Source organism: Choloepus didactylus, chromosome 13 (assembly GCF_015220235.1).
Source record: "Choloepus didactylus isolate mChoDid1 chromosome 13, mChoDid1.pri, whole genome shotgun sequence".
In the NCBI taxonomy this organism is placed as follows: domain Eukaryota; kingdom Metazoa; phylum Chordata; class Mammalia; order Pilosa; family Megalonychidae; genus Choloepus; species Choloepus didactylus.
In genome coordinates, this window is record NC_051319.1 from 36,889,402 (window position 1) to 36,961,490 (window position 72,089).

Genomic DNA, 72,089 nt, shown 5'->3' on the forward strand with positions numbered 1-72,089 from the left:
TGCCTGTTTGTTTTTAATTTTTTGATAAACAAATTTAAAAAATTGAAAAAACATCAGTAGAAAAATGGGAGTAAAAACTAAATGACAAATAGGGTGGGATGGGGGGATGGTTTGGGTATTCTTTTTTCACTTTTATTTTTTATTCTTATTCTGATTCTTTCTGATGTAAGGAAAATGTTCAGAAATAGATTGTGGTGATGAACGCATAACTATATAATCATACTGTGAACAGTTGATTGTATACCATGGATGACTGTATGGTTTGTGAATATATTTCAATAAAACTGAATTAAAAAAAAAAATAAAAAAAAAAATAAAAAAAATAAAAAAAAATAAAAAAAAAAAGGCAATGACAATTTAACCTACCAGTGAACAATTTTGTATTTTATTTTAATTATGACTCACAAATCTTCAATCACAAGTATGAGGAAGACCTACAAAACATTGTTGCCCTTTCCTTTTGATTCATCATAGATCGAGTATTGTCTTGTGTAATTTAAAATCAGTGTTAATAACAAAGTTACATTTGAACAATATAAAACATCTTGGAAAAGACCGTCATCAATTATTATCTTGCAAAAATGCTGCCTTGTTAGGCATTTTAAAACATAACTGATACTGTCCTCTCTGCTTACACACCCTCATCTTTGTTTCCCCATGGTGTGTTTTATAAAATTATGGGAGTAGCCAATTTATGCAGAATTTTCTAATTATCTTCTCAGTGACAGAATTACTTGGCTTGGTTAAGACCACAAACACAATACTTAAATCATGTGACTGTTCTCAAGCCTTCTCTTCAACTGCTTAAAGTAAAATTAAAAGAAAAAAATGATACAGATATTTGGATAAATCATTTATGTCATGAAATATACAGCTAATCAGTTTTATCAGATCCATGTTACTTCATTCTCCATTACGAATTTGAAATTGTGGCCTTGTAATTGTCTGTTTTTGTGCACTTCTTCTTAATAAATTGGACATTTTTAACACTATATCCATAATTCTAAACCCAATGCCTAGCACATTGTAAGCATAAAATAGAGTTGGTAAAAGAATGTTGAACATTTACCACAACATGCATAATCCTTTTGATATTGGCATCTTTGTGGCAATATTAGAGAGTATATAGGGTAACCTCTCAGTACTGGATAGATAGATAAAATAATGAGTGGTTGGCTACATACACACACATATACAAATCATTTATCTTTGAAAATATATGAGCCATTTAATTTCTACTGTTTGTGAATAATTATTTGCTATAGAAAATGTGGAAGACTGGGTATATAGTGACTAAGACAAACATTCCAAGTTGATTTTTTTTTTTTTTTGGTTAAGTTTTTATTTCATAATTATAAACTTAACTTTGCAATCCAGCTAGACTTGGAAGGGAAGGATAATGTAGAAGCCAAAGAACTGCCGCAAGAGCGCAAAGATGATAGGATACTGAGAGCAGACCAGGGTTGGTGGGACACTCTCCTGAGCTACAGAAGGAATGGTCTGGTGGTTAAGACAAAACACAAATCAAATGTCTTAGACTTGTCCACAGTCAGCAATGGAATCTTCTTTTGGTCTTGCCATTCCTGGACCCAAAGTGCTCCATGGCTTCCACAATATTCATGCCCTCTTTCACCTTGCCAAAGACCGCATGCTTGCCATCCAACCACTCAGTCTTAGTCATGCAGATGAAAAACTGGGAACCATTTCTGTTGGGTCCAGCATTGGCCATGGACAAGATGCCAGGAACTGTACGCTTCAGGATGAAATTCTCATCATCAAACTTCTCCCTGTACATGGACTTGCCACCAGTGCCGTTATGACATATGAAGTCACCACCCTGGCACATGTACCCAGGAATAATTCTGTGAAAGCAGGAATCCTTATAACTAAATCCTTTCCCCCCTGGTGCTAAGAGCACAAAAATTTTCTGCTGTTTGGAACTTTGTCTGCAAACGGCTCCAAGGAGACGGGGCCCAGGGGCTCGCTGTGGACTGATATGGAAGAGCACAGTGGGGTTGACCATGGCCGTGGATGGGGGACTGCAGCGGTGGACAGTGATGTCTGCAAGGCCTCTAAGTTGATTTTTAAAATTTAACTCCCACTTAGCAACTTTTTTGGTTTGATTCTTCTCAGAAAAGATGGTTACATGTTTAAATTCCCATTCATTAAGAATTCTGGCTAGGTAAAGATAGTGTAATATTACAGAAAACTCTAAGCATGACTAAAGCTGCAATATTTTAGATCTATTTACTGAAATGATTTCGTAATAACCTAAAATAAGGATAATTGATTAGCTAGTGCCTAAAAAGACTCTGAACTTAAGATTTAACCATAAATTCTGAAGCTGTAAAGTAAAAAACTCTCCTATGGAAAAAAATGTTAATTATGAACCAGCCAATTTCTTCCAAGAGAATATATCTAATAGAAAATATCACTATGCAACAAAGAACATGTGACAACTATACCACTTTGTTCTAGTTTGCTAATGCTGCGGAATGCAAAACACCAGAGATGGATTGGCTTTTATAAAAAGGGGGTTTATTTGATTACACAGTTACAGTCTTAAGGCCATAAAGTATCCAAGGTAAGACATCAGTAATCGGGTACCTTCACTGGAGGATGGCCAATGGCATCCGGAAAACCTCTGTTAGCTGGGAAGGCATGTGGCTGGCATCTGCTCCAAAGTTCTGGTTTCAAAATGGTTTTCTCCCAGGACGTTCCTCTCTAGCAAGCTTGCTCCTCTTCAAAATGTCACTCATAGCTGCACTCTGTGTTACTTCTCTTTAAGTCAGCTCATTTATATGGCTCCACTGATCAAGGCTCACCCTGAATGGGTGGGGCCACGCCTCCATGGAAATATCCCATCAGTTATCATCTACAGTTGGGTGGGGCGCATCTCCATGCAAACAACCTAATCCGAATGTTCCAACTTAATCCCCACTATTATGTCTGCCCCACAAGATTGCATCAAAGGATATGGCTTTTTCTGGGGGACATAATACATTCAAACCGGCACACACTTCTAGCTAGAATCCTTTATTATTTGGGGGAATAGCATCATTTTTACCCATGTCAAATATAATTGGTCAATTTACTTCTCCTGTTACAGAAAGATAAGGGGAAAGCTTTGGTAATATTTGAAATCAAAGTTCAAATATATCCTCCATCACCACTCGGTACTGCTCTGAACCATACTCCTTTCTTCCCTTATGTGTACATAGCTCAGCTTGACCTCAAATTGTCTTGAAGTCAGTGACAGTTCTGCACACTACAGAAGCAAAATTGGGCCTTTGATCATAGGTATTCACTCTCACAACAGGGAGAGACTAAAAGAGAAGAGTCACACATCTATTAGAAGCAAAAGATTTTTAGAATTCCAAAAAACACAGTGAAGAAAGTGAAACAAAATAGCCTGATTCGATTTTTTAGGCTCATGGTTATCATTCTAAAATCATTGCTAAAAAGTTATTGAACCAAAAGCATTTAAAATGCATTTTTATTGTTAATTCACATTGAACCATCCTGGAGAAAATCACCAAAATAATCCCCCTTCCTGCTTGAATAGGAAATACCTGGGTTGAAGAAAAATCAACTTCATCAATAAACATACATATGCATGTGCCAACATAAAGGTGGCAAACTATTAGATACTCTCAAATCTGTACAAAAACAACAATGTTAGAAGCACACTAAGTCTCCTAACAGTCTGAGTTTCCCACATTGGTGTTCTTTTACTGCAAGAAACTATGATTTGTGTTACCAAAAACTGTCAGCTCCTAATTCGGTTGAAGCTGAGATGAATTATACATAGGTTATTAGAAGCAGTGTGGTCTACAATGAATGAAGGAGCTCAACAAAATTCAACCACTGATGGGCTGAGTGCTTTGAATAAGTCAATCATTATCCATCTGCCTCAATTTAAGCATTCAAAAAACGGGGATGTGCAGAGAACTAATTATTAATGCATGCCTGTAAATGATTTTGAATTTCTCTTAGTAAAAACATCAAAGAGAAAGTGTTCTCGTTTGTCAATAGTGGCCATTATTTAGTTTTCTTTGGGGCCAAAATATGGTTCTTCTCCTACATTTTCCTGGCTCCCAAGTCACTGATGCTCAGCTGTTTCTTCCCTATTAATTTATAGATAATTATTTATAATGATCTGCTGGTCATCTCCTATAGGATATTTTGTACAATTCCTTACCTAGAAACTAACAAAAAGATGCTGGAGGTAATCTGCATCACTATAATATTTATGCCAATCAAGGAGGGCACAATTGCTTCTCTTTTCAGGAACATACATGGGAAAGAATCTGTCCAGTTCACTGATCTCAACTGGGAGCTATGTGGCTACCACTGAAATTGAATTCTGAAAAGTTTCTCAATATGTGAAAACTTGTACTCACACAGAGAAACTGAGGCCCGAGCTAAGGCTGGGACTAGCAACAGAAAAAAAGAGAAAAAAAAAAAAAAAAAAAAGACAGAATAATGTAAAAGCATGAGAAAGACAGCAATAGCTGGATCAACTAAGAAATTGAGGAATCCAAATAGCCAAGTATTATGCAATTTCCTTAAGTTTTAAATGGAGGGACACTGACTAGAATGGCAGTTAAATGAAATCCGAAACTCTGAGAGCAGTAAAGCCAAAGGCGACTGCCAGCTGGCAAAAGCAATGGTTCTGAGAACAATGCCGGGAATTCTACATGTGCATGGATTAGCTCTTCACAGGTACAGTCTACAGGTAGCAAAAAAGTAGAACTACAGAATAAATGTGATCTGCCCTAAAAAAAAGAAAAAAGTGCATCATCACCCTTGGGAAAGCAACTCAAAACACACATATTCATCCATATATTGTTTAGGACTATGGCAACAAATATCCCATCTTACGTTTCTCAATAAGCAAAATAAACCTGTATTTGCATGATACAAACTCTGTATGAAGAAATATAGCTAAGACTTCACTATACATGAAAGGTGAGACTGTACCTGCATCCCAACTCTTCTTCCTCAGGGAGTTTTAAGGGAACATTTTATGTGAGGAGAGAAACCATTAGAGAAAGCATTAGAGTTACATTACTGAAGAGATTCCAGTAGCAAAGAACTTTTAAAAACTGTAAGCAGGGAAACTTAGTCTGAGCCGCAGAAGAAAAATAAAACAAATAAAACTTTTCTAAACCAAAGTCTGCTTGGCTTGGCCCTTTTGCAAGTAGAAAGCATTATATTATAATAAATCTTAAGTTGTTTAGTTAAGATTGATATCTTAAATTTTGAATTTACACCATCATCCTTTTGTAAACATCAAAACAAATCTGTCATTTAAATTCTTTCTTTCCTTACCCTTATACCAACAGTAAGACTGAATTGGAAAAAAAGAATCTGGCCAACTATAGGTAACTTAATTTATTCTTGTCCATGTTACAGTATGAAATGTCAGGATTGTGGAGGGGGAGAGATATGTGGGCAGAATAGATCTAAAAAAGAACAGGGAACAATGTATACCTGTTGAGGATCTGGTCAATAATGACCAGCAGCTAACCATTGGAGCTGCCAACCATAATAGAAAATATTGAATTTGTCCAGTTTTGAGCACTTTCATCCATAGCAAAAACCCATGGAATGCCAGCTGTCATTGTTTTGGCACCGACATCACGATTCTTCTCCTGCCAGGGCCACACATCCCCTCTCCTGCCCCCAACCCACCTTCCCTACAGTTCTTCCTGCTGTCTCCAAGGCACAGTCCTTTGAGACTTCCTACCTAACTTGTTTATACTTCAGTGAAAATAAACTAAAATATACTGGACTCCAAAGAGGTATCCTTATTTTCCTAAAGGAAAACACCACACAACTCCAGGGGGTGACAGTCATCTGGGCTATGAAGCGGGTGATGTCCCCAGAAGTTATGAAAATGCGGCAGCTCCGTTCTTTGTGTCTGTGTATAGAAGTCCATAGAAATACAGGGAGTTTAACAGGCAGATGAAAGGGTTCTCTCTTCTCAAAACATCTTCCTAGATTTCTTCTTAAAAAGGTGTGGGAGTCACTCTTTTATTTTCAAGTTGTACAAAAGAGTTTCTGTAGAATGTATTTCCATATTCTTTCATGTATATGATTTAAAGAACTGAAGGGGGGGATCTTAAATATCTAATTTTTCTTACCAAAGGGAACCTTTCAAGAAGAATGAAAGGTGTCTAGTTAGTTTGTTTTGTTTTTCAGCTGGTGTATTCACCAGAGCTCAACAAGAGTTGTCTTTATATTTAATGTGCAAATGTACGAATTACATTTTCTGAAAAGAACATTTTAATTCTGTCAGTAACCTTCACTATGTTATTATGCTGAGTGGCAATTTTAATTCATCAAGTTAAATCATTTCAGAGTGTAAATGGCTCTAGTCATATCTACTAATCTTAAAAAGACAAGAAAATGATTAAATTTTTATTGGTTTTGCTCTGCCTTTTCCCAGTCAAATCGGATAAGGGTCAATTGTTTACAGGTGGTGTAAATCTAAAAATGTTTCTCTTAAAGATGATCCTTTTTTATATTTAAGAAAGTAAATGACCCAAAGAATTACATAGCTCTTTCTCTACTCTCTCAAGAAGTATGATAAGAAAGTAGATATAAATATCTGAAAAATCTCTGATACCTCCCAATCTGAATTGTCGTCTTGCATGCCAGCAAGAGGGAGGATGTGAAATGGCTTCCTAGATTCAAAACCCCTTCTCCCACAATACAGAAATCATAACCAGAAGCTAGAACTCCCTAAATCACCAATTTGTCTTTCTCTGACTTCAAGGAAGGCAAGGAAGACCCATACAATGATTTCCCAAAAATAATTATATACTACTGCAAATTTTTAACAGAATTGAATGAGAAAAGAAAAGGGGGAAACAATAGAAACACACTAAAAGGCTAGTCAACCTAGTGAAAGAAAATTTTAAAACTCTATGTGAAGATCATCTGCTTTGTTGAAATTAAGTGACACCAGAATCACCTGAAAGAATTCCTAAATTTTTACTCCACTGACACAGGAAGGATGGCAGAGAGACCACTAGAGAGAGAGGGGGGTGGGTGAGGTGAGGGCTGTGAGAAATGAAGGCATGGAAGAATCAAACTGGTTCTGACACAGGCTAAAAGTCTGGAACCCAAGGGCATCTCCCAAGGGGTAGAGGAAGGCACCTGAGACCAACTCTCTCCATGGGACACTTTGGAGAGTTCTTCAGCTTTAACCCACAGCCCAGCGCACTCCAGTGATCCAGCTCCTGCTGGGTTTCCCTTGCCCCAACCCTCAAACCTGTTGGGACTGGGTCCTTCTGAGAAAACTCAAGTCTAGTTATCTTCTTCATGTTCCCACTGGACCCACAGGGAGACTTTTAAATATCTAATCCCCACCATATTATGGAAGACAGCTTTATCAACTATTGGCTTCTCAATCCTTGCCTTGCCAGCAGAGAAAGCACCAGTCTGACTCCTGCCTTCTTGGTTCCCCAGACAACAGTTAAGTAAGCACAGGTCTTTCATTTGGCAAGCAGCTCCAAATTTCCTGAATGGTTCTTTTTGTGTCCCTCCTCACTAGGCTTGAGAAAAAGGAATGAACCACCCATCCCCATTTTTGCTTTTCTCTCCCTTGAACAAGAAAGGAATTAATGCCATGGTATTCTCTACTCCTAAAAATTCCCTTCAAAGAATCTACTTGTTAAATCTCTAACCTCTTCTAATACAGACTAGAGTTGAGTGACAGCCACAGGATTGACATGGTCATATGTTAAGTGCATGCTACGGACATGTATCTAGCTCATCTCTTTAGGTCATAAAGCACTTACCATCCATTGTCCTCAACTTTGGGGTTTAGCCAGTGTTCTGAAGTTTCAGGAAAAGTCCTATTTGCTTCATGTTAAAAATACTTTGGTAATAACATTTGTTTGGGAACACATACTTTGGGGTGTTCTAACTCACTTTTGCTAAACTAAGAGTCTTCTGCTTTTCTTTAAAGATTGAGGAAAGCAAAGCATCCACTTAAGCTATATTTTTCCAGAGGGATCATGGATTTGAGTCTTGACTTAATGGTTCACTTAAGCATCAAATAAGTTCCCTTTTCTTTATTAGTTAAAACAACCAGTTTTAACATCATGTAAACAGAATATTCTCTCATAATTCCAGATTTTCTTTTGGAATACCAAAAGAGGTAAGATAAGGTTAGTTCTATTAAATGCGTCCTATCGATACCACGCTTTCCTTGGAAAACAAATGAAAGGCTCAGCCCTTATATCTGGAACAAAGTGTGGAGGCTCATATCCATAGTCCTGCAGATAATTTTAGAGGCTAAAAATAAGCACATGGCTTTAGGTAGACTTTGGCCTCTAAGCTATGTGACACTGTCAGCCAGTCTGATGATCACACTTATTCACACAGCATTGTTATATGAACAAATACAAACATACTGTGTTCAAAACATTACATATTTTTGTTTAGTCACTACAGCAATTTCTGTTATCTTAAATGATATCATATCCAAATAAGGATTTGACCTAAGGTTTTCTTGAGTGGTTAAGAGATGGGCTGTATAGCCATACTACTAGAATTCACATCTGAGCTCCTCACCCAGTTGCTGTGTGACCTTGGGAAGATTATTTAACATTTTTGGCACAGTTTATTCATCTCTAAAATGATGACTAATAATTGTTTCTATTTTATAGAGTTGTTAAGAAGATTAAATGAGGTAATATGTGTAAAAACTCTTAGAATAGTTCCTGGCACACTGAGTTATTAATATTAATAATATCAATAATTATCATCATTATTATTCTAAAGTTTGTTCCAAGTATACTTTTTAATGATTCTATGAAATTTCTACTACCACTATTCAAAAGAACATCAAAAAGTCATTTGCAGCTATAATTGTGCCTAAGAGTCTCCCCTGAGTACCTCTTTGTTGCTCAGATGTGGCCCCTTCTCTCTAGCTAAGCCAACTCGACAGGTGAACACTCACTGCCCTCCCCCCTATGTGGGACCTGACTCCCAGGGGTGTAAATCTCCCTGGCAATGCAGGCTATGACTACCGGAGATGAATCTGGACCCATATCATGGGATTGAGAACATCTTCTTGACCAAAAGGGGGATGTGAAATGAAACAAAATAAAGTTTCACTGGCTGAGAGATTTCACATGGAGTCAAGAGGTCGCTCTGGTGGACATTCTTACGTACTAGATAGATAGATAGATAGATAGATATAGATAACCCTTTTTAGGATTTAATGTATTGGAATAGCTAGAAGTAAATACCTGAAACTATCAAACTCCAGCCCAGTGGCCTTGACTCTTGAAGATGATTGTATAACAATGTAGCTTACAATGGGTGCGATTGTGAAAACCTTGTGGATTGCACTCCTTTATCCAGTGTAGGATGGATGAGTAGAAAAATGGGAACAAAAACTAAATGAAAAATAGGGTGGGATGAGGGGGATGATTTGGGTGTTCTTTTTTACTTTTATTTTTTATTCTTATTCTTTCTGGTGTAAGGAAAGTGTTCAAAAATAGATTGGGGCGATGAATGCATAACTATATAATGGTACTGTGAACAGTTGATTGTACACAATGGATGATTGTATGGTATTGAATATATCTCAATAAAACTGAATTTAAATTAAAAAAAGTCATTTGCAGGGAAAATCCCATTTAACCACATTATGGCAATCTCAGAATAACGGTTACATAATTCATAGATACACACTTTCAAGTTACTCCCTTCAACTTATCATGGCTAACATAGCAACCTGACTTTTATAATTATCTAAAACTTAACCACCTAGTGCTTTTACTAGCCCTTTACTACAGTTTTTTGCCCCCCTTGGGAAATCAAGTCATATATTTGGATTCTTCAAATCTACCCCTGTTTCCAGATCAAAATGTACTGTCTTCATGTTCACTCCAACCTTGGTCAGGGAAATGGCTCCATATTTAAAGATCTCTCTTTTGGGGGGGGGGGGGCTCTTTCTTTTATATCTTGGGGAAAAAAAGTCAAAATTGAGCTTTTCTTCTTCTTATCTTTATCCCTTTACCTCTTCCAAATCCAGCTGCCTCCTGTCTTTTCTACCTACCCATTCCATTTAACGTTCTTCTTTCCTCCCAGTTTATTTATGTGTTTAGATTCCTGCCTTCTTATATAGACTACTTCTGTTCCAGACTGGAGATACTCTGAACCCAGGTATATTTTAGGAAGACAGTTTAGATCATGGAGCAAATTGTTTCACAACATATTACATTATTTTTCATGAGCTAGTTCTTCCCTATGTTTGAAGAGTCAATCTTATTAGCAGTGAAGTAACAGAGAATGTATTTATTTTACTACCCAGAACATTTGAAGTAGGGGTCAGTAGTTTTAAAAACATGAATTTTAAATGGACAAAAACTTTAACTGTTGTGAGAGGGAAAGAGTTTAGTAGAAGAGCAAGGACACAGAAAATAGTGCTATATGTCTGATTCTGCAAACAGACTGACTGAACCTTCAGAAAAGACTCAGAGTATGTATGTTCTATTCTAACAAGTTGTGTGCCTTCTGCTTCCTTCGTAGCCCCATTTTATGCCTCACTATGGTTTTGGTTTTGAGCCCAGATTCATCAGTCATTTCCACTTATTAGCCATGACATTTTTGGCAAGTAATTTAAACTTTTTGAGCCTCAACCTTTCAGTGTAAAATGTTAATAGTATCTACTTCCATAGGTGAGACTGGCAAATCTGAATTCCGTAAGGCAGGTGGCAAGCTGGAAACTCTGATAAAGATAAAATTGAATTCCCCAAGAGAAGTTGGCTGGCTGAATTACAGGCAGAAATTCTACTTTCTCATTTTTGGCTTTTATGACCTCCAACTAATTGGATGAGGAGACTCCCCAAATTGCTGAAGGCAATCTCCTTTTTTTGGTTGTAGATCCAATCAGATGTAGGTGCAATCAACTGATTATAGATGCAAATCCATCTACAGAATAGCTTCACAATAACAAGCCAATCCTTGCTTGACCAAACAACTGGACACCAAAACCTAGTCAAGTTGAAACATGCAATTAACCATCACATATGCTTTGTTGGGTCTCTCCCTCTCCTTGATCTTCATCTCTCTGTAGGTAATTGAAACTGTGAGTCAGAGGTGAGCATGATCAGGAACCATAGATCATATCTGATTGCATAGATCATATCTGATTGCAACTATTCTCACCTTTGTGTATGAGGGTTAGTTATAAAGAAGGAGAGACACATACCATGAGTAAATAAATGGACTACTTACTAATGTCTGCTTTGATAACTCCTGGGCTTCTGTTAGGAAATCAAATCCTGCATTACTGGGTTTGTCCTCTTTCTAGGCCATGTAGGGAGATACAGAATCTGGCCTCGAAGTTTCTCTATTCTTTTATATCAATGCAAATTTCTGCATTTATCTTTCAAAGAAAAAGAAGACTGCATTAAGAGAAGCCAGACAAGTAGAGATGCTTTCTCTTTATTGACAATTGAATGAGGATTGAAATGAAACAGGAAGGTAGACAATTCAGCCAAATTATATGAATGTGATTAATGCTCTAAGCAATTTCTAAGCCAAAGCATGTATTTCACTATTTGTTAACAGACCCTAGGCCTTTTTGTCCAGTTAGTTTTGACAGACTCCAACCAGAATTCTTAAAAATAAACACAAAGCCACTGCCTATGCTAGAAACACATATTGGCCTTTTAGCTTTTATATTACCATATGGTAAAGGAATTAATTATTTGTATCTTTATTTTATATCAATTTCTATCTCAACTTGAGCTCACTTCCTATAAATATGTTGTATAATCTCTCCATGTATCTATCTCCATCTCTAAAAGACAGCCATACAGTCATATTACTGAAAGGAATCTCAAAAGCTCTTTAGTGTGTGATCCTGTCTCTCAGGAGGTCAAAAGTCCTAAATTAATTAATATTTATCCTGCTCATCAACCTAATGTACTTCTTTAGTCACCCATTCTAGTATCTAATAATCCAATAGTGATAAATAAAAAAAAAGCAAACAAGTCATTGTTTTCTATCCACAAGACTGTGTCCACTTCAGTCTAATTAATATCAATAAATATTTATTACATTCCTACTAGGTGCAAAACAAGATTATTAAGCACTATATTTAGTTCATTCAGGTCAAGCCTGGTGCTAGTGAAGCCAAGTTTGTGAAATCAAGCTCCTGAATGGTCCAGTTAATATACATCTTTCCTAATCCTGGAACTGGAAATTTAGAGGCATTCATTCCTTGGAGAAAAGGAAAACCAAGCAAGAGATCATGACTGAAGGAGACAGACCCACAAGCACTGCAGGGTGCATTAGTACTCCCTAAGGGGCAGGCACCGAGTCACATACCCACTGTAATTCTATCAAGTTCTATTCCTTCATATACCTGATAGGGAAATTCAGATCACTAATTGGGGCCTGTAATTCTGAGCTTCAGTCAGATTAAATGTGTTTCCCATGTGTTACCACATCCCAACAGTAGCCTATGTGACAAGACCTAGAAACTTCTTTTCTAACACTCAAAAGGCACTAGCTATTCACTGCCTTGCACTTAAGGTGAGGCCTAATAAACAGAGGCCTCATTACACCTTTCCTTGCAACTTCTCGTAACAAATACAACATTTATATACTTTTTAAAAAATAAAAAATCATCCTGGTGCTGTAAATAATTTTTGTATTGGATGAATCCTAGCTGCCTAAGAATAATAAAAGGGGAGGAAAGACAGAGATGCATGAAAAACTGGTTGCTTAAGTTTAAAAAATAAGATTCTTTCTTTGAAGTCAGATACCTGATGCTACACTTTTATCATTGATATCTTTAAATGTTTTTTTGTGTTTGTTTGAATGTCATAGTTTTGATTCAGTCGATACAGTTTGAATTGTTGAGTTAGATTAGTTTGATTTATTTTTGAATTGAAGTATAGAAAAGAGTGTGAAGGGGGAATCTGGTGATTTCAAATTTTGATATACTCTGTTAGTGATTACTGTAGTTTCATAAATGTTTTTAAATGCATAAATTTAAAAAGCAATTGGACTCCAGGGAATGTAGAGTAAAATTGATTTTAATGGATCAAACCACTCCAAGTTTTTTCTTACAATTTTTCTCCAGTTAAAAAGAACTCCTAAGGCTTTAAGCTTCTGAGCCTTAAAATTTTTAGGAACTGTTCTTTCAGTTTTCTGATGCAGATGCAATTACGAATGCAAAACTTCTAAAAGAAGCAGAGTTGCTAAACTAGGCCTATTTTCTCTAGCCATGTATTAGACTGCCTAATTAAAGATCATTTTCTATTTTTTTTCATTTCAACTGGAATATTTGATATAGAGTTGAAAATTCTGCTTCTTTTGCCAAGTCCTAAGCACACATTTATACCATGAAAATGAAAATACTTGTGGTCAGAATTTGTCTGTAGATGATCAGGTGATGGCATACCCTAAAGTTTCACTTCAATATGATGCCACAACTGCATCTTTACTCTCCTCACACTCAACCTAGAGCTTTACCCATTTTACCTTCTACCCATACCTCTTTTTTTTAACCAGTTATTAATTGGGATCTCCCAGTTTGATATGATATGCTAAGATCTCTATAGAAACCTACCCCATAAAAATCCCTATAGAAGCCCACCTTGGAATCTCTGAAAATTCCCATTGGTTGTGTGTTCTCTGCTCACCAAGAGGTGATTCCACTGGTCCTGCTGATTTCATTCAATTTATGGACTGTCTCTTTATTCCATTGCCATTAAAATTTATAAACACACACACAAAATACTCACATAAGGTATTGACAAATTTAGTAAAATCTACTGAAATTTTGGGACTGTGGAAACAGAGGACCGCATCATAGTTTAGGAAAACAAACGACTTTAAAGTGAGCATTGTGAATTCTTGTTCTTAAGATATCTTTCAGCTACACCATCATTTAGAATTTTCAGTGCTTATTTCATCCCCCACCATGCTTCGGCCTCGCACCACGACCTTCCATACCCATTACCTCTAGAAGCAAGAAAAAAATGTGTATCTTGTTTTCTCCTACAGAATAGTTTAACTATCCCATTATTTTGTCTTGGCACAATATGATTCCTCTTGTACTAAGGGTTTCATCATCTACAACAAGTGGCCTATTACAGTCTTTTTCTGAACAAAATTTAAGTTTCCTCCATAAAAGGAATTCTAACAGCAGCTGTTGATGAGGAATATGAGACATAGAAAGCTTTAATATATTTTTAGCATCACAGAGCTGGAACATGGTAGAGCCAGGATTGTAACCCATTATATAATGGAAACCAGAACTGAATGATACAATATCTGAAAGTTAAAAAAAATATTTGGATGGGTTTACTAAATGAATGCAGTTGACTACAGAAAGTCAGTGAACTTGAATTTAGGTCAATAGAAATGATACTGTCTGAAGAACAGAAGGAAAAAAACATCAACAATTTTGAACAGAGCTTCACAGATCTGTTAGCCAATATGAAAAGTTTTAATACACGTGTAAGTGCAGTTGTGGCAGCAATGGAAAGAATGGAAGAGAAAAAATTTGAAGAAAATATGGCTGAAAATTTCCCAAATTCAAACTTGCTACTTGTCTACATTATAGAACATCTTGGTACCTCAGTTTCCTCTTATGTAAAGCAGGAAAAATAATGTCTGTTTGTCGTAAAATCTAGATAACATTTGAAGCATTTCTAGTTCAGATAAAGTTTTCAATAATTATTAGTTTTTCCACTCCATTCCCAATAAACATTTGTAACTTGATAACTCAAGCAAGAGGTAATGAAAATGTGATAGAGGACTGTAGTTACAGGAAAATAGAAGACCAAATTTAGGAGAAAAAATTAGAGTAAAACAACACATTTTGCCTAAGAGTTATGTAGTCAGAGTAAAAAACACAGATGATTAAATGTAACCTAGAAAATTTGAAAACCCACAGAGACCTCTGACGATTTCATCATGATGAGGAAAGTAAGCACAAGACCATATTATCATCTTTTTAAGAAATCCTCCTCCAAAGTTGTAACAATGTAAATGGCAGTGGGAATGGTAAACTATAACTTAACTGCTGTGAGCATGTTGATTAGTCAGACACTCATTCTCTGTTTGGACCTCCATTAGCCATTCCAGTAATTAAAAGTCCAAATTATTTGTAAGCATTGAGCTCATTGATAAACAACTTAAGGAAAACACATAACATATAGCAACAACAAAAAAGAAACAGCTCAATTTCCAAAGTGAGGTAGAGCTATCTGATAACAACTGTCTTAATATTTAGTTGATACCATTCTCTCACTAATTACTTACGGTCCCAGGTCTTCCTATGGAATTTCCACTGAACTCTTATGTTGAGATTTGCTGACTGTGAAGTTCAGGAATAATTCCAAATGGCAAAGTGAAGTGGAGGGTGAAACTTTTATTCAATGCATGGACACTCCATAGATCAATGAGTGAAATATCTTAGCCCACTAAACTTGTTTGCATTACCAGAAAAGACTTAAGATTAATTATGACAATATATTTTTCCACCGATGGTGTGGACAATGTCAGTAAAGGCCAATGAGATCATTCGTAGACTGTCAATAGCATTAAACATGTCTCCATTCTATCAACACAAATCCCATGTCTACAGATTTAGATAGAGATAGAGCATAGCATTTTGGCTATGGAATCCTTGGTGAATAGGTAATTCTAGGTGGCTAACTGTTTTGGAAAGTTGACTATTTATAATTTTACATACCTAAACTCCTTTATTTTAATTATCTTGATAGAATTTATTCCAAAATAAATCACTTGCTTGTCTGACTCTTTAAACAAAGAATATTAATGACTCGAGTTTTTCACTATAAATAATACTTATTAAAGGCTTAAATATTTGCAAACCCTTTAACCAAATATTTTCATAACCAGGAATTTATCTTCACGGTATAATCACAAAGATGCACAAAGATTTCACTGCAAGGATAGTCACACAAGATTAGTTTCATAAATGATAATTTATTTATACAATATATTCTCAAGTCATTAAAATCATATAGAAAAATGTTAGATGAAATATGCAATGTTTGCAATATTTTTACAAGATGAAAAATGACAATGAACATGTCATACTTTTAAAATGAGAAAAATATGTTACTGTAACAATGTATGCAATTAATAAAAATACTAATTTTGATATTGCAAAATGATACAGTGATGCCCTCAAGACCTATAGATGAGCAGAAAGCTCTTTGCTCTTACAAAAAAATATATCAGGAGCCATTATGATCCTTTTCAGATCTTGTACCTGCTTTTGAAATGTTTCTGCCTTTCTCCATTGCTGTCTACTCAACCTTCTCCAGGCTGATAATCATTAGAAACCATTCATTTTTATTTTTATAGTCTTGAATTCATGAGACTGAATGGGATATCAGTGATTATCGAAATCTAATCACATTCCCAATGCTCAAGTTATCTGATTGACAACACTTCTGAGGGGCAATCCAACGAAACTTTTACCCATCCTCTTATGACAATTTACATGTTCCTCTAGCTGCCTATTTAAGTTTCATTCAATGAATTTCTTATCTATAGCTGTGGAGTGAGTTGCTGTATGGTGTATCATGGGAACACAGGCACAACAGGGATTCCCCCAAAGTAACCACTTTATTAGTAGCCCAGCACCAAGGGTCTAAAAGAGCATCATGGCCTGGGGTGGCCAACTACTTGGGTCAGTGTCAGTGGATGGTGGCTCTGCACATCCCACCTCACATTAGAGATTAAGGACCCTGTTCTGCCTGAATAAAGAGCATTTATACACCCCAAGGGTAGGGGACCCTGCCAAAGAACAAAAAGCATGTTTCAAGCAATATATCTGCAGTTTCCACCTTGGCATGCAGCTGGCACTGCTTGTCCCTGGTTTTGGGTTCAAGGTACAGTCAGACCGTTCCATCAGACCTAATGTCTGCCTCCCCCTGCGCCATGAAATAGAAACATATTGAAACATCTGCACTCAAACAAGCAAGGGGGGAAAAGGATGGGGGTAGGTGAGGGTTGGAGGATGGCCGCTGAGTGTGTCCATGACTTCCCCATCAATAGTAGGTCAAAATCAGTCCTTTTACAATGATCACCTTTTAGTTTTGGTTCTAGCCCTTGGGGCCATTTGAATCTTAACCTCTTTGCAGTTACAGTTCTTCAAAAGTAGTTATTATGGTTCCTGTTTTAGTTTCCTAGGCTGTTTAAAGTAGATACCATGAAATGATTCAGCTTGAACAATGGGAATTTATTAGCTTACCATTTTGAGGCTAAGAAAACATCCAAATCGAGGCATCATCAAGGCAATGCTTTCTTCCCAAAGACCAGCTGCTAGTGATACTTGGCTTCTCTGCCACATCGCAAGGCACATGGCAGCATCTGCTGGTCTCTCCTTTCTCTTCTGGGTTTCATTGCTTTCAGCTTCTTGCTTCCATGGCTTTCTCTATATATGTTCATTCCATTTATGAAGGATTCCAGCAAGAGGAAGACCCATCCTGAATTAGGTGGGTCACCCCTTACCTGAAGTAACCCAGTCAAAAGGTCCTACTTACAATGGGTCCAAACCCACAGGAATGGATTAGCTTTAAGAACATGATGTTCTGGGGTCCATACAGTTCCAAACCACCTTAGTCCCCAAAATCTTCTCTTTACTGAATGAATCATTACTGAGCCTCTATTTTGCACTCAACATTGCTCTTATGCTGAAAATATAGCAATGAATGAGATCAACAAGGTCCTGGTCTTCATCAAACTCACATTTTAGGGGGAAAATAATAAAGGTACTGGGAGAGACTCAGCTACTTTAGATAAAGTGCATAAGGGAAGGCACTCTATCCAAGTGTAGGCCTGAAAGTTGAAGATTCACCATTGAGAAAACTAGAGAGAAATGCACTCTAGGCAGAAGGAACAGCAATTGAATTCATTCTCCAATGTGAAAATGCTCAAAGTGATCAAGAAACCTAAAGAAAGCCAACTTGGCTGCAGAAGGTGAGAAATGGGAGGAGCAAGGGGCCTAGATGAGGTGGGAGAAGTAGGTAGCATCAGATCATGTAGGGACTTGTTAAAAGGTTTGCATTTCTTTCCAAATGCAATGGCAAATGACAAGCATGAAAGTGATAAAAAAAATATGATTAATGCTTAAAAAGATTACTCTGGTTACAAATTCCTGTAAACATCTCTCACAGTGATGGTCTGGGTTGCTTCTCTCAGTCCCACTCCTCTAATTGGCTCTAGCTTTTCTACATTCTTCAAACTTTTGCTAGAAACAAAAGAAATAAACTCTTTTTGAGAGCTTAAATCAGTGATTCTCAAACCTTGCCTGCCCATTAGAGTCAACTGAGGAGCTTTTAAAAAATCCCTGGTGTCCATATTACACCCTAGAACAATTAAATCATAATCTCTGGGGGTATTTTATAAAGATGCCCAGGTGATTTCATTCTGCACCCGAGGCTGAAATTCATGACACAACTGCTAGTCTGGTGCTTCCTAAACTTTAATGTGCAGACGATTCTGCACTACAGATCTGAGGATCATGTTAAAATGCATATTACGATTCAGTGCGTCCGGGGCAGGGCTTAACAATCTGAATTTCTAAATAACTTCTGGGTGTTACTCATGCTTCTGGCTCAAGAACTGGAGTAACGAGGAGCCAGTCCAGAGGTTCTCATAGCATGCAGCAAAATCAACCAGAGGACTTGTTAAAACACAGATGGCTGGGCCCCACCCTCAGAGATTCTGATTCAATAGATCCAGGGTGAGACCTGAAACTTTGCATTTCTAACAAGTACTCCATTGAAATGATACTGCTGGTGCAGGGACCACACTGAAATCCACTAGGCTATCCAGTGAGAAAGAAATATGAACTGTAAGTTCAGAGTTTGGAGCACAGACTTTATAATTTCGATTTTCGTTACTCAGAATATTTTTCATCTCTCTGATTCTCCCGTGAATTCTGTCTGGTCACAGTTATTGTATACTCTCCACAAGAAGATGCTAGCTAAAAGACCTTTTAGTTTGGGAAAGAGAAATGTAACAATGACATGCAAGCAAAGGTGCTTTGGGTAGGCAGAAAGAAATGAATCAGCTAGCCCTGATATCGTAATATTGGAGAAGTTTATGCGATACTTTGAATTATCTGTTTCTCATAGAATTTAGCTACAGCATGCAACTAGTTTCCAAACTTAGTAAAATCTTTAATGTTCTGAATTCTTCTGTTTCCATTGTATGTCTGCCTATCAATTTTCTGGTTTGCTTTCTGCCAGTGCATCTGTGTGTCTCTCTCTTCTCAATATGCCATAGAACACAGACTAATAAAAATACATGCTACTAAGATGTGAAGAGTTGAGTACCATAAACAGAAAATAAAGTGTATTGTTCTTCCAGTACTAAGTGTTTCTCAGTAAGAACTTCTCTGAATAACATTTTTCCCTCAGGCTCATCTACATACCAATAAGATGACAAGTATATTACACTTCATCTGTTACATACTTTTTTGATGTGACATTACTCATTTCCTTTTTTCTGTGTATCATCCTAGGAACAATAATTTAAATAGTTTTATTAATAAAATGTGTTTAACTCAATGAGCTAAGAAGTTTTTATATTCTTTATGTAAATACTTATTTATTCAGTAAATAAATGTCATTAACTGTCTATAAAATTAGATATTAAAATGCCAAGTTTAGCACTTCTCTATGAATCAGTTAATAATTCATACAGTTATGATATAATTGAGTCTTTTTTTTAAAAACCTTAAAACAATCATGGCACAATTTACCTCAAAATAGCATGGATTCTTACAGCTCTAAATTATAGTATGAAGATGCAAACTGCAAACTTGTCAAACCAGAGATGGAAGGGTGGAAGACTGGAAAGTTCCAACTGTTCCATCAATTACCTGTTATTCTCAGAACAAAGGGCAGTAATAAAAGGTACCTTGCAACAACACAGCAGACTTCTTTCCCCTATTCAATCTAAAATGTCAAATTACTTTATTTCTTAACTCTTCTGATTAGAAACATCCTCTGAAGGATAACAAAAGGTCCCTTCAAGCTGCATTTTATTGAGTTATTTTTAAGAAAATAGAAGTGAAAGATTGACTTGAGGACTTACTCATAATAAATCTACCCTGGCAGAAACCCAAACAGAAACTAGAAGTTTTACATCAGAAATGGAATTTGATTGACATCTTGCTTGACATCAGTCTTCACAGTCTAATGAAATCAGTGAGTTAATACAGAGTGCCTTGCAAAGAAGTATAAAAGTACCAAATAATGTACCCAAGACTAAGATTCCATGTGATAAATGCTAGAGAGGTACATTTTGGGCAGTGAATTAAAGGTTATATGGGCTTCACAGTTTCTTTATTTACTCACTTACTGGGACCACTCCATATTGAACAGCCCCCTAAACCTCATCGGAATTGTATTCCGAGAGACACCAAGGTGGTAATATTGCAGGTGCATACAGTCTTATGTGTGTGCGTGCATGTGTGTGTGTGTGTGTATTTAAGTGAGTTAGTCTTCATGGCAACCCTTGAGGGGGCCATTAGAATTTTGGCAGCTGATACGGGAAAATAACCTAAGGCTCCTGTAGCCCAAATAGCTTTAGCTAGGAATTATTATTCAAGCCAATTCTAAGTGTATGCAATTTCTTCTGTGACTAGATCCTGCAGTCTTCTGTTACTCTAGAAGAGCTAACAAATTCCTCAATGTCAACTCAAGGATTTTATCTCTTACCCAGAAGCTGTAACTTGTCTGTTATATTGATCTCTTATACTTGTTCTACAGCATTTTCCTTCCAACCTAGAGCACTTATTTTTCTACTAGAGTAATTTGTTCAGATAAGAAATGTACCCCACCTAAATGCAAACCCTGTTATGTTTAACTACTAAACCAAATACTCATCAAATTCTCCATGGTATAAGCACTGTCCTTAATATCTGCACTCACATTCACCTACTTAATAACAGAGCTATGTCTTAAGGTTAAACTTTGTTGTTTTTAAATTTTTTAAAACACTCCAGAAATGGAGCAAAATTGAACCTGCATTACTACAATTTTATATCATTTAGATTTAAAATATAAATATTTTTGCATTTTTAAATAATAGGGCACATTCTTTTTTTAGTCAGCAGAGCCCCTATTCTATAGATGATAAGCAAACATCAGTTTTGGTGAGACCCAAAGAGAGAAAACAATCTATAAAATGCAGAATCAGAAACCCCAAGAACTTCAAATTCTTCCTAGTCATTGGGAGAAACTTAACAAAATTATTGATTAGATGACCTTGCTACAAAAGATTATACCAACTTGTAAAAAATCAAGCCTAGAAAGTAATTATAAATGTAAAATAAACTGATTGGGAGAATACACTACTTACAGTTCCCCAGGGGTCTTTAGTAACACAACATCATTCAACATTTTCATGAAAAACTTGGAAAGGAGATGTTAAAATTCATCAGATTTATAAATCATTAGGAGAATTACAATATTTGGGAAGATTAGGATTAGGATTAAATTAGAATATGATTCTTAGAAGTTGGAGAAACAGGTTAAAAACAATAAAAACTTTTAAAAGGAAGATTGTGAAGTGGCTCATAAAGAAAATGGTGAGTACTGCAAAAACACTAAATAGAACAGAATACCCTGGGGCATGAGATAAATGAAAGATGTCAATAATGTGTCACTAACACAAAAATGCTACAGTGCATTTTATTATTCATTAAATATAGTATTCAACACAATTGAGTGTTGAATTTGCATTCATTTGCATTGCTCTGGCTTAGTATTAACTGAAATATAAAGTTCACTCCAGAAGTGTCATGTAAGAAAACCGACAAGAGTTACATCATCCAGAAAAGTAAATTAATAAAAGGTTAAGAAAGAAATCCCTTCAAGGTAAAAGTTATAGTTATGTGTTAGTCTAGGGAAAAAAGAAGGCAAAGGGGAGACAGTAGAAGTCTTGAGGAATATATAAATGGAAAGTAGTGCCAGGTACATGGTTAAAAGACTTTGAGTTGAACAGGCATAAGTTTGAATCCTACCTCTTCACCTTCCTATTTTCCACAGAAAACAAAAACACGATTTGGCAAGTTTAGACCTAAAGTCTCTATATTTCCTCATCTGTGGAAGGCAGAAAACAATGGCATCTACCTTGCAGGTTATTGTGAGAACTGAGTGAGGTAATAAATTAGTGCAGAACTTATACTGGTTTCTGAGTTTCATTTCTTTTTTTAACTGAGAGAACCTAGTAAACAATGCTCTAAAGCCAAAAACGGCCAATACTAGAATAGATTCCAATTATGAATGCATTATTTTAAAAACTAAAACATCCTTTGCCCAAGATAAAGAGGATGGTTTAAACGGGATTCCCAAACTTGCAAACAAAGCTTGTTTATAATATTATGTTACATTTCATGAATGCCTTTTGTCCTTGGGCTACATTTTACTTTCACTCTTTCTGCCATGTCTTAAATTTAACTTCTATGATTTCTAAACTCAGCATATTCTTTTCTACCTGAAAAATCTCTATATCCTCACTCTTTTCTTGTTCCACATACAAATAATTTGTAGGCTACTTTTTTCCAGTTCTTCCCCTAGAAAACCACATTTCTCATCACTTCTTTGACTACTTTGATCGAACTTTGGCTATCCTGAAAATCATATGAAATATGAGGGCCTCTATGAGGTGTTGGGAGGACATTTAGAATGAATGTAGATGAAGAACCTGCAACTCTATAACCAAATGTAGCATTTCACATATTTTACTGCATTCTGATAGAGTTTTCAAAAACATTTTCATGTATCCTTAGGAGAAATTATTGTTTAAAATACTTGGTTTTTCTAACTTGCTAGACATCTAAGTGCCTAAAGGGGAGAGAAAATATGATATATATGGGTAGGTGTGGACATGAAATCAATCATGGAGAGCTACAGTCTTCAGTTATCCATGAATCCTATCACTGAGACATGGAATAGCTGAAGAGTCATGTAGGAAAACTTGGCGCCAATTTTATTGAAATAAATCATTTGGTAAAATGAAGGCATATAAAACTAAAAAATATTTTTATATAAAAAAGAAAAGAATTCATGGACTTCACCTGCATTCAGAAATGAAATAAAATTGATTATTCAAATAGCACGTTTGTACATAAATATGAGAATTAAGGACTGGACACAGCAAACACCTTGATATTGGGCAAGAAGTATTAAAGAATTTCTACTAGAAAGTCTAATAGAAATCTTAAACCTAACAAGTCCAAAACCAAACTCTTGCTTTTTTCCTTGATGATGTTTATCTGAGCCCTGAGTTTCTACCCTTCTACGTCCTGAGAAATGGCTAACCATAGAGGACACCTACCCTTGAATATAAGACCCATTTCCACCTTCCTCAGTGACTCAGGTAAGAGCCCTCTCCATCCTTCCTCATGAATTCTAAAACTTACTGATGACTCATCTATCTGTCTCTCCCTGAAGGCCTCCTTCCTCTTCTTTGAGGTTGTACTCATTAAGAATGTTCTCCCTATTACAACAGTCTGAATAAAATCATTTCCTTAATTGTCTATTGCATTTTATCTTTTACACCCCAACAATCTGTTCTAATGCTTAGCTCAGTTGATGGCAACCCCATCTTGCCTATGGCTCAGGCCAAAATCCTAGGAGTTAGCCTTGATTCTTCTCTTTCTCCCAAGCATCCCCAGCCAATCTATCAAGAAATCCTTTTGGCTCTAATTTCAAAATATATCCAGAATCCAACCACTTCTTACCAATTATCACGGTCTGAGCCACTATTTTTTTTCACATGGATTAGTGAAATAACCATCCTACCTGGATGCTCAGTTCCCACCCTCTTCCTGCCATAGTCTTATTCTAAACAAAACAACTTGAGTCACCTTCCAAAACATAATTCAGATCATGTCACTCCTCTGTCCAAAATCCTCCTCAGGTTCCAAAATTCAGTCAGAGTCCTTACAATTCACCTAGAAACTCTCCACAATCTGGCCTCCCATAACCTCCAGTACTGAACTTGTCTCCTACTACTCTTTCCCACTCACTCCAATCTGACAAAACTGACTTCTTTCCTCTGTCTTGAATATGCCAGGCATGCTCCCACCTCAGAATCTTTGTGTTGTCACTTCTGCCTTGAACTCCCTTCCCTCAGAGATCCACATCGCTTACTTCCTTCAAGCGTTTGCTCAAATGTCACTTTCTCAGTGAAGCCCACCCTAACCACCATTTAAAAAATCACACATACACACCAGCATTCCAAGGCCACTATCATTGTCTGTTTTTTCCCAGAGCACTTCACACCTTTTAATATATTATAGAATTTCCTCATGTTCATGTTTATGGTCTGTCTCCCCCTCTAGAAGGAAGGGGTATTTTTATGTTTTATTCATTGATGTATTTCTTAGATCCTACTCTTTTGTCTTTCATTGATACATCCCTGGTGCCTAGAAGAGTGTCTGACACATAGTAGGTAGTCAATGAATATTTGTTGAAAGATTTATTGGCCAAATAACTAAATGACTGACTGATTGAATGAATGAATAAATGAATAAAAAAAAAACATTAGCTACCTGTTTAAATGGATAATGAATGCTAAAGCTGTGCACTGATGACTTGGATTATTTTCCTATGATTCTACTGAATGTTTTCCACATCGTTATCCCAGTTCTCTCTCCAGGCTCTGAACATGGTAGGAGATCACTATTATTACTGTATATCTCATACACAGACACCACTCATGCATCACCATAGGCACCCAGTCCTAAATAAGAAAATAATAAGGAAAAGGCACAAGCAAAATTGCCTGTGAAGCAATTCTGTTCATAAGAAAATTCTGCTTGTGAATTCACTAGCAATGAGAAGCCTCCAGTTAAAGGAGTGTGTAACACAACCTGTAGTTCCAAAATCGAATGCTACCAGGCATCTATTCAAGCCAAGAGTATTTACTCAAGTCTTGCCAAGAGGGAGAATGTGGGTGGAGGTAAAAAGAGGCTCTTCAGCTCTCTGCACAATTCAGGACAGATTCTTTATTGGGCTTATTTGGACAGATTCTTTATTGGATTAATTTTAAATTTTTTCAGTCATTCTTAGGGTTTTTCTTCAAGCAGTTCATTTTCAGTCCCCGATTGCTTGTACTCATTTTATTTGACATTGGCTAAAATCCTTGATGATGAATCTCTGGACATTCTAACATCAGGACTTTCATTAACATGAATGAGTATCAGATCCTTTCTTAGAGCAGTTTTGACAGGGAGCAAGTATCCTGGATGCTGACTGCTTAGTAGAGGGTCTGGTGGGCAGGCATCCCCACCACCCTACACCCCCTACCTGGCCATCCCCCATCCCACCCCACCAGGGGGGTGAGCAAAAGAGAACTGCATCTGTTTCACAGCCTTGCCTGCACCAGTCATGCATTCTTCACATTCTTCATTGATGGACAGTCCCAGCTGGCACAGCTGACGAGCACATTAACAACTCAACAGCAAGGGCCCAGACCTCTGAGAATCCTTTCCTACTCCCAAAGCATCCTCTTCTTTTGAAACAAGCCCCACTCTTGAATTCAACTAGATTTCTTTCGCTCAAATTTCTGATGAACATGTACTGTTTTTATCCCTGGGTTCAGTCTCAGACGGGACTTTAAAATTGCTTCTGGCACAAACATTACCTGAATCTCTTTACATGGCTTAGACAAATTGAAATGATGTGATGATGAAATACGAAGGAAGAAAAAGGAGAGTGTTTAATTTTTTTGTACTTTTGATTATTTGAATACTAATTTTTTTGGTCCTAGAATTGTTTCAATTGAGATCATTTCAAATGTATCTCCTTGGAATTATCTCTAGAATTGACAAGATATAAACATATATCTCCTCTCTCTCTCGCTCTCTTTTTATATATGTGTGTGTGTGTATATGTGTGTGTATGTATGTGTGTATTTCATATATGGAACACCCCTAGCTTTTTTATTTAAACCCTTAATTGGTAGTATTAGGGATTAGAATCTGGGTTATCCAATTTCCCACATCTTAGAGTTCACGGTACTTTAAGTACTGTGGTGTATTCCGTTCTGTCATGATTTTATAATGCTGTTGCCATTGCCATTGCATATCCCAGTGAGTGAAGGGATAGAGATTTTGCCTCTAAAAAAACTATGAATGATGATAATAGGTATAAATTGGTCTACAAATGGGCACCTTCACAGTTACTTACCTCTCTAAAAGGTTCTTTTGTAACTTCTAGAAGTTCATTTTTTATAGCACAAATGTAATGTGAAAGTGTAAATATCTTAGGGATACAGATCTATGTCTTAAGAATTAAATTACAAGATCTAGAAGAAAGTGTGTGTGTGTGTGTGTGTGTGTGTGTAACTGCTGCAATTGGAATAAACAACAACTTTAGGGAAAGGCCAGCCCCTGCTTTTCATGTTCTACTATTTTACTCTGTGCTGAATGGCTAAAAGATCCATGCAATAGCTTTTGTAATAGCAAACAAAGAACTGCAGATTTTCTCCTGCCACTTCAAGATTATTGTCAACTTTCTTTTTTCCTCATGTATTTCTTCAAGAATGTTGACTTTATTAATTTAAGGTCCATTTATTTACCTTTTTATTGTGTATATATGTTGGAGTATTTTACAATCGTAGAATTTCTCTTAAAAAACAGGCTTGCATTGCTGACGGAATACATAACTCACAGAATAATAATTTACATTTTCTGAAGGATTTAAAAAAAATATTCTTTGGTCGTTATGAGTCCAGAGGTTTTGTTTTTAAAATTTACAGTTTGCCAGAATTCAATACCTGAACTATTATAGGAGCTGATGGTTCAGGACAGCTGTCTTGTTTACAGGGGGAGAAAAGCAAAGCAAGTTCTTAACCTTTTAAAAGTAGAAGTAGGTCTTAGAACCTTTATGTTTTTACTCAGTTAAAACACTGATTATAGAAAACAAAAAGAACTTGATGAAATTCAGTAACATTTAAGTAGATAACATATTTCTATCAAATCATTTTTAGGAAGTGGTTTTTCTTCCCAATTATTTTGTAAATATTCTATTCATTACCAATGATGTTATTGGTACTACTAATATCTAAAATAATGTAATTTATTAACAACAATAAACAGTCTCAAACATTATGAGAAATAATGGAATTATTAAAATAGGTATTTATTTGAAACTTGTTTAGAAAAAATGTCAACAAAGCATGCAAGAAAAGCAAAATAAGAAATGCGGGAAAATGAACCCATATGCTTCTTGATAATTGAGATTACTCACCCAATTTCCAAAAGAGAAATTGAGAAACATCAAAAGTAAGCAAGTATTACCATGACTGACTGGAGTGGTTGGATGTATGTTAGCTGAACATTTTAAAAGATGAAGTCCTATCACATTTAAGTGGAAATTCAGAACACAATGTATTATCAGACTGTTTCTTTATAGAAATAAAGAAATGCTAAGTCAGCTTTACTGAAAAGTGACTATAACTGTATTTGGTTTCTTTTGTTTGGTGTGGGACAAAAGAAAGACCAAAATCCAATAAGGAAAAAAATTGTGGATAATTGAGCAAGATAAAGAATTTGGGGAATAAAAAAACAAGCCATGTCCTTCTGCTAATGTAACAGCCAATGTCTAATTAGAAACAAATATTTCAATGTATATGAATGGGGTTGTTAAAACGACACAAATGAATGCAAGAGAATTAGACAAGTCACCGTATTTTTCCACCACTTTTTTTGAAGAAACTTTTTCTCCCAATGAAATGATACTTAAAAATTATCTTTAATGAATCATTTTTAAAAGTATGCATTGCTATGAAAACCAAGCAATTCTCAAATTCTGTTGTTGAAACTGAAGAAGCAAGAAATCGGTAGTTTAAGAATTAGTTATTCATTATGAAATTTCACCCGTGTTTTTTTTTTTTTTCTTGGTTTCAGAGAAGATTCCACAGAAAACAGACAAGGTTGTCCAGAGGGAGAACTAAGACTCATGGTTCCAAAGTGAGTAGTGAATTGGAAATTCTGGAAGGTTTCATGAGACTAAGGAGAAATTAAATATATTGATTTAATGAATGTATTTACATGACGATGGAGAAATTAGCATTCAAGTCCCACTGACCAATACTTATGGGAAAAGGGGGGGGGGGGACGAGGAGCGATTCTGGCAGCTTGTACCTGCTATTTGTGTGCTGTCCAAAGCTTAGCAGGGGAATGGTGAGGACTGGGGCTGCATTAGAAAACATCCTCTGGGCTGCCTCTCTGGGCGTGCTTTGAACTCATGCTCATCATTATTTTATGCCGCAGCTTGTCTTTGTGTTGGTGGAGGGGAAAAGAAAAACACAAGAGACTCCTCTTTAACTTCGAAATCAAAGCTCTGCTCTGCTGATTGTTGGAGTGGCTTTTCAAAGGCAAAGCAAGCAGGGACATTAACATTCTTTGTTTCCCTGGACCAGGAGCTGAATTTTTTATTTTTTTTTTAATTCTCTGTAGGAAAAAGAGCATGTTTCAATATATTTTAAATTTACTTTAACCTGACTGAAAACATCTCCTGTTTTATTTCAATTTGACTGGCACTTGGAGAAGATAAAGCAAGATGGGAAACCACTTTAAAAGGGGAACCTGCCGAGGTTGTGGGGAAGCGTTCATTGTTACAGAATTTCAGAACCGAAAGGAGCCGGGTCATTGCCCCTTGCACACCCTTTCCTGATAGGAACCTCAAGGTGCAAAGAGGTTAAATCAGTTGCCTAAAACCCATTCCCAGAAATTCAGGGCTAGTCTTACCTCGCTGGATTCCCACTCTTGCCCTCTTTACCCTATTTGTACTACGCTATGCTGCCTCTAGCGTTAGACTGAGAAACTATACGTGCTGAGAGAAGGTGAAGAAAACCTGGAGAGGGTCGGAGATACTCCTAAGGAAGGAAGAAGTGAGTTAACTGAGTCAAGATGCTCGAACATTTTTGCCTTGATAAAGCAGAGAAGCAGCAGGCTCGCCCCAGGCATTGAACGCGCAGAACAGCCGCTGCTGAATTTCTACAATGCCTGTTTTCAACTTTGGACCACCATCATAGGGAAAAAAGTTAATTGCTTCCTTCTCGCCCTCCACGCCTTCCACTCTAATCGAAGGGACTGTCATTCCTCAGACATTCGTGTCTTTATAGCACTCACCTTAGTCTTACGTGTCTCTTTCAACCCTCTCTCCCCTTGCTCTTCCCAAACCTTTTTCATGTGCTTTTTTAAGCTGTAAAATCAAGTCACTTTGGCACCTTAGGTGGACAGGAAAAAAAATTGCTAGGTCCCTTATTTCAGCGAAAGCTCAGAGGACCATTCCTGTCCCCTCCTCCCATATGTGGACACGCTAGGAAGACACATACACACCCCTCCCCCGCCCCAAGGATCATTTATGGAGAGGAAAGGGTGCATTTTGTGGCTGCTGGTGGAGGACAGCTAGAGAAGGTATGGGAGAGGACCGAGGGGATGGGAAACGCATCTGTCGCCTATGCCGGGGTGCCGAACAGGAACATCTGCTGCCGCCCTGCCCCGGCGACGGCTGGCACAATCTTTGGCTAGGAATGGGTTTGGGCTGCGAGTGGGCAAAGGCAGCACGGTGGGCCAGGAGGGCGACGCAGAGGGTGGCGCTGGCGGCGTGAAAGGCGTCTTTGTGCAGGATTGGGGGCGGGTGGCGTGGTGGGAAATGAAAGACCTCAGACGAGACCTGGAGGCGGGGGTCTCGGGTGCCCTTACACCACCACTCCACAGATACCGCTGGAACGTTCCGGTGGCGCCAGCAGGGGGCGGTGTGGCGCTGGTGGGGTCCAGGGCCGATGGGGTTGAGGGTGGGGGAGCGTTGAAGCCCCATCTTGATTTGTACTTTGGCCGTGGTGGGAGAAATCAGCTTAGAGGCAGCCGAGGGTGGGATTGAGGGAATTGCCTCACCGCTCCCTTCTTTAGGTGGCGGAGAGATCGCTCCAGCCGAAAAGGCGCAGCCCCTCGCCGGGCACCCGCTCCAAAGTCGGGGAGGCAATAGAGCGGTTCCCGACGCGGAGTCTCCCCCCAGCAGCCCCCAGGCACTACTGCCCCCACCCGGGGGAGGGGGCGGGCGCCGCACTGCCCTCCCTCCGCGTCCAGGCCGCGTGGCTTGCGGCTTATTTTCCCAGCTGGCAAGCGTCGCGCTGCAGACAAGGGAATGCCTGTGGTGAGTTGTTTATTTTGTTGAAGTTTGCGGTGGGCCAGGGAAACGTGGGGGGCGAGCGGCAGGCAGCGGCCGGGACTGTTTTGTTAAGGTCTCCATCCACCTGTGTGGTATAAATCTGCCAGCCTCTGGGCGGCGGGGGGCCAGGGTGAGAAAGCCTCGGCGTTCCAAAAGTCCCCTTTGCGCCTCTTGCAGACCCAGGACCACGTTTGATTCTCCACGCCTGGTACCCGTTAGATCGTAACTTTAGCCGCCCTCATGTTACCCATCAACGCTTCCCGCACCCGCTTGGGACAGGGCTAGCGCTCCCAAGGGCAATTAACGTCCACGACCCGGGCACAGCTGGCCATTGAAGTTTCTCTCGGGTGCTCTTCCCCGTTCCTTGAGGGCAGTGCAACTAAGGTTTTGATATGAGGCGGTGCCCGTGAAATTGGTGGGAACTTGTGGCGGCTTCTCAGAGAGCTGCGTGAAGTTCGTTCAGGGGTGTCGTGTGTTCCCAGTACCACAAACTGGGATCTCGAGTTGGCTGGAGTTTTCCAGACTTGAGACTAGGGAGAGGTAGGCGTTTGGCTCCCGGGAGAGCCCAGAGGAACCCCCGCTTTGATGGCCGCCGCTGCGTTTGCCTGGAAGAAAAGCCTAAATACATTAGCGAGCTGGTAAAGCTTTTAAGACCTTCTTGGGAGTGAGTGGCTGGCTAATGAGAGGTTAATTTTGTTTCGAAGGGAAGGCCGTGCTGGTTTCCTGAGATAAATGGACAGGAAGCGCATTACCTCCGCGCGCTGGCAAGAGGCTCCCAAATGCTTTTTGCACCTGCCGCTTTGAGCTGTGCAAGCCGCGCTGCAGCCCGTAGGGATAGCAGAGAGCGGTTTTGTTCTTGCGGGTGATGAGACCCCGCACGCCCCGCGCGCTCTCCCTCTGGGGCCGCAGCGCTCACTCCGGGCTGTTTTCTCTCGCACCCAGATCCTGCTTGTTCTGGAGCTCGGGGGCCTCCTGATCCTGCCGAGCACCCTCCAGGAGCGGAAGGGTTAAAAATGATGTAAGTACAAGCCACCAGCTTGCCTCTGGGCTGTAGGACTCAGCATTTTCAGCCTGCTTTGCGTACAGCGTGGACGCGGGAGCAGCAGGGAAGCCCTTACTCTAGGACAGGTTGCATAAATCGAACCCCGGGTCTGATTCCCGGCTCCTCTGCCCCCGGCGATGTGTTAAGCAGGGACCCTCCTGCTGGGTTTCTGGAAATGGAAATATATTAACAGAACAGCTAAGACATCACATATAGGTTCAAGAAAATAATCCGCATCTTGTTTAGGATCCGTTAATGTTTCTGGCATGTATTTTAATTCTACCCACTTGCACGTTCCTACAGTCGTATGCTTTGTGGGGTTCCCTAAATGTCCTGTTCTGGTCTCATCTTTCCTTCCTGAAAACAAAGATGAAGGGAGAAAGAGTACAAGTGGCAAGTAACAGGGTGGATTTGTCAATTACAAAAGTCGTCGGTTCACTACTTTTTTTTCTAATTAAAATGTAAAACTTTTATAAGTCATCGATTTTATGTTTGTATCCCAGTCCCCTCCCCAGATTGTTCTTGGTAGAGTCTAAAATCCTCCTTAACCTACAGCACCCGAGCTTGAGGAATGACCTCAAGCTCCTCTCTTGCTTCCCCAGCCGATTCCGGATCTCGCCAACAGTCCGACTCTACCCCGCGAGTGTGTCAACTGACCTAATGTCTTGACACTTGAAAATAGGAACCACCTTGAGATTTAATTGTGAAAATTAGCATTTTCCTCTAGCCGGCTGAACACTTATGCGGCAATAAAAAGTGACTTGTCAGGCTTATAAATCTTAGCTTGTCAAATTTTACAACAGAGGAGCAATAAAGCACCTTAAAAGAGATGAAGTTTTTCCTCTTAAAAACGGTTCCGTTTCATGACACCAAGATTTTCAGTGACTCGAGGACGCCCTCTATTGATAGGAAAATCTAGAGCACCCATATAATTCAGGAACAATATTGGGGTGGGGATGAGGGAGCTAGAGGGCAGGGAGGAAAAAAAATAGTCACGAGGGAAAAGACCCAAACCAAACTGAATTTATTTATCCTTAACTCTTGGTTATATGTTTTGAAGGATCATCAATAAGTTGGGATGCTTCTTTCATAGGGGTCGAATTAAAACTTGAGTTAAGGAAATAGAAACTATATTAGCAAAATGCTTTGAAAAACACTGTATTCATATTTTTATTACTTTTTAAAGATGTTTACTAATATTCCATTAACTTTATTTCATTGATTATATGCAGTAACTTCACGAGAGTAAATCTTTGCTCTAACAGGATTTAGTCCATGGTATTATCTAAAAACCATGCCCCTTAGGAACAAAGTCATTTCTCCGGGCAATTCTGAAGCTATTAAGCATATTATGGATATAAAAAAGGTTTGGATTATATCTCAGGCAAAAAAAAAGTATATTTACTACCTGAGTCATCACAGTATGCAGTAAGTAAGCAATGAGGAGTTACAGTAAAAATAGTCATTAGGGGCCTAGCTGAGTAATTTCACATTGTATCTAAAGGAGTAAGCTGCTGTGATCGAAGGTTTGCCGTCCATTTTTCCTGGTCCATTGATTAACACAATGTAAAATGTGGAATATTAACACATCCGTGGTTGATACGAAACTCCCCAGTGGAGACTGTGAGTGATGTGGCGGGTAGAGCCGACGAACTGCGATTTAGGATCAAAGTGGATTTAAAATGGCAGCCGTTAGTCGTTAGAGGAAGGGCCAAGGGGGTGGGGAGGTAGTGTGAAGTGGCTCCCAGCTTTCAGGCCCTTCTTGAGATTAGATATCACTTCACACCTACTGATAACCAAATTGGACCCTATCATCAGTCTCATAACTGCTTTTCTCTTTCTCCACTTAGCAGCCTCTTTCCTAGCAGGCAATTGTCTTTTCCCTCATTTTTGGACCCTTCCAAAAAGTAGGAAGTGATCTGTCCTTGAATTAATCTGCTAACAGAAATGTAGAAATTTGTGGAAAAGCCACTGAGTAACAACAAACCGTCACATAATTTCTCTACACTGCGTAAAAACCCACCGCCCTCATTAATCTAATTACACAGCAACCTAACATGTTGAAATTCGCCCAGTTTCAGACCCCTCCCCGCTGCTTTCATGAAGGCAAATATCAAAGAAACAAGAACTCTGGAGCCAAGACTCGCGGGTACCTTCCCAGCCCATCCGATCTGCCCCGAACAGCGGGTCACATTCAGATTTCCAATGTGACTCTGCCCTGGTTTTACAAAGCGACCGCAACAGGCTCCAACGCCGTTCAGCAGATGTGATTGGCTGCGAAGGGACCTGCCATAAGGTGCTGGGTAAAAGTGACCCCTTCCTTCAAGGATCTAGAACGGGATGGGGCGGGGCGTGGGAAGGGAAGTAATAATAATTAAAAAAAAAACTTGGAGGGAAGTTGATCCCAATCACAGCAATAGAAGGGAAGGCCAAAGGCTGATTCTTTTGTAATGAGGGCAAGGGCGAGTTGCAGGCGTCTGTTTCTATTGGGCGCGAAGAAACAGTAAATCGCGGAAGGAGGTGAAGAGCAGAGAGGAGGAGGGAGAGGCAGTGAGCGAGGCTAGGCCGGGCGCTGCAGACGGGATCCGCAGTCGGAGGCCGAGAAACGCGAATTACACTGAACAGGCGGGAGGAGGCGCAGGGGCGGACATTTCGGGCCCTGCGAGTGGTCGGCGGGCCCCGGCGGACGCGCGCTCGCACCCAATGGGGTGGGAGGCAGGAGGTAGCAGGAGGCGGGGGCAGCGTGGATTGGCGGGCGCCACGCGGGGTGGGGCGGCAGTACAGGACCGAGATTGACTGACCGAGGGGGACTCCGCGTAGAGACACCCGAGCTGCCGGCGGCTGCTCGCTAGGGTTGGGCGCGCTTCTTTCCACGCCGGCGGCGTCCACGCTGGCCGGGGCGCCCGCACGCTCGCGGCTGAGTTCGACACTCGTTTACGATCTTTGTGTCTTCTCTCCCGCCCCTTTCGCCTCGCTGGCCGCCGCGATGCTGCTGCGCCTTGTTGCCGCCGCCGACTTGCTCCGCCCGCGGCGCGCTGCTTGCTGTGGTGGTGGCTGCGGCCCGTCTCCGACGCGGGCCTGAAGGAGGAAAAAGAAGAAGCGAGACGCGCCCTCCGGCCCATGCCGCAGCCACGGCCCCGGACCCTTCACGGCGCCCGCGCCGCCGCCCTCGCCGGAGCCCACGAGACCTGCATGGACGGGCATGGGCTTGAGAGCAGCACCTTCCTGCGCCGCCGTCGCCACCGCCTCCGCCTCCGCCACTGGGGCTGAGCAGCGGCGCCGCCCCCGGCTCTGCCCGCCGCCCCTGGCTTTGCTGCTGCTGCTGCTGCTCAGCCTCGGGCTGCTCCACGCAGGTACGAAGCACGCGCGCGAGGAGCCAGCCTTAGGTCCGAGCGCTTTGTTCCCAGACAGCCCCTAGTCCTGAAGGCGTTCGCTGGGGCGGAAGGGCGGCGTGGCGCGACAGAGAAGGCCTCTTGAGCCCCTGACACGCACCTTCGCGGAGTTCAGGGCGCGGCGGCAGCAAGCACACACCCGCCGTGCTCACGGTGCGTCCGGGGCGCGGAAGGAGGCCCTTCCCCTCCGCGCGTCCGCCCGCCCGCCTTTGGCACGGACCGTTGATAAATCTCCCCTTCAGCAGCCGCTTATCAAAGATTTAGCGAGCGGGGGCGACGGGGGCTGTGCGCCCGAGACAAATGTTCCGGATGCTTTATTGCTCTCTGCATTGGTGTTTACTGAAAGTCAGGGTCAGATCAGGTTTCCGCCGCCGCCTCGGAGTTGAGACAAGGAGCCTTGTGCTGCTTCTCTGAAGTTGGGGGAGGGAGGATGGGAGGGTAGCGGTGAGGCGAAGGAATCGCACCAGATGGAAAGATTTTAACCAGAGTTTTAAAACCTGCGGGTTAATCTCGAAGTAACTGAAAGTTTCTAATAGGGATTTCCTCCGTATTTGCAAAAGCTGCTTTTAATTCTACTTCCAACCTCTTTGGCAAAACTCGTGCTTTGTGGCTTGCCGCGTGTTTTCGGGTTGCTTGAGGGGTGTGGGAGAGGTTGACAGAAATGGGTGTCTTTCTGAAAGTAGGTGCTTTTCCTGTGGAAGCAGCAGTGTGGAATCTGTTCTTAGCGAAGTAAGCTTACAGATGAGCCTTCTAGTATGTGGGACCTCCCATTTTTCTTTTTTAAAAATCGTTCCGTTCAGACCTAGGACACTCGTTACAAATAAACACTACTTTTTTTTTTTTTTTCTTAGGAATTTGCATAGACGAATTTTTTAATGCCGAAATTGAAAGGGGAAATACCTGTTGATCCTAAAACAATTAGAGCATTAGATAGGTTTCTTTTCTTTCGTGGTCTTTTTGTTCTGTATTTTTTGAGAGTCAGAACTCTCTGATCTGCAGTCCTGAACTTCAATGCCACCCAAATGTGGGAGTAATTTTTATTTATTTACTAAGTCATACCAGCCAGTGCTAAATATCAGGGAAGTCTTTTAAGGAATGGGAAAAAAATAAAACACGTGGCATTTGAGGAGACTTAATTTCCTTTGCTTTTACTTTGCATTGTTTTGTAACAGCTGCATTTTAACACTCACTTTGGGGAAATATAGATTGAATCCTTAATAAAAAGCGAAATAGCAAGTTACAGAATGATTAACGTTTTTAATCAGTGATTTTTAAAATCCTAGAAAATAATGTCAATCTACTTAAAGTTAAATGGAAAATTTTTCCTGGCATGTCTAAAGGTATATCAGTATCAGGAGTGCTTTGTGTGAAAAATGTGTGTCCATATTGTCAGTGTTGGTTTCATGAATTGAAAGTTGAAGTATTAGGCAGACTGTATCCCTCTTGGCTGTTTGGATAATTTCCCATGGTTGCCATAGGGTCCCGTGACAGGATTGGAATGTGGTTCTTGATGATTTCTTTGCTGGCCAATGAAAGTCATAAAAAGTTGGTTTCAAGATTCAGAAAACTGAGGTGCCTTAGTCCAAGAATTTGGAATTTGAAACTCCTGTCAGTATCTTAATGTGTCCTCACTCATGTCTCCATGAGAGTCAACCTAAGGTTGCTTTGGTGAGTGATTTCTGTGGACAACCTATTGGAGTGAAGCAATTAATCTTGGGTTATAGAAAAAGAGGGCTCCTTTTCAGAGATTTCTTTGAAGAGCATGCTATTGAAATGCAGGGGTTGTTTCTCCTCAAAGCTGGGAGCCTAGCGGAGTGCTTTTTGCAGATGGACTACCATATGTTTTATGCCTGGATCCATGTCATATGTCTCAGCACCCATATGGTTCTGCATTTTGCTTAATTCAGCTTTTGCATATCTCGTTTCTTTTATTATAAACTGATGATTGTGCTGCAAACTCACACGTGCAGTCCTGGCATCCAGGAACACTGCCTTGAGTGGTGAGGCCTCTGTGTCTTAAATCTCTAGCAAGAGCTCACAAATCCATTAGCACTTCCATTAACTGAAGTGAAAATATTTAACCACCAATCACAGATGATCTGCAAAATAGAGAAGTGTATAACTGCAAATTCTGAAGTGTGCACTTGGGGAATAAAAAGAGTGCCTTTATTTACTTTTGTTGTTGTTGTTTTAAGCAAACCTCTGCAATTCCTGAATGGAGATAACAATATAGGAATTATTGCTTACTATACACTTCATGGCTTTCTTGGCTACATCCTTGAGATTATTTCTGCTCTGCATTGCCTTGGCATTTTGACAGGAGGTTTACTTTACCGCCTATAACAGGCATAATGTGCATTTTCATTATAAATTCATGAAGCTTGGGTATTTCTGTGTATGTGCTGCAAGTTAGTCATCATACAGGAGCCTGCCTTAGGGGTTAAACTGCTGACCCAAACAGCACTTTCTCTCCAGTTCACCCACCTTCTTCCCATAATCTCTATATCAAAACACTGTTAGAAATCATATCCAAAACAAAAGAACCCAAGGAGTTCTGTTTTATGTGAGATTTTTAAAGTAATCAGCACTTACCTGCTATGAAAAAAGGAACAGTGGGGGGTAAAAAAGGACCAAAAAAGGAGCTGGGGATCTGAGTTCTGCTTCTTTTCCCTTCTGAATAGTTGCATCTGCATTTCCATGCTGTTCTTACTTTTGATATTTTATGACTCTTTGAAATAATTATAAGTAAATGTATGCTCGGATAGATTTTATAGACCATAAAAAGAACAAATAGGCACTGCAAGTTTAGCGGAAAGTTCTTGTGCTGTCATTTATTTGTAGTCTAAGAGCGGTTCATTACTGAGTGATTTTGGCTCCCATTTGTATTTCCTTGCTTGCTGTATGATTTAAAAAGAAAAAAAAAAAAAATACAGTAGTTAAAGTCTTTTTCTTCAGCTATCAAATACTGTTGTCCAAGTAAGGAATTTAAGGTAAACAGGACCTGTGGAGGAAGGAAAACGGGAGTAGAGACGAGGCACCATTTTGGGGGCTTGTTTTCAGCTGTGTAGAATCCAACCACGATGAGGCCTTTAATATCCCTTTGCCTTGTTTTTTCCATCTGTGAAATGGCTTTAACTCCTTTTGGTTATTTTATTTTATGTTATTTTGAGTAAAAATAGCTTGAAATAATTTGGTCTTCTTTGGAGAGAGGAACTCGATAAATTCTTGAGCTGCTTTGGCCAACTTTGGAATGAGCAAACATAAAATCAGTCAAACATGTGAAGACACTTCCATGATTCTTTTCTTTAAGTGTGGTTTAGTGATTGCTGTAAATCCATAGCTCTAAAATATTAAAATATTTTAATCTCTTCTACTCAGGTTAAAATGAAAACCAAATCTAGACTACAATATTTTTCCCCTTTGGTCTTTGAAATTTAAAAATGGGGGGGGGTGATTTAAGAGCTTGACACCCCTCACCCTTTTCTTCCAACTGAGGCCAGAAACGGAGATTACAGGCTATTTAATTCACATTTAAAAGCAGTTACTACTGAAAAGATTACAGTATCTTTTTAAGGAACATTAGGGTCAGTTTTAAGTTTTTATCAGATGAAGTCCTAAATCTTGATATATTCTGAAGTTTGCTGAACCCACATCTTGCAATAATTATGTATTTAATAATACTCTCCTAAAGCTGTTCTATTTTGTTTTTTTAATTCCCCTCATCTAGAATATGAATTATAAGATATTTTGTGGCTGGAAACAGTCACATAGTTCATCTTAGAACAGCTTCCCCATTTCTCATGTGAGGACTCTAAGACTTGAAGACATTAAGAGGCTTCCTCCCAGCTTTAAGACCTGTAAAGAATTTTTAACTAACACAAATAGGTGTTATGGTTTATTTCTTTAAATTTAAGGTTGATGATAAAGAAAAGTATTTTTCTTTGGAATAAGTCTATGGTTCTCACCTTATGGAAGAGACTATTAAATTGGAGTCTATGATGGTATAATTTTGGCAGTTCTTGGTGTTTTTTTTTTTTTGCTTTTTGTTTTTTTTTTGCACTCGAAATTTTATAAATTTTTACATGAGAAGCTAGTGGTAAAGCATCATTTGGAAATTGATTTTTAAAATAGGAAAACAATATTTTTCATTACTTCATTTTAGATTCGCTTTTAACTCATTAAATTTATATGACTTGCTTTGAGGGGGGAAATAAGGTTTATATTCACTCTGAGAATTCAGTGTCTTAAAGTTCTCTAGTTACGTTTCTGAAAAAAATATATAGGTAGTTGGAATCATCTGTTTCTGCTGCACTAATTTCACTGTGCTGTATGTTTGTTTTACTTGTGATATGCTTTGGGGCTGGGATCCTAGGGCGATGGGGAAGGATATTAAAGGAGAAGTCAATACATAGTTTGGTCAAGTGGAACACTTGCTTTTTTTTTTTAATAGAGTATTACACTTTGTAGAAACCAGAAGTTATAGATGGCAGTTTATATACAACATGTTCATAAACATGCCTCAGGAAGTACAGAATAACTCATTATCTGGTTTTTCTTAATAATCTTACCCCATAGTAATACTAGAATTGGATAAAAATAGTCTAATCATGCTGTAATTTAGGATTTCCCTTTCCTAGGTGTGGAGGCTTTAATTGTGGTTTGTAGTATATAGTGCTTTCCGAAGCAATTACTTTACTTATGTAGTTTTCAAAATCAAAACAATTTTACATCTTCAGTTTGGCCTTAGAAGGATCTTTCTCAAAATCTATGAACAAATAAAAGTTGATATTACCATTCCCTTGTAATGTAAACCTAAGAACACTAAACTAAACTCATTCACTCACAACGGCCAACACTATGAAGTTTTAAGTCAACTAACTGCTGTAGTTTTTTTCCCCAGAGCACAATGCAACCCTATTTCTGAAGGCCTTCTTAAAATAGGAGTATATGAAGTAGAACAAACAGTTTCCAGAGGAGAATGCCATTTTCTCATATAGCTCAGGAAGTTTTGAAGCGTTTAAAAATGTTCGGTCTCTTCTTTCCCATAGGTGACTGCCAACAGCCAGCCCAGTGTCGAATCCAGAAATGCACCACGGACTTTGTGTCCCTGACTTCACACCTGAACTCTGCCATTGATGGCTTTGACTCTGAGTTTTGCAAGGCCCTGCGTGCTTATGCTGGCTGTACCCAGCGAACTTCAAAAGCTTGCCGAGGCAACCTGGTCTACCATTCTGCTGTCTTGGGTATCAGTGACCTCATGAGCCAGAGGAACTGTTCCAAGGATGGACCCACATCTTCTACCAACCCTGAAGTGACCCATGACCCTTGTAACTATCACAGCCATGCAGGAGCCAGAGAACACAAGGGAGGGGACCCAAACCCTCCCAGTTACCTTTTTTGTGGCTTGTTTGGAGATCCTCACCTTAGAACATTCAAGGATCACTTTCAAACGTGCAAAGTGGAAGGGGCCTGGCCACTTATAGATAATAATTTTCTTTCGGTTCAAGTGACAAACGTGCCCGTGGTCCCTGGATCCAGTGCTACTGCTACAAATAAGGCAAGATAAACTTTTTTTTTTCCATTTTCCTCTTCTCACTTATAACTTCCAGGTATTTGATTCTTTAGACAATGTTGAAGCATATTGCTAAAGATCTAGTTTAAACGGAACCTTTTTTTTTTCTTGGAAAGCAATTAACATGGTCAATGAAGGCTTAAATAAAAATTATTTTGTAAGGAGTTTTTCACTAGAATTCTATGGCTTTCTAAAATGTGGGTCTAAATTTAAATAGGCAGTGACATGAAGAGTAAGAAGTAAACAGCGAAATTGCGTTCTTTAGGGAAAAAGGGCTGTTTAACAAAAAAATGTGTACTTTTATCAGTGATGTCCTTTTTGAGTTCTTGTGTGTGTTAGTCGTCTTGAAGAAATCTGTGTTCACATTTATCAGACTGACTGAAGTGGGTATTCTGAATAAACGCTGTGAAGCCTAAGGCAATAACCTGAGTTTTATTGGAAATTTGGAAGGTATAGTAAAAATGTCATGTCTGTAAGCCAGCTTCCCAATGGCAAATCCACAGTGGTGTTTTAGTTACTAACTTCATGGTGACCAAAGAATTTGCATTGAATTTTGCAGAGCAGTGATGTTTAACCCACAGGACCTCAGCCCAGAGGCAGAGGGAAAAGCTGACAAAATTAAGTTAAACCTACCCTGCCTAGCTAGTTAGTGTCTGTGGTCCAGGGAGGGGGACAGGTGTTTTAAAGAAACTGATACTGGGCAGAGATCCTCAAAGCCTCCCTCCTTTAAGGTACCAGTGTCTTAGTGCACTTAGGTAGAGAGAGGCTAGGAACTGGGCTCCCAATTGCCAGTCAGTTCTAATTTTGTCATTAGCAAATAAAGATGTCAAAAAGGGTTTCCCATAAAATTAGTGTCTCAGGTAACTAACTCCAACCAAAAAATCACATACACAGACCATCTCATCTTGTTTAATTTCCTTTATTCATTATATCTATTCATAAGCTGGTTTAGATTAAAATATTATTGCTAAAGATGAAGCTTTTTGAAATAGTATGACTGTTCCTTTGATTCCAGCACCCTCCTTTGCCTCCAAATGTGTGCCATATTTTTTTTAAGTAAATTTAAATGATTTTACTTGGCATTTTGTGGAGGGAATTTTATAATACCTTGGGAGGTATCTGGATACACCCTGGAGTGTCACAAACTGAAATTAGAAATCATTGCTCTGAACAAAGAAGAGTCTTTGGGGACTGCCAAAATATTTACACTTCAACTCCTAGTAAAAGTCCAAACTTGCCTTTTGCCTTACTGAATCCTACATCTCAAAATAAACTTTTTTCTCTTGCTTTTATATGTATACAAGTAATTTTTCCTGTGTGTATATCAGAATATGTATTTGCTATAAGGTACATTATCAAGTTACATAATTATAAATTTATAAGACAAACCACAGCCAAATGGCCATCACTGCCAGGGAGTGTAAGGGCACATAAAACCTGGAAATAGTCTTTGGGAAAACATAACACCAGAAATTCAAGAAGACAGTTCCCTTGGGAATGAGAATAGAGAAAGTCATCACTTGATTGTGCAAATACTTGAGGACTTGGAGGGGTAATGTTCAAAGAGAACTATTGAGATTAATAAGTGCTGAGTGCATGGGAAAATATTGGTTCTTTTCACAAGCCTAAAGTTGTGTCTTCCATGCCATCCATCCAGTCACATAACTTCTGTTTGTTATTGGACCTTTCAAAATTCTATACTTTTTACTGATTACAGTAAAAAATGTTTGGGGGAGAACTAGTTACCTTATATCATTTCAATTCAATTCTGGTGAATCTGTCATTTAGCAAATGTAAATGAAGAGTATAACAGTATTCTATCCCTGTTGCTGGTGGGAATCAAAGGTTTTACCCGTTCCAAAAACAAGGGGGAGAAACGTCCTCAGACATAATTCAAGTGGACAGAAAGAATGCTTGGTCTTTAGTTGCACTATTGGCAGGTTTTTCCCCACATCTGATGACTATGCTGTTCAGCAACAATTTACTCTCTGGCTTTGCGAATGCTAGTTGTTGTTGTTTTTCCCCTCCACCTTTTTGTAACTCTCTCCAAAGCCCCAAAGCATCTGGAAGGTTATTGTTGAAGGCCTATTTCAATGTTCGTATGACCTGTAGTGGTAAAATCATGCAAGACAATTTCCTTTTACCTACCCAGAACCAAAATAAAACCTTTAAAAGGCCCTAAAGCAATAACAAAAATAATGGTTATAAAAATAAAAACAGTATTAGGCAAATAGTAAGAATGAAATAAATTCCACATAAAATCTGATTTTTTTCCCTTGGTAACTACTGCAATCCTTTAAAAAAACAATTTCTTTTAAAAGTTATTGTGTGTGAGTCCCAGCTTTACTGATGTCCAGCTATTTAAAAAGCCAGCACTGTACATTCCAGATAATGACCCATGTGCTCAATGTTCCTAGATTTAAAGACTGACCCATAATATAGTAGAGACTGGTCACCTGTGGTGAAATTGCTCTATTTAAATGTCCATTGATTTCACCGCCTTCAGAACTGAACTGAGGGACTGGACCTGGGGTACTTTACCCAGTGGGACCCCTACAGCAACCCCTCAGTCCTGGGAACCTGGCCTATCCCTGGCTTCTTGAGCAAGCCATCTTCAAGCCTATCTTTTTGAGTTCTGCTTGGCCCTAAGTACCCTGTTTTCCCTCATCACAAAAAGACAAAACGGGAATAAACTAAACAATGGAATGAAAGAAAATGAAGTCAGAAAATGGGGCCGTTGATTAGCTAAGACTTTTCCTTTTTCTGCGTTGCAAACAGTGAGCATAGGGCCTATAGGCCTGCAGTGCTGGGTGCTGTTGCCTCATCTCTCCTTGTCTTTTGGGCCTCTCCTCCACCACTCCCTTCTCTCCTGCCCTGGGAGGCATAAGGCTTGTTTTCCAGTTAGTCATGGTGTGCGCAGGTACGCTTGCTGAGGGTCCTTTGTTTTATTAAGAGCCTCCACCAGTCTGTTAGGCCCCCTCTCTTCAGGGGAGTCTGCTGGCAATGGGCCACCTTCCCAGGCTGGTGTGCTGCTAAACAGGACAATTGGGCTGGTTTTTCGTCTCCACCGGGGCGCTGCAGGGCCTTCTGGCTCAGCCACACACTTCTGCTGAGATCCACCTCAGCTCTGGGCCAGCTTCCTCACTTATGGCTGTGAGACGCTGCTGCGGCCACTGGGGGAAAGTGAGATGAGGAGGATGGGCTTGGAACTCGCAGCATGAGCTACACGGGAGCAGATTTTATTTTGGGGACAGGAAGTAGCCCATACCATATAGGCTACGGAGAGAACACATGCCACTAGCTCTCCCTTGGAATAAACCAGGTCATTCATCTGCTTGTTGGGATGTGTGACTTTTGTATCTTCTATTCCATATTGTCCTTGCCATCCTTTCAGTCTCATCCCATGTTTCCATGTTTCTCTGTCTAAATGAATTCAATAAGGATTTATATATGCCATAATTACAGAAGGTGATTTAGGACTAAATTATTTATTTTATGAAAGGGTTCTGCACTTTTACAAATGTATTCCTAGTGATATAGATTAAAATCACACTGCACCAAATGCATTTAAAATGATTCCTTTTCCCCAGAAAAATTTAGGAATGCATTTATTATTAAATTGCATACCTAACAATGGCAATATTTTTAAAAATTATTTTTACAAATGATTTGAATACCTTTGCTTTGATTTTTCTTTTATTTTAATGTAATCATATCACCTTTCATCACTCCAGCTCTCTTAGCCTATCCTTTAGTCTCAGGAAAACAAAATAAAAAAGTGGAAGGGAAGGTTAGCGAGGACAAAAGGTCCTTTTACAGGTTTTCTGCTACAGACTTCTCTGTGCTTCACCTTTTAGTGAGAGGTGACTTACCATAGGGCATTTTGGATTTGGGAAAGGGATATGTTTCTTGAGCTTGACCAAACCAGGTGACTGTTGGCAAAGCAAGTGGGTATCTTAGTGCCTTGTATGTTCTGCTTGCTGCTGCCCCTTTCCTAGCCATGGGCCACCAACTCGCTCCAGTCGCATGGGCAGTAGCACTCAGCACCTGTCCAAAGCCTGTGGGTTCGCTTACCATATAGACAAGCTACTTTCTTGGAAACTGGAAAATTTCCACTAGTTGATGATACTCGACATGCAGAAAGACTTAGTTGATTAGGTATGTTCTTGCCTAATGTCTTCCTCAAAATGTATGATCCAAGGTTTTCCTGCTTGATAAACACTATTTGCTTGTGGCCTCTTCCTATAGTGTAAGTTGGGTCAATTTCTCCTTTCCAATGCTCTTTATCATGTAGTTATTGTTCCACAATAGCACATAGGCCTGTAAACCGGGATTCTGGGTCATTCTCTGTTGGTTACAAAATCAGAGACAGATTCACATATATTGCAAAGGCTTTACAACTGTCATTTTAAGCATGCCTCTGGATCAAAGTCCCAGGCTTTAGTACATTTTTTTTTTTGTAGCCAAGTTTTTGCAACCCATGTTTTTAGTATCTTTACAGAGAATGTAAAGGTGTAAGCTGCACAGTTGATGATTCTTATTTTTATGATCTAAGGAAGATGCTCCTTCCTCCCATCAGCAGGTTGTGTTTGGAGAATTTGGACACTTCTCTTGCATGCGATGTTGTTACAGGAAGGACACGTGTACTTTCTTTGGGAATATGGTACCTCCCCAAGCAGTGACATTGAGGCTTTTCCTTCCAGAGAGTACAAATTGTCTTGCAAATACTTTGTAACTAATCCCTAAATTCTGAGATAGCTCTTTATGTTTACTATGGTTGTAACTCTTATATTATATGGATAATTCTTGCTGTCTCTTTGAAATTCACTCCTTATCATGATTCACCTTGCTTTACAAAGGTGCCAACATTTTGTAACATATTGGGGAACAGATGGGAAAGAAGTTTGCAATTATAGTTTCCTGCTCATTGTAATAGTTTCTCTGATAAAATGTACCATTAGTTTGGTGCTACATTTGAATGACTGCGTATTAAAGGGCTCGCTATATGTGGGAGATAACAGAGGTGGATGTAATCTCTACCTCAGTCTAAGTACATGACTGAAATTTGCAGCAGTAGGTGGGGAAGTGTGGGGTATATGTATAAAAGCAGCCATTTTCCAGATTTCATTTAGAACATACGCACATCACGCCGGGGCTGGTTCCAAGCGCTGTTACTTAGCAGATTGACATGAGTGTCCCGAAGGACCAGAGAGATTGGCTGCTGAAAAGGCCTGTCCCAGGCTGTCACCCAGGGCACACACCTGAGACACCTCCCCCTACTTGCCCTTTGCTTTCACAAATCACTCTTTTTACTCCTGGCATTTAGTGTCTGTTTCCACTTCCCACAGTCAAGGTGGCCCCTCACCTACATCCTTAATTCCTCCCCCTCATACAACCAAGCAGGGTATAGAACTCTGGTGCCCACTTTTGAAAGGTTGCTGTTCTTTGATTTAATACGAAAGGTATTTCTAGAATTTTTTAAAGTATTTATTCGATACTCTTACACACTGAGTTTTATTATTTATTTATTTATTTATATTTATATATTTATTGTAAAAGCAGTGTTAATACGTTAAAGAATAGTCTCTAGAAGAAGAGAAGGCAGTCAGTTCCAGGTGGTAGTGTTCTTATTTGTTCTTTCCTGCTTCCTGCAGAGCTCTTGTTTGTACTGGATTATAAGGTCTGAGGCCCAGGAACTATCCAAATTTGCTTCATATCATTTCAGCAAATTGCCTGGAGGTAAAAGGATTTCCTCCAACTGTATGTGGGAAAAGAAAACAGAAAGAGAAATTATTAACTGTATGATGTACCTGTAAGTGTGAAAGGTCATTCTGTAAAATGAAGTCCACCTTGTGTATTCTTTAAAATACTCTGGATAATCAGTCTTTTACCAAGTCTTACCGTTCTCTTGAATGAAGAAACATAGAAGATGCTAGTAGAAATAGTCCAAAAACTGCACATAGTTAGTATCTGAGTATCATCTTACTCCTTCCATTTTAAATCTTCCTGACTGTGCTGCACACTCCATCCCTGAAGTGAAGGAGTAGGGGCCTTCCAGATCCCCTGTTTGTAAGTGACATTAACCCAACATCTGCCCGCACCAGGCAGGATTCGGTGAGGGTGCGGTGGGTCTCTACTGCTTTAAAACAAATCCACACTCCTTCGTAGTTTAAACCAGAGGCAAAAGGCCAAGTCTAATACACAGCTAAGAGTTAGAACTTGTTACTTGTTTTTCTGTCTCATTTCCAAATGTTTCTCCCCTCTCCTCTTCTGTTACTTGTTTTTCTGTCTCATTTCCAAATGTTTCTCCCCTCTCCTCTTCACCCACCCTTCTGCCCACCCCTGTTTAAATTCTTTTTCAGTCAACATTTTGAGAAGGAGGGTATGAGAAGGAAACATTGGATGGTTGGCACTTTTTTTGTTGGCTTCATTTAATGCTAACCAAACAGTTTCTGCTTGTACGGAATGTGGCATGAGAGTCACCTACAGTGTTGAACAATGAAAAATGCTTCCATATCCATTTTGTCTTTATTTGTTTTGACTGCAGTAGAACTTGCTCTTCCACTGTTTTGAATTTTGTCTTCTTGTGGGTGGGGTAACTTTAGGATTCTTTAAATTGCTCAACTTGTCAGTAAAAGGTAACTAAAAAGAATTGGTAACATACATCTGAGATACAGAATTTAATTGGACAGCCTTGTAATGAAAACACATTTCTGTTGGGTCTAGAAAGAATTTGGGGTGAAACTGATTCTGTGGAGAGAGAAGTTCTTTATGCCCCAGTTAGCTGGTTGTTTTAAGACTTGGAGCCGAAAGAACATTTGGCTAATTCTGTTGGGGTTCTTTCATGTTGGAACATATTATGTATACTGTAGGTAGAATTGATATGACAGCACTTAAACACTAACTTCTCATCTGCTCTGCATTGCTCCTGAAATAGGTCAGGATTTAATCTTTCCACTTAAAGATGTGTGTGTGCACGTGTATACATGAACGCACTTACATGGTATTGATATTGTGCCCTTTCCCTGCCCAAGGAAATGAAAACAGAAGGATATTGTTTTCTGGCATTCTAGTTAACTGACTTCTGGGACTGTATGGTCACTGCTTCTGACTGCCTTCCTGATTTCTCAAGGGCTTTTTTTTTAGGCCTGGGACTTGAAACTAAATCGAGGGGTGGAAGAGTGTGAGTGTTTTGTGAAGAAGACAGTGTGGCCTTTTTTTTTGCTTACCTCCCAAAGCTGAAAAATGATCAAAGTGGCTGTGATTTCCTAATCCCCTGTTCCCCATTGGGTTTGGGAACAGCTGTGCTGAAACTACGCCCAGAGCATGTGTAGGTCACCGCTGGGGCCTCCGATCTGCCCCCATCCCCTTTAGGAGAGGGGGGCCTGAAGGCAAGACCTGCTGGGGCAGATTCTGCCCCTAGAGTTCCTGCCTCTGGGCCTGGCTCTAACCTTTCAAAATATTTTTAGCCTCTGTTTGAAGCACAGTGGCAGCCTAGGCCTGTAATACTGTCCACACTTGCCTATCTTCACAACTAGAAGCACAGGAAGTGCTACATCCGCCGGCCTCTTCCTAATGTGGTCTGAGCACAGCAAACAAATGCGTTGAGGGAGAAGCTCCCCCGGGTGTGTGCCGGGGGGCTGAGACGCAGAGGGCCTAAGGCTCAGCAGAGAGGTCTCCACATGGACAATGGACAATTGCCCTCTCTCGGAGCCTATCCATGCTTCCAGCCTTCCGTATTTTAAGTGTGCAGAAATTACTCTTTGGAATTTTGTGTTTTGTGCCTGTTCCTTTTATGTGTCGTCCCTGGGCCTGCTTCCCTTCCACTTGCGTATGCTTTTTCCAGCCACCGAGCTTAATGCTTCTTCCCCGGACCACCCTAGCAGCCTCCAGCTGTGGGTGTCCTCCCCCTCCTGGTTTGGTTTCTTTATCCAGCTGCTGCCAACTACCCTACCAGCAGCCAAGGCAGCCCCTGTCCCTGCATGTATCACCTAGGGCAACATTGAAGAGTAATACTGATCCATTCATTTTCTCCAGATCCTGGAAGTGCTCTAATACAGGGATCTGTGGATACTCGAGCCTAGAGAAATCTATTTTGATCTCTCTTTTGAAGGTATTAGATTCTTAGTTTCATTCTGACCCTACAAGGGGTCTAAAGTAAGTTTTTTAATCTGCCACCCGCCTCTTAAACACATGTATTATCCTAGTTTTATACTTTGTCCTAGCCCAAAGTCTTGAATGGGCCTCCCTATAGGTTGATATTCATATACAGGTTGAAGAGTAGTTACAAAATCATATTCCAGTTTATTGAGCTCACAGCTTCCTAACAGGTTCTTCTTCCATAATTTTTCAGGAAAATTATCAATGACATCAGGTATTTGCCAGCTCAACATCTTCTCTTAAATATATTGCATATGAACACCCTCCTGAGATTTGCATGAAATTGTTCAGACAGAAAGTTATTCTAGGTGAATATGCTTCTTTTACTGCCCCACAAAAGGAAGAGACACACAGTTCTCCCCAGTCAAGTATAACCAAAGGACAGTTGCTCTGCTTCAGCCCCAAAACCACACTTCTGGGTTACCCCGGAAGGTAAGGAGGACTTGAGACCAGGGAAGACAGTCTGGGAAGGTACCTTCACAGACCTCCACTTCCTTTTGTTGCTGCAGGTTCTCCTAAGGCTCTGCCTTCTCAACAGTTAGAAAAAAATGACTTTCAGAAGTTAAATATTGGGCTTTTTGTTTGTTTGTTAAGGGCTGGAGAACCATGTGCTCTTGCGGGAATGGTTCCTTTTTTGTTCGCTGTGGTGTACTGATTGTTGAGGCTGTATGCCACTTATATGTATAAGAGGAAAAGGGACCCATGAGCACAGTGTTCTCTTTTTCTCTCTTAGAGTCTGATTTTTTTTTAACCTTATAATTGCACCCAGAAGATATGATGCAGACAAATCAGCTAATTATATGAACTAAAATTCATTTTAGTTTCCTTGTCACAAGCAGAATTTTAACCAGGTACGTATACAAATTATGTTCCAAACTAATTTCGATGGCTGTTTCAGTTTAGTTTGCTAGGCCATCTGAAGCCAAGAAATGTTGAGTTTCTTGCTCTAAAAGCCGTTGCTGGTATTTAAAGATTCCTGTAAGATCCTACCCTGGCAGTGCCAAATGGCCTGATTAAACACCGATAAATATTTCTTCCGAAATACAATAAGCACAAGTAGTTAAGTGCACAGCCTTTGGGGAATTCTGCTGTTTTAAAACCTATGCTCAGCACTTTGCCAGACTGTGGTACCTTGGGAAGATCTCTATCTCTCTTGGCAAAACAGGTGGGGGGGTGGCGCTGGGGGACTCCTATCTGGCTACATTGTTTGCATTTAATATATTTATTTTATTCCAGGTGTAAAGGAGAGGCAGACACCTCTTAGATTGGTATTTCCTAGCAAACCTTAAGTCCGTGTTGCGTTTCTGGTGTGGAAAGGTTGATTTGTAGCTGCTGTCTTTCTCTTCCTAATAGACCTTGTGGGAGGTAAAGATCACAGGGAGTGAAGCATTAAAAATGAATGAGGAGAACTGGAGTAGTTTGTCTAAGGTGGAGGTTGAGAGGGACTGGGTGGGGGAGGTTTAACAAAAGGCATTGATGTTTTAAATGCACAGAAATGCCATCCATCAATAATAAATGGTGTGGCATAGAACAAATGTGCCAAATTGAGTTATTACAGCATATAGATCAGTTCATTGGGGGTGGGGAGCAAGCTGCATAGCTGGTGTTTTAAAATTATCTGTTTGGAGAGCTGTTCAGACAATTCTGAAAATTCTATTCCTATGCTCTGATAGCTGCCAGTTGGAAATATAAAAAGTTTGAAATTTCCAATTAAATTTCAAATGTCTTAAAAAGTAAGAATTATTAGGAATGAATAAGTTTTGTTTGTCCAAGGAGGAAGACAGAATCTGAAAATGGATTTCTGGCCTTTTGTGGCCTCAGTGCTTGCTTTTTAAGTGCATTGTGATTGTTAGGGGGAATGAAACTACATTACAAAACTTAAGTCATGTGAAAATGTGACCCTGTGCCTTCTGCGTTTACATTGATCGTATTTCTTGGTGCTTGTTCAGTATATGCTTAAACTACAGAGGACCACTCAGGAAACTCCTGCTCATGTTTTGGGATTGATTCATTATCCTCAGCATCTTCTTCAAGGGGTAATTCTTGTGAGATAAACTTGTCCAATAGGGAAACAACAAGAGAAATACTGGCTTCAGTGTCTCAAAGGAAGCTAGGAAATTGGAAAAACAGACAAAAATCTGTTCTGGATATTGTAATATTTTGGTGTATATGCTAGTGCAGGCATCGTCTTCTAGATATGTGGGAGTTTAGCGTTACTTGTCACAGGCAGCGTGTGAGGTGTTTGAAATGCCTCCTGATTTCCTGAGTTGGAATTTGTGTGCGTAATGAAAAAAACAGACTTAGTAAGACAAGTGGAACTATTCCACTCCTATTATTGGCCCTTGCTTGCTTTTTTGGAAACTTACTTGGAATTGGATATCTCTGCTTTGTGGTCCCAACCAAACTAATTCCTCTTTGTTTTTCCTTAGGTGAACAAAAAAGTACTTAGCTTTTGCAAATAATGCCAAGTTGGTTTAAATTTGAGGTTTGTTAGACTAGAAGGAAATGACTTAGCTGTTGTAGAAGAGTTTGTTTAAACTTTGAGAACACGAATGTTATAGTTGAGAATGAGGATAGCAATTATATGAAGTCAATTACTAACTCTTATTTTAGGTATCTGTGTTGTTATGACTTTTTCAGGTGCAGAATTTACTGGAATTAATCTTCTCATCTCCAAGGGATCCAAATTTGCCTTAAGAAAAGTACTTGTCAAAATAACTTTAGATTAACCAAATAAATCTGTTTTATAGTCCCATTAGATAACTAGCTCAAAACCCCCTTCATTCTGGAAGGTCCTATGGTTGGATGCACAACAAATTTCCTGGAATCATCTCTGGTACACTTCCTTTGGGTTAGTAAGAAGGTGTTGAAATGTGAGAAGGTTGGCAGTGAAATTAAATTGTGGCTCAAGGTAATTAGGGAGGGAGAAACCCCAGCATTTTCATAGTATATTGTCTGGCTTTTGGTTGCAGCTGCAAACAACGGATATGAATTTAACCAGTTGCTGCAGTGCAGCTGGTTCAGATCTGGCTTTATAACTGGCTGAAATAAAATGAAATGGCTGGAAAATTCCAGTCAAGTAACACCAGTGGGAACATGTGGAATTAAATAGTGTGAGCAAATGCTGGCCGAGTTGGGGAAAAAAACTTCAGACATGTCTTGAGGGTGGTGTTGAAGACTCAGTGAGAGAGTGTGGGGGTGAAGTGGGGGCTGGGGGGCTCATTTTCTAGCCTTTTTAACAAGGGTCTATTGTTTTTGATTAGTTCCCTTGCAGGAGGTGGAAAGTTTCCTCCATCCAGAGTAATTCATGGCATGTTTAGCTTGTCCACCTTCCTGTTCGACTGAAGTCACCTTATCCTTTCTTTTTAATAGGGAAGAAAGAAATAAACTGTTACCTCAGTTACTGAAAATAACACAAATCTCGGAATACTGCCATTGTTCCTTTGGGACAGTTTTCCCATTTTGTGTGACACAGAAGCCCCTGTCTCTTCATACTTATCTTCCTTCCATCACCTGTACCAGAGAAATGTTGGCCACGTGGAGGCAAAGATGTGCGAAGGTTCTTTTTTTTAATAACTGTTCCAAATTAAAGGATTCTGTAGGAAAGAAAATGAGTTCATTAAGGGGAGGCTTTTGTATTAGCAGCAGATGTTTTTTGTTGTTTTTTTTTCCTCCGTGAAGTGTCTGCTTGCTAATGTAGAGAATTGAGAGTTGGATAGAAAACGATCTGAGGAGTTAAAAGGTCATGGTGCCTTTTGGGGAAAGCATTTGCTGTAAGTAGGTTTAGGGTCTTTATTCCCTGCCAGTGCTTGGGAGCTATATTTGCCAAGTGATTTCTCTATCCGGGGATTAGCCAGTGTTGTGAAACATTTGATTAAGGGACTTAGAGAAATCTCTCCTGAGTCACACAAGCAGTAGCTGTTGCTGGGATGCCCACTCCTCAACGCTCTGCTTCTGCTCTGAGGATGTATCTTAAGTTTGTAATGATGAGTCATGGATATGGGTTTTATAGTCCAATGAAGAATCTTTTTAGAAAGCAAAGTTCTGGTAGGGTCACTGTTAAGTAAACCCCTTAGAGGTTCAGCATAATTTAGAAAGGAATCTTTTTATCTCTGAGCTGTACCACAGTTCATCTGTTTTTAGAAGGAGACTAAGTATAAATTAATCTTAAAAATTGCCTTCCCAATAGCAATACTGTCTCTGCCTTAAGAAAGTAAAGGATTGAAATTACCTATATAACTGCTTACTGAGCTATGCATCTAAAGTTAAAATCTTTCTGTATGTATGTTATATTTTACAATAATGGAAATAACTAAAGTTGTGGAATTCTGACCCATGACATTCTTTGAAATTTGTTCTCTACTTGTTAAATAATACTTTGAAAGTTATAACTGTTATGTATATATGTTAAAGTTCACAATAAAAAATATTTAAAAAAAAAAAAAAAAAAGAAAGTAAAGGAGAAAAAAAAAAATTTCAATGCACATTCCCTGTGTTTGTGTTAAATTTTAATTTGAAATACTGTTTATTTTCCCTAAAAGTGACACCACTCATTTGTGAGGCAGGAGCAAATGTGTTGCATCTATAGAGGTTCTGTCTTAAGCCATCCATCTCCAAAATGGAGGTGAACTCTTGCTACAGAGTGAAGCACCATTTTGTTTTCCTTCCCATCCTGTTAACCTTTCGTATGTGTCCCTTCCCACAGATCACTATCATCTTCAAGGCCCACCCTGAGTGTACAGATCAGAAAGTGTACCAAGCTGTGACAGATGACCTGCCGGCCGCCTTTGTGGATGGCACCACCAGTGGTGGGGATGGCGAGGCCAAGAGCCTCCGAATTGTGGAGAGGGAGAGTGGCCGCTATGTGGAGATGCATGCCCGCTACATAGGGACCACAGTGTTTGTGCGGCAGCTGGGTCGCTACCTGACCCTCGCCATCCGTATGCCCGAAGACCTGGCCATGTCCTACGAGGAAAGCCAGGACCTGCAGCTGTGTGTGAACGGCTGCCCCCAGAGCGAACGCATTGATGACGGGCAGGGCCAGGTGTCTGCCATCCTGGGGCACACCCTGCCTCGCACCTCCTTGGCACAGGCCTGGCCCGGCTACACACTGGAGACTGCCAACACTCAGTGCCACGAGAAGATGCCAGTGAAGGACATCTATTTCCAGTCTTGCGTCTTCGACCTGCTCACCACTGGTGATGCCAACTTTACCGCCGCAGCCCACAGTGCCTTGGGGGACATGGAGGCGCTGCACCCGAGGAAAGAACGCTGGCACATTTTCCCCATCAGTGGCAGTGAGACACCCCGTGGAGGCAGCAGCGTGTCTATCAGTCTAGGACTCACATGCTTGATCCTTATTGTGTTTTTGTAGGGGTTGTCTTTTGTTTTGCTTTTTATTTTTTGTCTATAACAAAATTTTAAAATATATATTGTCATAATATATTGAGCAAAAGATAAGAGTATGTATGTATATACCATGTATATGACAGGATGTTTGTCCTGGGACACCCACCAGACTGTACATACTGTGTTTGGCTGTTTTCACATATGTTGGATGTAGTGTTCTTTGATTGTATTGATTTTGTTTTGCCGTTTTGTGAAATGTTTTATAATGTCCCTGCATGGGGACCTGTTAGAAAGCACTTTATTTTTTATATATTAAATATTTATGTATGTACGTGGTTAGTATGTATAGTACATATGCACAGACACCATACACAGCGTTCCTTTTGAAGATGCCTGGTGATGTTGATTGTTGCTATTCTTGGCTGTCCTCTCCTGCCCTTTCCCACTGCTACTGATTTGCCCTGGGGCACGGTTTTTACTTACTGCCTCCTGGTAAAGCTGCCTCATTCCTTGAGCTGTGTCCTTGCCCCTTCTTCTGCCCTTGCTCGGTTTGGAAGAAGAGGGAGTTAACTCCTCGCTCCCAGGTGCTTTTGACTCTGTTAAACACTGATCTTTAGGAACCCTCCACCCTCTCTGTTTAACAGCTATCACTTTTTTAGAAGGTGGAGTATTACTACAGTTCTTTAACTAGGATTGTTATATTTGTGCACCTACAGTGTATTAGTTTGAACCATAGGAAACTGCCATTTTTGTAGGTCAAAATGGTTGAATGATGGCAGTTTCATATATAAATGCCAGGCGTTGTGCTAGACCCCCAGAGCTCTCAAATTTTACTCATCCCATGCCCCTCTTTAACTTGTAGTTTTTCCATCTTTCAGCCCTATTCTGCATAAACAAAACATGAACACATAAATTTAGTGGTACTCACGTCTTGCTTTTTTTCTCTCTCTCTAAGACTTCTGCAAGCCCATGTTCTTAACCTTCTCTCCCATGGCTCTTTGGGTCCAGAAACACATGCTGCCCCCTCTCCTCCACCTACGGGACCACATTTTAGGAATCCAAGAACAGAGGTTTGTTAGATTCTTTGTCTAATGTAGGGCCCCAGATCCCAACACAAAGTTTTCCATTCATCCTTTCCCTCCACACCAAGGTCTTCATCACAGTCTTTGCTGTGTCTATGTGCATGATGGAATGGAGTAGAACATAAACAACAGAAAAGCTTCTGTCACCTGACTCAATTTGTGGTGTTGCTTCCCAGGTGTTGTCTCTCTCTTAGTCGTATACTGTCCCTCTTAACACCTGTAGGTCAACATTATTTAGTCATTTGCCCATGGAACTTGGTGAAATCCCTATAACGTGAAAAGATTTCTCTCTCCTTGTGTCTTCCATTGCAATGTAGGCAGCCCTTTGCAAAAGGAAAAGAAGAAAAGGCTGAAACAGTCATTGACAAAGTTAACTTCAGGATAGATAGATAGGTTTAGATTGTTACATCTAACATGTAACATGGTTCCAGGGAGAAGTGGGACAATTTGTACTTTAATGGTGCAAGTTTACCTAAAAGCAAGCAAAAGATGTTAACTTTAAATAGCATAGTTATTTAGGCCAAGGTGATGCTTAGTTTTAGTTGACCATATCCTTGCCTTTCCTATTGATGAGTGACACTGCCAGAGACCCAGACCTACAGAAAAAAGAGGATGTCATTTTATGAGGTTCTATTTCTTTGTGGACTGGTGTGTCATCCAGTCACAGGATAGAGTTGGGGGGTTAATTTACAGGTAACAAACCTCCTCTTTTAGCTTCTGGTATGAGAGAATAATCTTGGCCAGTCTGGGAAAATAACAGAGGTTTCTCACTTCTTACTCTGAATAGAGATCTTACTCCAGAGAGGCGGAACCTAAACTTTTCATTCTTTTATAGAAGGTGGGCTGGGGGACTTTCTCCAGCAGCTCTGAACCGTGGTGGTTTCTGCTCACTTCTGAGTCTTGTGCCAGGTTCAGAGGCTGTAGTTAGCTAGTTTTGTGATTGAGTAGAATGATGGACAAAAAACATTTAGAAGGATACTTCTCACCACTATTTTTGTGCAAATAGTAAAAATGAAATAAAAATAGAATTTTCTACAGTATTTGGGTTTAGAGTGCATATAATTGATTATCTTTGTTCTTTTCAGGAAAACAAAAGAACCACCTCTCCTAACAGCTGGGAAAATTGGATTTTTTTTTTTTCCCTCACCATTTATCTTTTACCTGGAAGTATGAAAGCATCCTGTGTCACTAGCATTAGTACCATTGTATTTAGCTATTTTCCCATCATGATCAGTGTCTCTCTATAACATTCACAGTCTCCACAGATAACTTTCAGAAATAAGTATTTCCTTAGGTTTATTTTCTTCTTTTTCTTTTCTGGAATTTTTAGAGAAAGTGCAGCTTTCACATGTTGGTTCTTGAAATCCTTCTGAGCCAGAAGAGTTGTGGGTCATATCAGCAGATGGATAGGCCTACAGCTGTTCAGAGGTCTCCTGGGGGAGCTTCAAACTTGGGGGGAAACACTGGTTTTCACAGATGCTCCACATGACTGTCTTTAAAAGACTCAAAACATTTTTCCCCTTTTCTGCTGTATGCTTGAAAGCCCCCACAGTGTGTCAAGTCTTTGCAAAGAAACCTTTAGATGTGGTTCATAGGTATATGAATAAGTATCTGTAAAACAGCGAGTGTGCAGTGTGTAAATACTTTAAATTATTATGCTAGAAAAATAAAGTTACATACCCATGCTGTGGAATGTTTGTTCTGTGATTATAGTGACACCTGCTGGAAGAGCTGAGAAATGGGTGCAGAGGAGAGGAGTGTGTGTGTGTGTGTGTGTGTGTGTGTGTGTGTGTGTGCGCAAACTCCCTATTGTACTTAAGATAAATTGTACCTCCCACCCACAAAACTCACTTTCTAAACTACTGTAGTTATTCCTTTAAAAATTTTAAGCAGTTGCAATTTAACAACTATCAGTGAGTGGCCAGAGGTCCCAAGTTAGTAACAGTTTTGATCCCCCACACCCAAGGAACCTACACTTTGGTTCTTTAAGGCAGCATGGACTGCAGCAAACCACTCCTGGTGGGTAGGATCTTAAGGATAGAATTTTCTAGCTGAAACTTTTGTAAATCCCACTTGATGGGTGTTCTAAAATGAGATGTGAGATCACAAGTTGGTCATTGTTCAACAAACATGCCGAAGGGTGGAAAACAAAGCAAACCCAAACTGAAGGCATAGGAAAGCACAGTAATTGTTACTAGGTAGAATACTAAATTCTGACTGAGGGAAAACACACGAGCTCATTCCTTAGAAAGTTTAGCCATTGCACTTAGTTTTTATATTTAGCAGCTCAGAGAACAAGTAAAAGAAAATCACATCAGCTAAACCACACAAATAGGATGACAATGATACGATCACTGTATGTACCCAGTACGTACATATGTCTGTATTGAACAAATGAGTACTCTGTATTACGATGAAGGCTATGCTTAAAAGGTCATTATTTTCTTAAACAACAAATGGTGACTTGAACAAACTTAAGAATTCCATTAAGGTATCTGATTTTTTTTTTTTTTTTTTTTTTTTTTTTTTTTTTTTAGCCACAGCATTGGCAATATTTTCTTATGTGGAGTCTTGGAACATTGTTGTCGTTTTTGAGCAAAGATACTTTGCCACAATTTTTCCTCTTATTCCCATAAACAAGGAATCCACCCACCCACCCCCACAGAGAATTTCATCAGGACTTACTAGAGGAAATGTCAGTTATCATTTCACTTTCCAGCTCACTATATTGTTTTCTTTCTGCTTCCAGCCCTTCTTTTGTATGCCTTCCAAACAGACAAATCATATCACACCATTATTATTTAGATAGTATTTTCCTTTGAATTCACTGCTTTTTTTCAACAAGTACCTCTAATAGGCAAGATATTTGATACCATCAACTAAATAATAGTATAATATACTATCTGTACCCAAATGTGCTGTTATGTCCTCTTTCCAGTGAAGTGTGTGCTTGGAGGAGGGGTAATGACTGTCTCAGCTGCCTTAGCAGCAGCCTGCTGATTTACAAGGGTATTGGGGCCTCCAGGGCCCAGGAGAATAAAACCATTGAACAGACCAGTCCCGTCAACTAAGATAGATTGAAGTCAGTCCATCAAACTGCAGCAGGAAGAAAGCAACAGGGCAGTGTTTTCTAATTGAGAGTTCTTCCTGGGTGACATTTCTATGGTCCATTTTTTATTTCAGTAATGAAAACACCACCACCGGAAGAAAAAAAACAAAAAACTAAGCATTCTGCTACCAGATTGAATATGCAATACCAAACCACACATTAATTAGCTGAGTAGGAATTGCACCTGCCATAAATGACATCTTTTTAATGGGATTATTTCAATCAATAATGTAACACTGCCAAGAGAAATACTATTTGACAACCTAAAGGGCTTCTAAAGCTTTCTAACAGGAAGCAATATTATAGGACTTATTGAAGGAGGAGAATGAGACAGACAATAAATTTATTTTCTAATGAGAACTTGGAGCTGCTAAATAGCAACGCCACTAATGCATTGTTGGTCATCAACTCAGGGAGGACAGTGCATAGAGCTATTGATTGGTTAGCTCTAAGTGCAAGGGAAGGACTTCTGGGCCTAAGTTACCTCATGAATATTCATTTTCCTTCTTGGGAAGGAACACTTTTCCAGCTCACTATATTGTTTTCTTTCTGCTTCCAGCCCTTCTCATCAAACTGGAAATGTGGATGACATTCGGAGATTGGGAGAGAGGTGAAAATTTATCTAGGGAGCTGGGAGTAAGGGTGGTAACAGCAGGGAGAGCTCACAACCCAGCATAACATTCTGATTACATTTTGATACAAATTTTTATACCACAGGGCCATTATAAAGGTTTCATTTTTTATGTAGATATTTAGTATATACAGTCTACCTTAGGGGAAGCAGCATAGCACAGTGATCAAGATTATGGATTGTGGAATCACAAAATTCTGAGTTCAAATCTACCCACTTTACTAGTTGTGCAGCTTTAGACATGCCAAGTTATATCTGGACTTCAATCTCTTCATTTTTAAAATGGGAATCCTAATAGAACTTCCTACTTTAAATGTTCATTGTGAGAGTTAAATGAATTAACCCATCTAAAATTCTTAGAATAGTACCTATTAAAGACCTAGTGGTCAGCATAGGTTACTCAAAAATGTACCTCAATGACAGCAAAGCTATGTGAGCTAATAAGCAAGTCCAGCAAAGTGCCAGGATACAAGATCAACGTGCAAAAATCAATGGTGTTTCTATACACTAGTAATGAGCTCTCTGAAGAGGTAATCAAGAAAAAAATTCCATTTACAATAGCACCTAAAAGAATCAAATACCTAAGAATAAACCTAACCAAGGACATAAAGGACTTGTATACAGAAAACTACAAAACACTGCTAAAAGAAATTAAAGACCTGAATAAATGGAAAGACATTCCATGTACATGGATTGGAAGGCTAAATGTCATTAAGATGTCAATTCTACTCAAATTGATCTACAGATTCAGTGCAATAGCAATCAAACTTCCAACAGACTATTTGCAGAAATGGAGAAGCTAATTATCAATTTTATTTGGAAGAGTAAGGGGCCTCAAATAGCCAAAGCATCTTGAAAAAGAAGAATGAAGCGGGAGGTATTACACTTTGTTCTAGTTTGCTAATGCTGCCAGAATGCAAAACACCAGAGATGGATGGGCTTTTATAAAAGGGGGTTTATTTGGTTACACAGTTACAGTCTTAAGGCCATAAAGTGTCCAAGGTAACATATCAGCAATCAGGTACCTTCACTGGAGGATGGCCAGTGGTATCCGGAAAACCTCTGTTAGCTGGGAAGAGACATGACTGGTGTCTGCTCCAGAGTTCTGGTTTCAAAATGGCTTTCTCTCAGGACATTCCTCTCTAGGCTGCATTTCCTCAAAAATGTCACTCTTAGTTGCACTTGGGTTACTTGTCCTCTCTTAACTTCTCCAGAGCAAGAGTCTGCTTTCAATGGCCATCTTCAAACTGTCTTTCATCTGCAGTTCCTGTGCTTTCTTCAAAGTGTCCCTCTTGGCTGTAGCTCCTCTTCAAAAGGTCACTTGCAGCTGCACTGAGTTCCTTCTGTTTGTCAGCCCATTTATATGGCTCCACTGATCAAGGCCCACTGTGAATGGGTGGGGCCACACCTCCATGGGAATATCTCATCAGTTATCACCCACAGTTGGTTGGGGGCACATTCCATGGAAACACTCAAAGAATTATAATCTAATCAACACTGATAGGTCTGCCCATACAAGATTACATCAAAGATAATGGCATTTGGGGGACATAATACATTCAAACTGGCACACACTTCCTGACTTTAAAGCATATTATAAAGTCACAGTGGTCAAAAAATCATGGTACTGGCATAAAGATAGACATATTGATCCATGGAATTGAATTGAGAGCTCAGAAATAGACCATCCGATCTGTGATCAATTGATTTTTGATAAGACTCCCAAGCTCACTCAACTGGGACAGAACCGTCTCTTCAATAAATGGTGTCGGGAGAACAGGATATCTATAACCAAAAGAATGAAAGAGGACCCCTATTTCACACCCTATTCAAAAATTAACTCAAAATAGATCAAAGACCTAAATATAATAAATAGTACCATAAAACTCCTAGAAGAAAATGGTGGGAAACATCTCCAAGATCTAGTAATAGGCGGTAGTTTCTTAGACTTTATACCCAAAGCACAAGCAATGAAAGAGAAAATAGATAAATGGGGACTCCTCAAAATCGAATACTTCATTAGTTCATAGGATTTTGTCAAAAGGGTGTAAAGGCAACCAACTCAGTGGGAGAAAATATTTGGAAACTACATATCAGATAAGTGTTTGATAACCAGTAAATATAAAGAAATCCTACAATTCAACAATAAAAAGACAACCCAATTTAAAAATGGGCAAAGGACATGAAAAGCCATTTCACCAATGAGGAAATACAGATGACTAAGAGGCACATGAAAAGATACTCAGCTTCCCTAGCTATTAGGGAAATGCAAATCAAAACCACAAAGAAATATCATTTCACACCTACTAGAATGGCCGCTATTAAATACACAGGCAACTACAAGTATTGGAGAAGATGTGGATAAATTGGAACTCTTAAGTGTTGCTGGTGGGAATGTATAATGGTACAGCCACTGTGGAAGACAGTTTGGTGTTTCCTCAGAACACTAGATTTCGAGTTTCCCTACAATCCAGCAATTTCACTTCTCAGTATATACCCAGAAGATCTGAAAGCAGGGACGTGAACAGACATTTGCACACCAATGTTCATAGCAGCATTATTCACAATTGCCAACCCAAGTGTCCATCAACAGATGAATGAATAAACAAAATGTGGTATATACATATGATGCAATATTATTGAGCAGTAAGAAAGAATGAAGTTCTGAAACATGCGACAACATGGATGAATCTTGAGGACATCATGTTAAGCAAGATAAGTCAGACACAAAAGGACAAATATTTTATGATCTCACTGATATGAACTAATTATAATATGTAAACTCATAGACATAAAATATAGAATATAGGTTACCAAGAAAAAAAAATGTATTTCAGATGGAGAGTTGTATGCTCACTTTGGGAACTGGTAAACCCCTTGGTTATTCCTGGAACTAAATTTGCATTTATGCCCCTGTGAACATTTAAGAACATAGGGTTGGGTCAAAGCTTTACAGATATCTGAGTTTAGACATTTCCATGAGGGAAACAAACTCTGTGACCATAGCTCCTAAGAGAGTAAGACCCTGTGGTAGGTTGAACAATGTACCCTGACAAATATATGTTCTTAATCCTAATCTGCCTCCCTTTGGAAGTAGGTCCTTTTGAAGGTGTTATTTTTAATTAAGATGTGGCAAACTGAACCAGTGGGCCTTAAGTCAGTTTACTGGAGGCCTAATAAAGAGAACCCTGAAGTCACAGAAGCCAGAAAGAAGACACTGCCATGTGAAGAGAGGCAGAGATACAAGCCAAGGAACCACAAGGATTGCTGGCAGCCAGCACCTGAGTGCCACAGTCTTCAAGGAGAAAAGATGTCTTACTGAGAACTTGATTTTGGACTTCTAGCCTCAAAACTTAAGCCAAAAAATTCTTGTTAAGCCAAAACCCATTCTGTAGAATTTGTCATAGCAGTTGAAAAACAGAGACAGACCAAATGCAAAAGCTGTGTGTGTGAGAGACTCAAGCTTGCATCTGTAACTGTTTGCAGAAACTTAGGGCCCTGCTGAAAGTCACCCTGACCTGGGAGCAGCCATTTGCCTTGGAAAAAGTCTTCAGGGGTCATGGGTTGCCTGGGAATAGGAGAACTCTGAGGAAAAGTGCCTGTCAGAGAAATATGCTGGATTGCACATCATAGTAAACAGGAGTGCCAGCGGAGGGAGCATCTACCTTTGGAAAAGGTCACTCTGAAATCTTTTCATAGCTTGCAGAGCTCATAGAAGGTCTAGAAAATGGACTTCCAGTGCTCAATCAAAATCTTAATGCTTACCCACAAATCCCTTCTAATTGTCCAAACTAGGCCAGTGATAGCATTCCTATGTTCTCAGAATCGCTTGGAATAGAAGCAAATGTGAGATGACAATACTTGCCTTAAAGAGGAGTTGTGAGAAATTGCACACAGACGTTCATCTTTTAATGAAAGAAAATATGTTGAAAGACTAGAAAAAAACCATTAGAAGTAGGAAAAAGAAATTAAAATGGAGAAAGTGACAGAGAAGCAAAAGGGGGAAAAGATGATTGAGAAGCTGTGTACAATTAATAGAAAGATCCTTGAAGAGAGATACAAAATGCAGGCAATGCTTTAGGTATTTCTGAAGGAAAGCAGTAACATGGAGGAATCAGTTATCTTCCTTGTATTTATTTCCCTATAAAATTCATTTCCTCAGGCATTGGAGGGAGTGATAATTAGCCAAAACTCTTTGGCTTCATCAACAAAACAAATCTGAACTGCTTAAAGCACAAAGGGATAAAGAAGAGATTTATTGTAAGGGTACAGAGGTATCTTATGGAACCCAAGGGCAGGGATGGAGCCAGAGCCCACAAAGCTGGAAACGGAGCCTAGAAAGCCATTAGGGTCTCATCTCTGCCTCCAACTCGATAAGTACCTTCTTCCCTCTCACTCTGTTGACTGATTTCTCTACTTTGCCTGAACACTTGGTAGAACATGGTCAGTTCACAGAGTTGTGGTTCCATCTGCCTACACAGATTCCATATTCCCAGGGAGAATCTCTTTTGTCCAACTTAGGCCAGATAAGAAAGCATAACACAACAAAGGAGAGAAGGCATCTCCCCCACTTAACCACAGGCTGCCGGGAAGTTTGGCATTTTGGGGCTCTAGGGTGGTGGTGTGCCCAGCAGGAGAAGGCAGAGCAGTGGCACATAGGAGGGCTTAGCAGCAGCATCAGGAATGAATAGAGTCTTAAGCTCCCCGAGGAAAGCAGCAGCCCTGACCCAGCAGAGGAGGTGGGCAAGTCAGTAGGCCAAGTAGGCAGAAGTGGTGCAAGGCAGAGCTCACATCCAGTTAACAAGACTTTTTTTATAAGCCGATGTAAGACTTCCCTTAAGATGTTCCCAAACATAAGCAGAATCTGTGGAAGGATGAGATATGAGCAGATGGGGCAAGAGTCTTTGAAAATTATGCCAATACTGCTGATAGGACTGTATTTGTTGAGGTTTGGGGATAATGTTATATACCTAGAGCACCTGCCCAAATACCTAGCATATCTTAGGTGTTTAATAAGTAGCTATTGCTAGTATTAGTAGTAAGATTTAGATATTTTGAGTTTCCAGCACCAGTTTCTCACCTGAACTCTAGATTCATGTTTCCAACTGCCTCTCTGTCCCCTCCACATTGACATCTAATAGACATCTCAGACTTAACAATCTAAAACCGATTTTTGATTCTTCCCATCCAAGCCCACACACTTGCCTGCTCTTCCCACAGTCTTCTCCCATTACAGAATATGGCACCGCCACCCACCCAGGGCTCAGGCCCAAAGGATTTCCTTAGAGTCAGCCTTCCCTCTCCTTTTTCTATCATATCATGCCCTACCTTGAATTCATCAGAAAATCCTATTAAATATATTCTGAATCTGACCACTTGTTAGCATCTCAATGCTGATCCTTTCTTCTGTCCAAACCTCCATTCGCTTTTACCTAGACTGCAGCAAAAGACTCTTTATTTTTAAAAATTCAGTTTTATTGAGATATATTCACATACCCTACACTCATCCACATTGTACAATCAATTGTTCACAGTACCATCATATATTTGTGCATTCACCTCCAAAAATCAATTTTTGAACATTTTCATTACTCCAAAAAAATAATAAAATAAAAATAAAAAAATAAAAATACAAGAATAAAAACACAAGTGAAGAAGAACACCCAAAACATATCCCATCCACCCTCTTATTAATTGAATTTTTGTCCCCATTTTTGTACTCATCTGCCCATGCACTGGATAAAGGGAGTGTGAGCCACACGGTTTTCACAATCACACAATCACACCATGTAAGCTATGTGGTTATACAATCGTCTTCAAGAATCAAGGCTACTGTATTTCAGTTCAACAGTTTCAGGTATTTCCTTCTAGCTATTCTAATACACTAAAAACTAAAAAGGGATATCTACATAATGCATAAGAATAACCTCTGGAAGGACCTCTAGACTCCATTTGAAATATCTCAGCCACTGAAATTTTCTTTTGTTTCATTTCTCTTCCCCATCTTGGTCAAGAAGACTTTCTCAATCCCACAGTGCTGGGTCAGGTTCATCCCCAGGAGTCATGTCCCACATTGCCAGGGAGATTTATACCCCTGGGTGTCATGTCCCACGTAGGGGGGAAGGCAGTGAGTTTACCTGCCAAGTGGACTTAGAGAGAGAGGCCACACCTGAGCAACAAAATAGGTTCTCTGGGAGATGACTCTTAGGCACAATTATAAGTAGGCTTAGTTGCTTCTTTGCAGTAACAAGCTTTATAAGGGCAAGCCCCAAGATCCAGGGCTTGACCTTCTAAATTGGTAGTCCCAGTGTTGGTGAGAATATCAGTAATTCTCCAGGTGTAGAAGTTTAATATTTCCACATTTTCCCCCAGCCCCTCAGAGGGGCTTTGCAAATACATTTTTATTCTCTGCCCAATTTACTTTGGGATGTATGGGGGTTTCATACTAACCTGTACAAACCAACTAGATCTCACTTCCTCTTCAAAGATCCATGTAATTATGCTATTTCAGGAAACTGACCGTACAAGTTAAATTATCTGGTGTGCAGTAAGAGACTCTTAACCAGCCTTCCTGCTTCTGCTCTTCCTCCTCTGTGATCTACTCTGAAGCCGGATGGATCCCATAAAACATAAGTAAAATCACACAACTTCCCTGCTTACAATTCCCTACTACTTTCATGACATTTCAATTAAATTTCAAAGCCCTCAGGCAAACTCAAATTGAGGGAACTTCTACAAATACTAACCTGTACTCTTCAAAACTACTGTCTTGAAAGATAAAGTGGGATTCTGTTCCAGACTGAAGGAGACTAAGAGACTTGACAGTTAAATACAATGTTTGCTCCTGGATTGGATCCTGGAGACAAAAAAAAAGGACAACCTCAAACGATATTATTGGAACAATTGGTGAACTTTGGATATGGATTGCATATTAGATAGTCATATTACACAGTGTTAAATCTTTTGAGTTACAAAAGCTATTCTTGTTATTAAAAGGTACATACTGAACTATTTTTGGGTTAAGGGTCAGGATTTCTGTACATTATTTCCAAATAGTGCCGCAGAAATAATAATGAATAGTAATATTTACGTATATATACCTAGAAAGATAAACTGCCCAAATGTGGCAGAAATTTAGCCATTGGTTAATCTAGGTAAAGGGCATACAAAAGTTTGATCTACTAATTTTGCAACTATTCTGTATGTTAGAATTTTTTTCAAAACAAAAGTTAAAAATAAAATTAAGAATAATCTATAGCCCTAAAATTAATAATAATAATAATAACAAAAGAATAGTCCATGGCTCTAGTGATGGTTGACATGGTCTAGCTCTGGTAACCTGTCTGACTTCCAGCCTCCCACTGGGCCTCTTCTTCACTCCACTCCAACCACACCTGCCTCTGAGCTGTGCTGTCTTCAGGACTTCATGTTCCTTCTCCCGTACTCCTCTCCCTCAGACATTTGCAGGTATAAAGTGTTTCACTTTATTCAGGATCTGAGAGTCCCACTGTGAATATCCTACTTAAAATGATACCCTTTCCCTCACTTTCTACCCCCAAAACCTGCTTTATTTTTTTCTTTAGTCTTACAATATTCCTTGTTTATGTGCTTATTGTCTGTCTTCCTCATTAATAAACTCCATAAGGGCAAGGGACTTCGTTTCCTATTTGCCACTTCATTCCCAGAGAAGACAGTGGTGCCTACTATGCAAAAATAGAGTATATCAGGGAGAACCTAGGATGGCAGCTAAGAGAGACAGGGCAAAAAAACATCTCCATGAAAAATACTAAATAAAAGCCAGAAAGTGACCCAGAACACCAGTTCCAGCGATGCACCAGCTGGACAAGGTCTGGTAAAACCACAGGGACCGTGTACTTGGTGAAACTGGGAGTCTGCATTCTGAAACGAGTGAGTAAGCCAGCTGAATGTCTGGCAACCATGCTGCGGTGTGGGGAAACCATGGGTTGGTATTTGGAGGTGGACTAGTTCTTTTTTAAAAAACCCAAAAGTGGCTGCAGATACGGCAGCGAGAACCGCACAGTGAAACATGGCAGGAACGGGCTGTGTGAACGCCTCAATATCTGGCATGGAAGATAGCCTTTTGCACACCCGCTGCTAATTGTCTCGGAGTGAGGCAGGCATGAGTGAGCCAAAAGGGGAAAATAACCACACCCCCTGCAGCCATCTTCCCGGTAGGCTGGGAATGCTCCTGCCCAGTGCTGGAGCCACAGCCCAGAGCTGTGCCAAAAAACCCAGTGGGACGGGAAGTATTTAGAGCATCATGCACACATAGCCACAATAGAGGGCATGAACATTAGCCTTTCGTGCACCCACAGCTAATTGTCCCAGAGCTGGGAAGGCAGAGCTGTGTGAAAAGGGGGAAATTAACATGCCCCATACAGCCATCCTTACAGCAGGCTGGGAACACACCTACACATCCTGGTGCCCCAGAACTTCCCTTGAGGGACAGCGTGCACTTGTGATATAGCACAGCCTTCCCTCAGCAGAGGCCCTAGAAGGGCACGGCTTGGAAGAGGGACCCACTCAGAAATCCCAGGGACCATACGCCAATACCAAGGACTTGTGGGTCAGCAGCAGAGACAATCTATGGCGAGACTGAAATGAAGGTTTAGACTCTTGCAACAACCTTAAATCTTCAGGAACACCTGGTAGGTTTGATTATTAAAGCTGCTCTCCCTCCCTAACTGCTTAGACACATGCCCTACATTCAGGACGAACAGTACCAACAACACACCCAAACTTGGCGCACCAGTTGGACCACACAAGAACCAGACCCCCACACACCACAAAGACAAAGTTGGGGAGAACTGGCTTGAGGGGAATAGGTGACTCACAGACACCACCTACTGGTTAGTTAGAGAAAGTGCATGCCACCAAGCTGTAGATCTGACAAATTAGCATACATATCCTAAAAGAACACTATCAAGTTAAGCAAATGCCAAGAGGCCAAAAACAACAGAGAATTTTAAAGCATATGAAAAAAACAAATGATATGGATAACCCAAACACAAACACCCAAATCAAAAGGTCAGAGGAGACACAGTACTTGGAGCAATTAATCAAAGAACTAAAGACAAAAATGATAGCATGGCACAGGATATAAAGGACAAGAAGAAGAGCATGGCACAGGATAAAAGGACATGAAGAAGACCCTAGAATAGCATAAAGAAGAAATTGCAAGAGTAAATAAAAAAATAGATGATCTTATGGAAATAAAAGAAACTGTCGACCAAATTAAAAAGATTCTGGATACTCATAGTACAAGACTAGAGGAAGCTGAACAATGAATCAGTGACCTTGAGGTCCACAGAACAGAAAATGAAAGAACAAAAGAAAGAATGGGGAAAAAATTTAAAAAAAAAAAATCTAAATGGACTTCAGGGATATGATAGATAAAATAAAGCATCCAAATATAAGACTCATTGGTGTCCCAGAAGGGGAAGAGAAGGGTAAAGGTCTAGAAAGACTATTCAAACAAATTGTTGGGGAAAACTTCCCAAACCTTCTACACAATATAAACACACAAAGCATAAATGCCCAGTGAACTCCAAATAGAATAAATCCAAATAAACCCACTCCAACACATATTCTGATCAGACTGTCAAATACTGAAGAGAAGGAGCAAGTTCTGAAAGGAGCAAGAGAAAAGCAATTCACCGCACACAAAGGAAGCAACATAAGACTAAGTAGTGACTACTCAGTGGCCGCCATGGAGGCGAGAAGGCAGTGGCATGACATATTTAAAATTCTGAGAGAGAAAAATTTCCAACCAAGCATACTTTATCCAGCAAAGCTCTCCTTCAAATTTGAGGGAGAGCTTAAATTTTTCACAGACAAACAAATACTGAGCGATTCTGCTAATAAAAGACCTGCCCTACATCAGATACTAACAGAGAAACAAAGAAAGGAGAGAGAGAGATGGAGAAAGGTTCAGTACTAAAGAGACTCAATATTGGTTCATTAAAGGACAATAAGAGAGAGAGGGAAAAAATATATCTGACAAACATAAACCAAAGGATAGGATGGCTGATTCAAGAAATGCCTTCTCAGTAACAACGTTGAATGTAAATGGATTAAACTCCCCAATTAAAAGATATAGAATGGCAGAATGGATCAAAAAATATGAACCATCAATATGTTGCATAGAAGAGACTCATCTTAAACACAGGGACACAAAGAAATTGAAAGTGAAAGGATGGGAAAAAAATATTTCATGCAAGCTACAGCCAAAAGAAAGCAGGAGTAGCAGTATTAATCTCAGATAAAATAGACTTTAAATGCAAGGATGTTATGAGAGACAAAGAAGGCCACCACATACTAATCAAAGGGGCAATTCAACAAGAAGAAATAGCAATCATAAATGTTTATGCACCCAATCATGGTGCCACAAAATACATGAGAAAAACACTGGCAAAACTAAAGGAAGCAATGGATGTTTCCCTAATAATTGTGGGAAACTTCAACACATCTCTCTCCTATAGATAGATCAACCAGACAGAAGACCAATAAGGAAATTGAAAACCTAAACAATCTGATAAATGAATTGGATTTAACAGACATATATAGAACATTACATCCCAAATCACCAGGATACACATTCTTCTCTAGTGATCACAGAACTTTCTCCAGAATAGACCATATGCTGGAACAAAAAACAAGCCTCAGTAAATTTTAAAAAAATTGAAATTATTCAAAGCACTTTCTCTGACCAAAGTGGAATACAATTAGAAGTCAGTAACCATTAGAGACTTAGAAAATTCACAAATGCCTGGAGGTTAAACAACACACTCCTAAAATAAATGGTATATAAGGTAGAATGTAGGGGAACTAGTGATAGAGAGCAATTGGTGAAAGGGGAACAATAATCCAATGATAACAGATAAGCCATCATGGGTGAGTTTAATGTTCTGCGAATGCCCAGGAATGACTATGGTTTGTTAATTTCTGGTGAGTGTGGTGGAAACAACTTCACAGAAATGTTGGTATATTGGGTTATTTTCTTGGGGTAGAGTAGGATCATGTTGGACTCCCTTGTTATGGTTTGTATGAAATGTTTTTTTTTTATTGTTTTTTTATTTTTTTTTAATATAGTTGATTTAAAAAAAAAAGAGTTAATTGGGATTAAAGCAAAAACAATGAAAACAATATGCAGAGCCCCCTTGAGGAGCTAGTGGAGAATGCAGGGGTGTTGGGCTCCCCTACCTTGATGGTTACTGATATGCTCACAGACATAGGGGACTGGTGGTTTGATGGGCTGAGCCCTCTACCACAGAACTTGCCCTTGGGAAGACTGTTGCTGCAAAGGAGAGGATAGGCCTCACTACAATTGTGCCTAAGAGCCTCCTCCCAAATACCTCTTTATTGCCCAGATGTGGCCCTCTCTCTCTAGATAAGCCAACTTGGCAGGTGAAATCACTGCCCTCCCTGCTATGTGGAATCTGATGCCCAGGGGAGTGAATCCCCCTGACAACGTGGAATATGACTCCAGGGAGGAATCTAGACCCGGCATCATGGGATGGAGAACATCTTCTTGACCAAAAGGGGGAAGAAGGAAATGAAATAAGCTTCAGTGGCAGAGAGATTCCAAAAGGAGCTGAGAGGTCACTCTGGTGGGCACTCTATTGTGCCCAATATAGACAACCTTTTTTTAGGTTCTGATGAATTGGAATAGATAGCAGTAAATACCTGAAACTATCAAACTACAACCCAGAACTTACGAATCTTGAAGACGATTGTATAAAAATCTAGCTTATGAGGGGCGATAATGTGATTGGGAAAGCCATATGGACCACACTCCCCTTTGTCTAGTTTATGGATGTATGAGTAGAAAAATAGGGGAAGAAAAAAATAAAAGGAGAAAAAGGCACCTAGTGTTCTTTTTTTACCTTAATTGTTCTTTTTCACTTTAATTTTTATCCTTATTATTTTTGTGTGTGTGGTAATGGAAATGTCAAAAATTAATTTTGGTGATGAATGCACAACTATATAATGGTACTGTAAACAATTGAACATATGCTTTGTTTTGTATGACTGCATGGTATGTGAATATATCTCAATAAATATCAATAAAAAAATAGAATATCTGTGGAAGGAAGAATGACAGGAAGGGAGAGAGGGAAGAAGGGAGGAAGGAAAACTGGAACTATTTAGTGATGCCTCAAGAGTAGAACTAGGACTTAAGCTAGAGGAAACAAAGAATGGAGGAGTCAAGAATAAACTGACAGATGTGATTATTATAATCAGGAAGTCTTCAAGCATTTTCTAATGCTTGATTATGAGATATGTCAAGATGGAAGCTGTGGGAAAGGAAGGAATTGACTCTAAACCTGTATTAATCCTGCACCAAACAGAGGGGAAGTAAAGGATCTAATATTTATTGAGCATCTGCTATGTCCCAGATCCAATGCAGGCATCTTACATAGTCTATGAGATTTGAGGACATTGAATAGAGGGTTTGAGTAATTAGAAGGTAATCACCAATCAGTGAGAGGTGGGGCTTACATTAGGGGTGGGGCTTGGAACACTAAAGCCCAGGTTGACCATGTGAAACAATATTCCAGTCCAATAATGTTTTATTCTTGCTGTATGGTTCACACTGAATTATAGTGCTACATGAAAGAAAATGCCAATAAAGTCTGGATAAATAATTTTATTAAACAGACCTTTCTTTTATGGACAGGTAAATACTACAAATTGCTCTTTTGTTTGCTAACAGGTATCTAAAATATTTGAGAATATTATCAAAAGAAGGGAAATATTACTCATAATATTTTTGTAATTATTATTAGAGAAGTTGTGGGTTTATAGAAAATTCATGCAGAAAAGACAGAGTTCCCATATACACCCTCCCCCCACACACACAGTTTTCCCTATTAGTGACCCTTTGCATACTACTAACCCTTCTCCCAGTCTACAAACAAAATTCATATCTCTCACCTATCCCTAGACTTACCATGGAATAATGGCCCAAGGTAGAAAACATCTGAAGCATGAAACCATGGTGCCATTCAAAATACTGCTTAAGCAAATGAATGACTTTAATGAATAGGTGATAATCATTTTGTTAATCAAGTAGTTTTCAATTCTTCCTTACAACAAAATAAGAGGAAGATCTAATCCAGTTATCAGCTAACAGATCATTTAAATGTTTCTGATAATTCACTGTGTGATTGTTGGCATATATAACATGGGAGGAGTTCAAAGAATTTTGTGATAATGCCTGAACAAAACTTTCATTTCTATTTATGTGATCAAGTTTTTTCAAGCAATAGAAATAAAACTGATGCTGAATCCTATTTCATTCTAGAATAAATTATTTCCCATCTATCTTATTAATATCTGCATTTCATATACAATTTTACTTTTTAGGTTTAATAATTATTTATCAACATTTCTAATACATTTTTGTTGCTTTGATGAACTGTATATTAGTAATAATTAGAGCCTCAGAGTCACTTGAAACTTTTTTTAAAAACTGAATTTTTATTTATACATATATATTATA

The 72,089-nt window shown here is 39.5% G+C and overlaps 2 protein-coding genes across 2 annotated transcripts; one reads left to right on the top strand and one right to left on the bottom strand.

Moving 5' to 3' along the window:
- Positions 1-1,549: 1,549 nt before the first annotated feature.
- LOC119507665 (peptidyl-prolyl cis-trans isomerase A-like) lies at positions 1,550-2,023 on the bottom strand. Its single transcript, XM_037800886.1, has one exon. The coding sequence runs from the start codon at positions 2,021-2,023 to the stop codon at positions 1,550-1,552; it is 474 nt and encodes a 157-aa protein (XP_037656814.1).
- Positions 2,024-34,065: 32,042 nt separating this feature from the next.
- On the top strand, positions 34,066-54,073 carry RGMB (repulsive guidance molecule BMP co-receptor b). Its single transcript, XM_037801759.1, has 3 exons — positions 34,066-34,622; positions 39,710-40,218; positions 53,099-54,073. Exons 1-3 carry the CDS (start codon positions 34,472-34,474, stop codon positions 53,765-53,767), a joined length of 1,329 nt encoding a protein of 442 aa, XP_037657687.1. The 5' UTR covers positions 34,066-34,471; the 3' UTR covers positions 53,768-54,073.
- Positions 54,074-72,089: the final 18,016 nt, after the last annotated feature.

Excerpts from the sequence above, each read along its gene's own strand:
- LOC119507665 (XM_037800886.1), bottom strand. The coding sequence starts at position 2,023 with ATGGTCAACCCCACTGTGCTCTTCCATATCAGTCCACAGCGAGCCCCT.
- RGMB (XM_037801759.1), top strand. The coding sequence starts at position 34,472 with ATGGGCTTGAGAGCAGCACCTTCCTGCGCCGCCGTCGCCACCGCCTCC. Across the intron at positions 34,623-39,709 it reads CCTCGGGCTGCTCCACGCAG|GTGACTGCCAACAGCCAGCC; the intron begins GTACGAAGCACG and ends TCTTTCCCATAG. Across the intron at positions 40,219-53,098 it reads GTGCTACTGCTACAAATAAG|ATCACTATCATCTTCAAGGC; the intron begins GCAAGATAAACT and ends CCCTTCCCACAG.